Below are 72,089 nucleotides of genomic sequence, written 5' to 3'. Positions count from 1 at the left end.
CCCCCCACGGCTCTCCCTCGCCTAACTAGAGATGGTGTTAGAAAAGTAGCGGGGGCAGCGGCTATACGGGTGACCTAGGTCACCACACAGGTGACACCTAATGTCACCACAGGCCACGGCAAGAAGACCTACCCCGCCACACAAGGCACATTTCTGCACCTTGCAGCCCGCGTTGAAGTGGCGGGGATCACCGCACCTGTGGCAGACCTTCGGTTGCCCCTGGTACAAGATCAGGATCCTGTCCCTCCCCAGAAATGCTGAGGAGGGGATGTGGGTGACAGTACCGCCTGAGTCCTTCAACCTCATCATGAAGGTCCAGCCCCCTGACCAAATGCCAAACTCGTCCCTGTACTTCTTTGGGACGTCCGGGACCTCCCCATAGCGAGAAAGCCACGTCACGATGTCAATACCAGAGAGTGACTGGTTATTGGTTAGAACGGTCACTCTCTTTACTCCGTTTTGGCGAGACACTGCCTGCATGGCAAAGTCTCGCCAGCCGGGCTCCCCCTTCACCAGTTCAAAATTTGACCAGAAAAGCTCTAGACCCTCTGGCAGAACAAAACTGTCGAAGATGTGGGTACAAAAAGGATGGATCAGGGCAAAGATGTCAGTCGCCCTGAAGTTCATCTTCAGGAGGAGCTCCACAACCCTCGCTCTTGGCGGGCACACTTCACTGCCCCTCCACCGAAGACGGACCACAGTCCTCCTGGCCACCCCCTGCCCGGCTGTCGGAAGGGACCACACTGTCCCCCCCCTCCCTTTTATCTTGGAAGGCAGCCAGGCTATGTCTATCCAGCCAAAATGCCAGGTCCAGCTCTCTTCCCTCTACCTCGATCGTCCGTTCTCCCTTCTTGAGGGCCTCCAGGAAACGGCGTCGCAAGTCACCGTCCCTGAGGTCCAGAGGTGAGGAAGCCCCCCGAGAAGACCCCGAGGTCCCGGCTACTACCCCCGCAAAACTCCGGGGACAAGCAGCTGGGGGGGCAGATGGACTAGCTCTGTCCCCACTCCCCCCACTACCAACAGACATACCATTCTTACCCCCTGCTACAGACACACCAACACTCGTATCCTCAACCACAGCCACATCAATACCCACGCCATCCCCATCCATGTCAACAGTCACCCCACTCGCCCCACTCCCACTCACATACACTCTGGGTCACAGTTTTTCCGTTTCTGAACACACTTTTTCCCACCAGTGTTATCTCCGGCATTGATTGCAGCATTATTACTACCGCCACCTGCTGGCAGCACCTTCCCTGCCAGGGGGTTTTGGGAGCCAGGTGCTGTTGCCAATTTTGCCGGAGCCCCTGCCCCAGATAAACCCACGGACACAGAGGACCCTGACAGGCAGGCACCCCCTCTATTGTCCGCCGCAGCCGTGGCGCTACTGCTCTCAGCAGTGACCTTTGCTGCACTCTTTGGAGCGGTCAGCGCTAAGCCCCACCCCTTTTTGGGCGGAGCCACGCCAACTTGGGCGGGGTTTGCCTGTGAGGCCACGTCCCCCGCACCAGGCAGCACTTTGGAGGCCTCCGAGGCCACTCCCACCGGTGCCGTGGATGACACGGAGGCCGCGCTCCCCGAAGCAGGTCACGCTGGGACCCCCGAAGCCGACCCGGAACCGGGTCTACTCACAGGGGCCCCTGGACCAGCGGCACCAGCTCTCAGGGGCACAGCACTCCCTGCCATCACACCCTTGGCCACAAATAGCCAGGCAACACCAGCTCCAGCGGCTGGCCCCAGGCTAGGCCACTCCCCCTCAGCACCCACCGGCGGCGGAGCCCCCTGGGCTGACTCATTACTGGGCCCCTGCGCAGGGGGCCCCGACCTCACCGCAGATCCCACCAGGGGAGCAGGTCCCACCTTTCCCTTATGAGCCGGCTCTGCTGGAGCCGCAGGCCCCGCGCCCTTTCCCTTACCAGGTGCCTGGGTCCCTAAAAGTGATCGAGATTTAGCACATCCGTGTGTGAGGGACCCAGACACCCCAGCACACGCCGCCGGAGGTGCGGCCCCGGCCGTCGGTGCGCCGCTGGCAGCGCAGGAGGCAGCGACAGATGTACATGCCGCCCCCTGCACGCCAGCAGGCGCACCAGGTGCCAGGCCAGACCCCCCTTTTACAGGGGATCCAGCCCGAGCACCACCACAGATGACACCCACCGTCGGGCCGCCCTCCACGCCATGCTCCATATCAGACACCTCTGATCCACTTCCTCCATTACCACAAACAGAAGCAGCGCTCTGCGTGCCATGGCCTATATTCTCCCCGCTCCCTCGCTGTGGACCCACAACAGAGTCCAAGCCGGGGTGGGTGGCAGGTGCCGCACAATGGGACAGGGGGGCCCCAGGGAGGGGGACATACACAAACTTGTGTGCAACTGATGTTTTTCTCCTTTTTTTTTTGCTTTTCTCTTCATCCCCCTCCCAGGTGCCTCATCCTCGCAGATCTCATCCCCGAACATAAGCGTGCCGGGGGACTCGATCTGCTGGATCTGCTGCATGATGAGGCAGCCCCCCTCACTGCTACTACTCCCATCCTCCTCATCCTCCCCCTCGCTCCCGCTGCTCTCTGAAGGGCCAGAATCTGCCGGGAGAGCCATCTGCTCAGGGGCTATCATGCTATGCGATGCCTGGAGATCACTTACCAGGCCACCAGGCGGTGGGTAGGGCGCAACCTCCTCAACGCATACCTCTTCCTCCTCCACCGCCTGGCCAGGGCCCTGCGACCCCTCCAGAGCCCCACCGGTCATGGCTCTGAACCGGTCATCATTCTCCAGCTTCTCATTAAAGGGTCCACTGCCCGCCAAGATGGTGCATCTGCGGTCTTCCAGCTCTTGAATGTCCCGTTTGATCTTCCAGACCGCGGCGGATAGCTCAGGCTTCTTGCTGCCAGAGGCCCTCTCGGACCTCTCCCGAGCAACCCTCAACTCCCCCCAGAGGGATCTTAGCTTCTTTGAGGTGTCCTCATACTCGCAGAGGTGCGCATGGATACGGGAGGCATAGGTGACGGTTGCCTCCCTCGCCACCTTGGCACCCCAATCAAGGGGCACCGCTGCAGCACCTCTGCTTGTACTCGACCTACCTCTGGAGGGAGGAGCCACCGCGGTTGTAGCCTCGGGGGTCATCCGGGTCCTCAAGCCGGAACCCTTGCTGCCTTGGCCTGATCTTGCAGCCTTAGCCGGGTTGGTGTTCCTCCCACCCCCTGCCGGCTTAGACCGGGAAGTGGGAGCCGGGGGCCCAGTCCCGGAAGCCAGTCCCACCACGAGCCTTCTTCCCTGGGAAGGAGGGCAGACAAAAAGTCCCAGGTGAAAAATTACCTCCCTTCCCAGGAGCTCTCTCCAAACGGCACACACAGTCCTAGCAGCACACTGCAGGCTCCGCCTCCACCTCTAACTGTTTGAAGCTTCAGCTGACAGAACTGGAACTCTTTTATTATAAAAGTATAAAACAAACCATAAATACACATTATACAAAGAAATAAAATACAAAACCCCAACAAATCACAACCCAAGGGAAACCCCAACAAGTCCAAAATTATAATGTCCAGTAAAACTTACAAAAGCAAAAATGTCCTGCAATGTTCATAGAACATAAAATGTCCATTTTCCCAAAACCACCCTCAGCAAGGGAAGACCTTAACCTTTTTTTTTTAAATAACCAAAATATCCCCTTCCAACATTCACTCACATTCATACCCATTCACACCTAACCCCCTAACAAAAGGAAAACTAAAAAACCTGGCCCATCGCCCAAAATAAGAGACAGGCCACCTGGCCAAAAAAAAAAACACCTATACACACGAAAAACCCTCTATCTTTTTTTCTATTTTTATTTATTTATTTATTTTATTTTTTTCCCACCACCATTTATTAACACCCATGGTCCCTCGAGAGTCTGTGGCCTTACCACAACAAGGTCCCACTACAGTTTGTGGCCATTTCACACAAAAAGGTCCGTTTACCTTTTCCAGCATCACGCAGGACGTCCAATTTTTCACGCAAAACCACCACAACCCCTCCCCCCTAAAGCCTCCCACCCAACCTAAACTAACCCCCCCACACGCATCATAATACACATACCACTTAATATACATACAATAAACGATATGCAACATAACAGTACAATACACAACATAACAATATATCTAGACAACATTACAATTTACCCTAAGGAACTAGCTAGAACCAAAATCAGACCCAAGTTTGGTGCTTGCAAGCCCCATATTCCGGTTTCAAATATCTCAAAACAAAAAACTACATGTGAGGGTAACAGCCCACCACCGGGAACTGGAGAATACAAAGGCTCTCACCCTAATCTACCACACCGCACCCTATCCCTCTCTAATAAAGAAGAAGAAAAAACTGTCCTTACCACCCTACCAATCTTTCCCTACCTGTCCCTCACTCACCCTATCACAAGCACACAGAACCTAACTCTCCCCAGGGCACATTAAATGAGAACCCCCTCCATAGAAGAGAGGCCTTCCTTGCACCCAGACTCTCATACTCCAGTGAGCACACTTTTGCCAGATCACCCAGGATGTTCCTAATCACCTCTTCCCGGGGGAGGACTTTCTGCTGGGTGTACATTAAACACTGTGCGTTCCACGTGTAGTACCTAGTCACTAAACTAACTAAGAAAACAGTGCCCCGATCTCGGCCACCAAGAGACCTGAAAGCTCCATAGGCCCACTCCGCATAGGAAAGGCCTGCCAGCCTAGGCCAGCCAATGGAAGCACCCACCCTACTGTAGACCTCTGTATTAAAGGGACACCGAAGCAGGAAGTGCTCCATGCTTTCAAGCATGCCGCCACACTCCTCGTGGGGACAATCCCGGTCATCAGAGTTCCTGTACTTCAGGTTGTCCCTCACATACAGTCTCCCATGGAAGCAGCGACAAGTCAAGTCCCAAAACTTCAAGGGGATCCGCTTAGGGTTTAATAGACCGAGCCCCACCTCCAGATCCTGGCTTGGGCAATCCTTGAGGGCCAGGGGCTTCTGGAAGTGGGTCAACAGAACCCTATTGTCAAATAACCTCCTTGACAAGGTCCTGATCTCCCACACTCCCAGACCCCACCGGCGGATCACCTTCCCAACCAGGGTAGCCTAAGCTGGAAGATGCCCATGAGGTGTTTGAAGATCCTTCACCCGCCCTCCTGTCTCCCATTCCTGGAAGAAAGGCCAAAACCACCCCCTACAGGAGAATACCCACGGAGGAACCCTCTCAAACCAGAGGTTGGCGATGTTTGCCTTAAGAAAGGTGTTTACTAGAAACACCACTGGGTTGACCATACCCAACCCTCCTAGTCTTCTCGTGCGGTACGTGACCTCCCTCTTGATTAGGTTCAGCCTATTCCCCCATAATAGTTGGAAGTACAGGCTGTAGACCCATGTCCAAAGAGGTTCTGGCAAGATGTAGACGCTGCCCAGGTATATTAATAAAGGGAGCAAATACCCCTTGGCCAGGTTAACCCTTTCCCTCAGGGTCAAGGACCAACCCTTCCACTGATCCACCTTCTGGCCGGCAATCTTAAGTCTGCCCTCCCAGTTTTGCTGGGGATAGACCCCGGGCCGAAACTGATGCCTAAAATTTTTGCTGTGGCCTGAGGCCCTGGAAGGGTGTCTGGGAGATCAAAACTTGGATCTCCCCCTCCCAGCCAGTGACTCTCACACTTGTCCCGGTTGATCATGGACCCAGATGCCACCGAGTAGCGCTCAACCTCAGACATGACCCAGTCTGCCTCCTCTCTCAAGGATACAAAAAGGGAAACGTCGTCGGCGTACGCCACTACCCTCAAGGTGGCCTCTGGCTCCGTCCGTTAAATCCCGACTCCCACCAGCGGTCCACTCTCCTTAAAAAGGGGTCGATCGTGAACACATATAACAGTGGGCTCAGAGGACAGCCCTGGCAGAAACCAGACTTCACCTCAAAAGGGTGTCCGACCCATCCGTTCATAAGCGGAAAAGTCTCTGCCCCATTGTATAACACTCTCAACCAGTCAACAAACCTCCCAGGCAGACCGTACCTCAGAAGGACGGACCAGAGGTACTCATGGTTAACCCGGTCAAAGGCCTTCGCCTGATCTAAGGACAGCAAGTACCCCTTCCAGTGACCTGCCCTGCTCTGCTCCACTGCCTCCCGGACATCGAGCACAGCACTAAAAGTACTGCGGCCTGGAACAGAGCAGTGCTGGGCCCCCGAAAGGAGCTGGGGCGCAAACTTCACCAACCGATTAAAAAGCACCTTTGCCAGCACCTTTTGGTCTGTATTGAGAAGCGCTATGGGACGCCAATTCTCAATACGGGACGAGTCTTTACCCTTCGACAGAATAATCAGGGCGGACTTCCTCATTGAAACGGGCAGAATGTCCGAGGAGAGACATTCATTAAAAACCTCAGTCATGAGGGGGACCAAAGAGTCCCTAAAAGTCCTGTAAAACTCAGATGTTAAGCCACCTGGACCGGGCGATTTTTTTGGGCCGGAGCCCATCAATGTCCCGTCTCACTTCCTCTTCCCTGTTTGCGTCTGCCAAAACATGAAGAGAGGGGTCATCCCCTGGCTCAGGGATGGTTTCAGCCAGGAAAGCTGACATCTCATCCCGATCTGGATCCCTCCTTCCCAAGAGGTGCGAGTAGAAGGATCTGACCACCTCCAGGATCCCTGATTTGGATCTGTTCAGGGATCCCGAACTGTCGATCAGTCCTGTTACCATCTTGCAACTCACTGACATCCTGCTGTTCCTGTAGGGGTCGGGCGAGCGGTACCTCCCGAAATCCCTCTCAAAAACTAAGGATGTGTGCCTATCATACTAGCAGCCCTTGAGCAAGGCCTTCACCCTGGAGATTTCCTCACGGTCCCCTCCAGTCGAGACGAGCTGCTCGAGTTTCCTCCCCTGCTCCCGATGCAGGCGGTAACTGTTCAGGCCCCGGAGGTTCGAGAGCTGACGGAAGAACCCCGCAACCCTTCTTTCGAAGATCTCCCACCACTCAGACTTACTGCTACAGAGACCCAAGAGAGGTACCTGGCTCTGAAGAAATTCCTCAAAGGATTGCCTTACATCTGCTTCTTCCAACAGGGACGAATTCAGCTTCCATAGGCCTCTCCCTCTCCGGGGAGTCTCTGTAACATTCAAGGAAAAGAAAATGAAACAGTGATCGGAGAATTCCACCTCAACAGCGGACACTGCAGAAGAGACGGCTTCCTCCTTTAAAAAAAAACTATCTATCCTAGACCTACAACTACCCCTATAAAAGGTGAAAACCCTGTGACCTGGGGTGAGCCGGATGTGGACATCCACCAGCCGAGCTTCCCTTGCTATGCTATTAAGGGTATTACTATCAAAAGCCAGCCTTCGGTCTCCGGGGCCTCCCCTATCACGGGATCTAGTTATAGTATTAAAGTCCCCACCGAATACCACCTGCCGGCTCGTAAAAAGATATGGCTTGATCTTCAGGAAGAGACATTTACGGTCCCACTTTGACTGTGGATCATAGATATTAATGAGCCGGAGCTCCTGTCCCCTCATGAAGACGTCAAGGGCCAAGCACCTCCCCATTTCTACCTCGAACACCCGTCTGCATTCCACCGAAGCGGCCTTAAAAAGGACCGCTACCCCGCTATACGGCTCGGCCGCAAGAGACCAGTATGAGGGCCCGCACTTCCACTCCCTCCTTGCTTTGTAAATGGCCCCCATGTCCGTTAGTCTGGTCTCCTGCAAAAATAAAATGTCTGCCTCAACTCGGTTGAAAAAATCAAAGGCCATAAATCTGGCCGCAACTGACTTTATACTGGCGACATTAATCGACGCCAGAGTCAACGGGGTAGGTTCCGCCATCATGGGTGATTGCGTTAGACGGCCTTCCTTTTAACCGTACCCCCCAATTTTTTTTCCTCACCTTCAGAGGAGGAGCCAGACTCTCCCCTCCTCTTCAGTGACACAGAGGTGTCCATAGCACCCGACACCTCCTTCCCAGTACTGGGCTCCTCACCCCTGGACACCGGGGCAGTCCCCCCCCAGAGGAAAGTGAGCCCCCTGGAGGACGGACCCCGCCGATCCCTGAAGGCACCCCAGATGTTACCGCCAGTCCCTCACCCCCGACCTCCGACACAGCAGAGTCATCAAGGGCATGGAACCGGTTGGAGAGGGGGATCAGAGGGGAGCCGGTGAGCCCTTCCATAGGCACCTTAGTAGCCGGGGGGGGGCCTTAGATATTTTTGCCCCCTTTCGGCTCCTCCTTCTCCGACTCTTACTGGTCTTACTGTCACCTGATTTTTTAGGCTGCTCCACCACCTCCTCGTCCAGACTTTCATGCTGGGAGGAGTCATCAGAAGGAGCCACCTCCTCCCTCTCCATCCTCCTGATCTCATCGCTCACCGCCTCCTTCCTCAGGGGCTCCGGCTGCTGCTTCTGGGGAGGGGACAGACATCACCCCAGTCGCCTGAGGCTTATCCTGCCCCCTACCCCTACAGCGCCTTACCTGATGCCACTGGTGGGCAAATGTACTGGCCTCACCTTACCTCACCGGCCCATCAGCCCCTCTCCCGCCCCCACCTCCAGCTTCAGCAGAAGATGCACCGCCAGGGACCCCCCCATGGCTCTCCCCTGCCTGACCAGAGATGGTGTTAGTAAAGAAGCGGGGGCAGCGGCTATACGAGTGACCTAGGTCACCGCACAGGTGACACCTAATGTCACCACAGGCCGTGGCAAGATGACCTACCCCGCCACACAAGGCACATTTCTGCACCTTGCAGCTCACACTGAAGTGGCGGGGATCACCGCACCTGTGGCAGACCTTCGGTTGCCCCTGGTAGAAGATCAGGATCCTGTCCCACCCCAGACATGCTGAGGAGGGGATGTGGGTGACAGTACCGCCTGAGACCTTCAACCTCATCATGAAGGTCCAGCCCCCTGACCAAATGCCAAACTCGTCCCTGTTCTTCTTTGGGACGTCCGTGACCCCCCCATAGCGAGAAAGCCACGTCATGATATCGATCCCAGAGAGTGACTCAGTACTTTTCAGAACGTTCACCCTCTTTACGCCATTTTGGCGAGACACCGCCTGCACGGAAAAGTCTCGCCAGCCGGGCTCCCCCTTCACCAGTTCAAAATTCGACCAGAAAAGCTCTAGGCCCTCCGGTCGAACCAAACTGATGTCAAAGATGCAGGTACCAAAGGATGGATCAGGGCAAAGATGTCAGTCGCCCTGAAGTTCATCTTCAGGAGGAGCTCCACAACCCTCGCTCTCGGCGGGCACCCTTCATTGCCCTTCCACCGAAGATGGACCACATTTCTCCTGGCCACCCCTTGCCCGGCTGTCGGAAGGGACCACACTGTCTCCCCCTCCCTTTTATCTTGGAAGGCAGCCAGGCCATGTCTATCCAGCCAAAAGGTCAGGTCCACCTCTCTTCCCTCTACCTCGATCGTCCGTTCTCCCTTCTTGAGGGCCTCCAGGAAACGGCATCGCAAGTCACCATCCCTGAGGTCCAGAGGTGAGGAAGCCCCCCGAGAAGACCCCGAGGCCCCGGCTACTACCCCCGTAAAACTCCGGGGACTAGCAGCTGGGGGGGCAGATGGACCAGCCCTGTCCCCACTCCCCCCACTACCAACAGACATATACACATTCGTATCCTCAACCACAGCCACATCCATACCCACAGTCACCCCACTCGCCCCACTCCCACTCACATGCACACTGGGGTCACAGTTCTTCTTTTTCTGCATACACTTTTTACCTGCAGTCTTATCTCAGGCATTACCACTGCCACCACCTGCTGGCAGCACCTTCCCTGCCGGGGGGTTTTGGGAGCCAGGTGCTGCTGCCATTTTTGCCGGCGCCCCTGCCCCAGATAAGCCCACGGGCACAGAGGACCCCGACAGGCAGGCACCCCCTCTGTTGTCAGCCGCAGCCGTGGCACTACTGCTCCCAGCAGCTGCCAGCGCTAAGCCCCGTCCCTTTTTGGGCGGAGCCACGCCCACTTGGGCAGGTTTTGTCTGTGAGGTCACGCCCCCCGCACCAGGCAGCACGGTGGGGGCCCCAGAGGCCACTCCCACCGGTGCCGTGGATGACAGGGAGGCCACGCCCCCCCATCGGGCAACACGGTGTCGTGGATGCCCCCAGCTGTCTGCCTAGCCTTTGCTAGCTATTAAGATAGGGGGTCCCCCTTTTTAATAGCTAGTAAAGGCTAGGTATTAGTAGCCTGGGAAGCTCCGTGGGTATTACCCCCTTCCCACAACTTCAAACATCTGCCCCAGCCATCTGCTTAACCTCCGCTAGAGACTAAAATTATGGGGAACCCCACGCCACTTTCTTTTTAATAAATCCTTTATTTTAACACTAAATGACAAGTACAGTAATCAACACTATCATTGTAGTTATTATATATGTGACTGACATGTTTCTATCTATCTAATCTATGTGTGATGCTCTATTCTTTCTGTTCTAAATTGTCGGGTACCGCTGCTGAATTGCCGGCCGGCTTTTTTAAAGAGACGGGTGCATGAAAACACTATTATTTTTTTTAATAAATCCTTTTTTTTAACACTAAATAACAAGTACAGTAACCAACACTGTCACTATGCTTATTATATATGTGACTGACATGTTTCTATCTATCTAATCTATGTGTGATACTCTATTCCTTCTGTTCTAAATTGTTGGGCAACGGTGTATGCCGCTGCTGAATTGCTGGCTTTTCATGCTTCACTGTGAGCACTGTTCCCATCGATTTGGGCAACTACTGTAATGCCACAACCACCATGGCTGTGACATTACAGTGAGTGGCAGACAATCCCTGCCATTGGTTTTAACGGTGTTCGATGAACATGCCGGTGTTCGACGAACTGAACCCGAACACTACGGGGGGTTCAACACTAATTAAAAGTAAAACATCCCTGTAGTTTGTGTGCGAACTAAGCATAATTAAAAATTCTTATGGTCCTGTCCTGGGATTTGAACCCCAAAACTCCACTCTGAGTCTGAAGCTTTACCATTCAGCCATAGGGTCAAACAATATCAGCTGGCAGCTTTTCTTGTCTTATGGGATAAACAATACTCAGGGTATCTAAAAGTGATTGTGATGTGTGAAGAAAGTCAGATATCAGACTCACTTATCAAAGTCACACATCATTTGAATTTGGCTTGCTTGAAGTCTATGTGAAAGTCCCAATGAGTTTCAGACAAGTTTGCACTGAAAATCACATAACCAAATAGAATGCATAAGTTTCTTCAACTGAGTGTATAGCTCAATGGTAAGTGTACTGGCTTCCAGGCATAGAGTTTTGGGTTCAAGTCCCAGAAGTGTACAGTGAACTTTTTTTCATTATTATCTGTTGTAAAAGTCACTCACTTGTCAAAGTCACTTATCAAAGTCAGATGTCAGTCACTTAGTAACATAGTAACGTAGGTGGAATAAAGTCCTAGGTCCATCAAGTTCAACTTTTCTCCCCCAATTGTACTCCCTACACTAACACTACACTAACTTACTAGGACTAGGCCTCACAAATGTATTTTTATTACCATTTTTATTATTACTGCACTATTACTATTACAAATGAACCAGTTTATAATTTTTTTAATTAGTTTTATTTTTTTGTATTATTTTTATGATTCTAATAATGGTATTACTAAAATCCATATACCTAAATCTGTTGATCCAAAAGAAGGCAAAAACCTCAGGACACATTCATCGAATTTACATCATGGGGAAAAATTCCTTCTTGACCCCAAGAAAAAGCGATCAGTACAAGAACCCTAGATCAAATGTACTACTATAGCTGTAACATTTTGTCTAATTTAACTGTAACCCACAATGTTACCTATATCGAGGAAATCATCCAGCCCTTTTTTGAAAGTTGTAGTGTCAGCCATCACTACCTCTTGTGGTAGAGCATTCCACAGTCCAACTGCTCTGACTGTAAAGGACCCCTTCCTGTTTAGGTGCCAGAATAGCCTTTCTTCCACCCGTAATGAGTGCCCCCTGGTCCTTAGTATGGTCTTTGGAAGGAATAAGTCATGTGCTAGTCCTTTATACTGGCCACACATACTGTATATTTATACATGTAAATGAGATCCCCTCTAAGGCGTTGTTTTTCTAAGCTAAACAAGCTCAACTTTTTCAACCTTTCATTATATGAGAGGCCTCCATTCCTTGTAATAATCTTGTTGCACGCCTTTGAACTGACTATAACTTCTGAATATCCTTTTCAAAATGTGGAACTCAAAACTGGATCCCATGTTCCAGATGTGGCCTCACCAGTGATTTATAAAGGGGTAACAATATGTTGGGATCGCAGGATTTTAATTCTCTTTAGTCTTGCTTGCTTTTGCGGCTGCTGCTTGATATTGAGTACTGCTGGTCAGCTTACTTGTAACCAGAATACCCAAGTCCTTCTACTGTTCTATAGTCCCAAGTATACTCCCATTTAATGTATATGTAGCAAAAGAATTACTCCTTCCTAGGTGCATTACTCTACATTTATCTACATTAAACCTCATCTGCCAAGTGTTTACTCATTCAGTCATCTTATCCAGATCATTCTACAACATCATAATGTCAAGATCAGATTTTAATATCCTATATAGTTTCATGTCATCAGCAAAAACTGACACTTTACTCTCAATCCCATCCCCAAGGTCATTAATAAAGAGGTTAAAAAGAATCCGTCCTAGCACAGATTCATGTGGCACCCCACTGCTGACTATGTCCCATTTAGAGAATGTACCATTTATGACGACTCTTTGTTTCCTATGATTTAGCCAATTCCTTACACATCTACATATAGTTTCCCCAAGTTCTGTGGTAAAGTATCAAATACCTTTGCAAAGTCCAAATAAATCAGCCGCATTACCAACATCCAGATTTGCACTTACCTCCTCATAGAAACCCAACATGTTGGTTAGACACGACCTATTTTTCATGAATCAATGTTGATTACCATTTATTATATTATTCTCTCTCATATATCTCTGCAGGTCATCTCTTATGATGCCCTCAAAAACTTTGCACACTACTGATGTCAGACTTACTAGATGGTAGTTACCTGGATCCACCTTCTTACCTTTCTTAAATATCGGTACCACATTGGTTATCCTCCAATCCTGTGGCACAACCCCTGTTAAAGAGAGTCTAAGAATATGAGATACAGCGGTTTGTCAATAACTGAGCTCAATTCACTCAGTATCCGTGTATGAATACCATCTGGGCCAGGGTATTTGTCAATGGTTAATAGCTAATTTGATGGCTAATTGCTCTTCGGTGACCCGTGCCGGATCCTCCGCCCCGGATGTGTTTGCCGGGGCGCATGCGGGGGTGATGACGCCAGATAGTAAGATGCTTGCTATTTGTAGTAACGAGTTACAGCTGTCCACGAACTATGTACGGGCCCTGCACTCCCCCTCACACCACACTACCTGATGAAGCAGGAGCGAAACGGCATTGAAGTGGTGTGAGGGGGTTGTGGTATGTCCTCATGTTACTTTTATTACATCTCTTCTTTGCTTCTATTTGATTGTTACCCTGCATGCTGCACAGGATCCCACTTTTTGGTTGTTATTTAAGCTATGTTATTGACACTGATCATGTTAAAATATCCGGTTTATAATATGTATTGATATGTAATTTACATTGATGGGTATTTATGTATTTAATTATTTATTTGCAATGGCAATTTTGATAGTTTTCTATCCTGAACCTTTAATTATTTCAATACACATTATTAGAATTATTTTTGGTACATCAATCTATTTATTTGTTTAGTTTGGGCATATATGTAATTCTATGAACATATGCATGATTTTTATTAAACTGGCAGCATCTATTTTATGACGCGGTTCATTACACATGTATATTTTCTTGGGGGCATACCCTTCCTCCTCTTGAGCTGTTCTGTTTGTAATGTGTTTTTTATATTGTCTTTGTCTGTTGTTGTTTTTAATTGATTTGCTAATAAAATATATTGAATTATCTTTGATAAACATTACCTTTGTGCTCCCTCTCATCTCTTTCGACGGAGGAGGAGCTGGGCACACGCAGTAGCTGATGCTGCAGCTACCACGTGTGCCCGCTGCTAAAGAGAAATTAATATTCACTCTTCTCCTCTCACATGGGCATGAAGAAGAATGAATATTCATTCTCTTTAGTAGCGGGCACAGAGGAGCGCTGAGCCACAGCTCCTGTTAACAGTGCCATTACTAAAGAGAATGCATATTCACTCTTCTCCATGCACATAGTCCCGGCATTGAGAGGAGTCAATATGCCGTAAGCTCTCAAAAGTGTCTGAGAGCACAAGGCAGTGATGCCATGCGCTGCTCAGATGCTGACATGAGCAGCTACAGCAGAACATGATGCCAGGCTGGAGCAGAGGTTAGGAAGGAAGGTGAGTAAAAGTGTTTATTTTTTATGTGTGCTGTGTTGAGGCCATACATACCAGGATTGGGGGATGAAGGGTGCCATACATACCACGTTTAGGGGATGAGGAGGCTATGCATACCAGGATTGGGAAATGAGGAGGCCATGCATACCAGGATTGGGGATGAGAAGGCCATACATACCAGGATTGGGGGATGAGGGGGTCATGCATATCAGTATTTGGGGATGAGGGGGTCATGCACACCAGGATTGGGGGATGAGGGGGCCATGAATACAAGGATTGGAATGAGGAGGCCATGCATACTAGGATTGGGGGATGAGGAGGCCATGCATACCAGGATTGGGGGATGAGGAGGCCATGCATACCAGGATTGGGGGATGAGGGGGCCATGCATACCAGGATTAGGGGATGAGGAGGCCATGCATACAAGGATTGGGGGATGAGGAGGCCATGCATACCAGGATTGGGGGATAAGGAGGCCATGCATACCAGGATTGGGGATGAGGTGGTCATGCATACCAGGATTGGGGGTGAGGTGGTCATGCATACCAGGATTGGGGATGAGGAGGCCATGCATACCAGGATTGGGGATGAGGGGACCATGCATACCAGGATTGGGGATGAGGAGGCCATGCATACTAGGATTGGTGATGAGGGAGCCATGCATTCCATGATTGGGATGAGGGGGCCGTGCATACTAGGATTGGGATGAGGGGGCCATGCATACCAGGATTGATGATGGGGGGGCCATGCATACCAGTATTGATGATGGGGGGGCCATGCATACCAGGATTGATGATGAGGGGGCCATGCATAGCAGGATTGAGATGAGGGGGGCATGCATACCAGGATTGGGATGAGGGGCCAATGCATACCAGGATTGGGGATGAGTGGGCAATGCTTACCTGGATGGGGAAATTTACCAGTAGCTGCTGCATTTCCCACCCTAGGCTTATACTTGAGTCAATAAGTTTTCCCAGATTTTTTGTGGTAAAATGAGTTACCTCGGTTTATACTCGGGTCGGCTTATACTCGAGTATATACGGTATGTAATTGACACTGATTATGTTAAAATATCTGGTTTATAATATGTATTGATATGTAACTTACATTGGTGGGCATTTATTTATTTAATAATTTATTTGCACTGGCACTTTTGATAAATTTCTACCCTGAACCTTGATGTACAATACAAAGTTATGTTATGGTACCGTGTTAGCCAGAAAAATTGAGGTAAATACTTTTATGCCTAAAAATGACAAAAGTATTCTCGGAGTGATACCTTTATTGGCTAACCAGAAAAATATATATATATGTGCAAGCTTTCAGAGCACAGAGGCTCCTTCAGGCAAAATTACAAATGTTGTAATTACTATTTTGTAATATTGCCTGACGAAGGAGCCTCTGTGCTCTGAAAGCTTGCATGTATATATTTTTTTCTGGTTAGCCAATAAAGGTATCACTCAGAGAATACTTTTGTCATTTTTGGGCATAACAGTATTTACATACCCTGAGCCTTTAATTATTTCAATACACATTATTAGAATTATTTTTGATACATCAATTTATTTATTTGTTTAATTTGGGGCTATATGTAATTCTATGAACATATGCATTATTTATATTTAACTGACAGCATCTATTTTATGAAGAGGTTCATTACACATGTATATTTTCTTTGAGCCATACCATTCCCCCTCCTGAGCTGTTCTGTTTTTAATGTGTTTTTTATATTGTCTTTGTCTGTTGTTGTTTTTAATTGATTTGTTAATAAAATATATTGAATTATCTTTGATAAACATTACCTTGTGGCTCCTTATTATACCTTTTTGTTGGTTTTGTTCTGATTTTGTTGAGGTATTTTGGGTATATTGCTGTGCTGATTTTGTGGTATTTCCTTCTCTCTATAAGATTTATTCTGCATGCTCAGGAGCCTTGCTGGTTGGCTTTTGACTTGTAGTGCTTGCAATCAGCCCAGCATATGTGATCCTGTTGAAAGATTATCAAAGTCAGATGTCAAAGTCACTTATAAAAGTCACATATCAAAGTCAGATGCTAAAGTCACTTATCAAAGTCACATATCAAAGTCAGTTCTCAGAGAGGGTATTTAGCCTGAAACTGACATTATTCTGATGTTTGACTTTGATATCTGATCATGTCCTAAAATGGACACTGTATAGAAGTCAATGAGTGTCACACATCAGTGACCTCCAAGACCAGGCCATGGCCAGAAGTCCGCCAGAGTTAACAGGCCGAGAGATGTGGCTCACAATAGAGGCAAGAAGAGGTGACTCTAAGGATTGGATGGAGGAGAGTGAACAATGGAGGGACAGTATAAGTCAGCAGTGAGGTGAGTATAAGTTTTTTATTGCATTTTGACTTTATTATGCTCTGGGATCTGGAGAGATAATAAGAGACATTCAATTTGTAAGAATAACTTTGCTGTGAATTGAATGGCTAGGGAAAATCTGCATAATTTAGCAAATTCTAATTTTGGCAGATCTACTCATCCCTATCCAATAACCTTCTGGCTTTCTTAAGTGATGTTTAGCAAACTTCAGACAGGAAGCAATGTTCTTTTGGGGATCAATGGCTTTCTCCTGCTACGCACATTATTGTTCAGTACCCTCCTAATGGTTAACACATGAACATTAACATTAGCTAATGGGACAAATTCCTTTAGTTGCTTAGATTTTACCTTGGGTTCCTTTGTGATATTGCAGACTATTGTACACCTTGCTCTTGTAGTGATCTTTATTGGTCGATTACTCCTGGAGTAGGTCATAATGATCTTTAATTTCCTTCATTTGTATAAAATCAGTCTGACTGTGGATTGGTTGAGTCAAAAGTCGTTAGAGATGGTTTTGTAACCTTTTCTAGCCTGATGAGCATCAACAACTCTTCTTCTGGGGTTCTAAGAAATCTCCTATGTTGCACTGTACACTTCTACAAACATGTTGTGAATATCAGACTTTGATCGATCCTCTTTGTTTAAATAAAACATATTGCCCACCAACACCTGATTGTCATCCCATTGATTTAAAACATCAGAACCTATTTTTACATTTAAATTATTTGGTAATCCTAAAGGTTTATCGACTTTTGCCACTCATAGACATGTTAAATTACAATTATTTTCCTCATGTAAAAAATGATAGTCTAATATTTTTGGGTCATTTGCTTGATTTGGTTCTCTTTTCTACGTTTAGGACTTGTGCGAAAATATGATGTAGTTTTATAGTCAAATTTAGGCAAACACTAAGGCTGGGGCTACATGGTGACTTTGACCATAACACCTGTTGCACTGCCAAAATTCACTAGGTGTCGCTGCTACATTGCATTTCAATACAAGTGAATGGGGGCTTCTTAGTGACCCACAAAGTTCTACAACTGTAACAAGCAAGTTGTAAAAAATCTGACATGGTTAGTATTTGTAGCAGCAATACAAGTTAATGGGGACACATTGTCACCCACAGGGTGGTAGCATCGCGATAAGCCAGCTGCAAGAAGTGCAACTGTGGCAAAAAAAATTTAAACTTGCTTGTCACAATTGCAATACTCTGGGCCATTCATTTGTATTGCACTAAAATGTAGCAGTAGCAGACACCTTCCAAACCTTGGCTTCCTGACAGGTTTCAAGGCCAAAGTCACCATGTAGCCAAAGCCTAAACCCTCACGGATGCAGAAACTCTTTTACTAACCACTAAATCACTTAGTGACAGACTATAATGGATCATAAAATTAACTCATAAACCATCTCATTTCTTTAACCCTCAAGCCCTATCAAGCTGACAAAATGTATGTATTTAGTGGGTATTGTTTTGATTTTATTAATTAAGTAATGTAAGGCCATACTGGGCCCTGCCATAAAAGGGAGGCCGGCATGACAGGGTTTAGGCCGGGAATTAAGTTAGGGATTTGCACTGAGGTGCAGGTAGGGTTAAAAGAAGTATGTGGATGAGTTGGGACATAGGGATTGGTTGGACTGAATTGGTGGGAGGAGAGTTTTGGAGGGAGGAGGGGGGGGCTTATAAAGTCCTAACCAGGAAGGACAGGCAGCCATTTTAGGTTGCCCTACTGAGAAGAGCAATCTCCCACCCACCCTCCCTTGTTGGTTCTACGGGGACCCCCCTTCCCTCCCCCCGTTTTTTTTTTTTTATCAAGGTTTTAGGAAACAGAGGCAAGGGATACATTTCTGTTGCCATTGTCACTTTGTATTGTTTTACTAAGGATGCAATTTCTTTGTCATAACAGCATGGCGTAAAGGGGGAATGGTCCTCGAAGTTGGGGGTGGGGGGGAACACATAAGGTTCTGGACCCCCAAGTGGACATATGTAAGTGGTGGTGGGTAGTGGAATTCCTGCCTTAAGGCTGGAAGGGCCAGCCTTAATGGACTATGGGTAAAAGCCGGGTTGTTTACCAGGTGCCTCTGAGTTGGTGATATACGGATAGAGGTAGAAGTCAACCCTGAGCAGTTGTGGATAGGCATATATGGACATTGCCCATTGCAGGGCTGAGGCTTCAAGGACAATCCTCCAATGTCGATTGGTTTTATGTTACATTTGTTTGTTAAATAAATGGCTGCTGTGGCCAATTTAATCCACTTCTGGTGTCAGCCTATTATTTCGGATAAGGGGGGTGGGATGGTATAGGTTTAAGGTAACCCAGCGTATGACTCGCCAATACCAATTGTCATGTCATGTTCTTGTTTATGTTGTGCTTCTGTGATACTACAATTTCCCCCGGGATCAAAAAAGTGTATTGTATCGTATTGTATAGCAACAATGAATAATGCGTGCTCTCCTTCTTTTAGCATCTGAAGTTAAATGCATAAGAGCACTTATTTATACAGAATGAGACCCAAAACTCTGTTCAGAAATCATTTCTTTAATGCTGCCCAGGGGTCAATGGTTTCTTTCGGCACTTTTATCCCATACTTTAAAAGGAACCTGCCAACATGTTTTATTTATGGATGTAGTTCAATGGTTTTGCAGGCTATAATTTGTTCGATAAAAATTATGCCTATTTTGTAGAGGTTATTGTACCAGTCATGTGAAATGTAGCTAATAAACCATATGCAAATCAGACTGAAAGTGCACTTGGTGTGTGTCAAAGCACTTGTAAGAAGCAAAGTCCATTGACCTACCCCTAGTGAATTTCTGATCTGACTTGCATATTACTTCTAAGCTAGATTTATCATGACTGGTACATGAAATCTCTATATAAAAGTTATCATTATTATTGGGGTACAACCACTTACACAGCAGTATCACTGCTTCCATATGTAAAAACAGGTTCCCTTTAATTCAATATTTAGAATCTTTCAAACAAAATATTCCACATAACTTCTTAACAGCCTTTAAAGTCAATCTGAGGAAGATACTTTGTCTTGTTTGTAGAGTTTTTCCATCAAATACATATCCTGTATGCACATTTTTAATATTATATATTTTCATGAAGTTAAAGCATTACTTGACATTGTCACAGGAAAGGAAGAAACAGATACTAACGAAACAGTCAATGATCTTAGAAACCTAACTTAGTGTTCCTTAGTGTTCATTTCCAATACATAGACAAAGTCAGGAAGTCTGCTAGTTTCCTCTTACCTAGAGCTATTTCCTAAGTCTAAAAGTCAAATACTGAAGTCTTGCATTCAAACCAGTTCATCTACCAGTTCTACACATTATGTCACAGAATGTAATACATTTTTAAGCTATTTATTTGTTTTCTTAGAGTATACACCTTCAAGGTTTTTCATTTGAATGGAAAAGTTTTAAGCCTTCAAATGTGCAAATTGCCTCTTCAGAGAGGAAGAGGACTTGAACTCTAGTGCCATCTATTGGAAGTAGTAATCCTAAAAGTCACTATGACCCCTTTAACGAGCCTTGCCACATGACTTAGGATAAAAGCCAAATCAGAATCTCAATTTGCAGACACGGTGGTTCGGGGTGTTGCCGCTCTTCAGTACAAAGTATGAGATCTAATTTGTCTGTATGAGAGGCCTAAAATTGGGATCTAAGGGGTAATGTTTCTCCTTGTGAAGAGTGACATGCTTGCCTGGCATTCTAATGCGAGGAGGCTTATAAGCCTTGCAATACTCCTCTGGGAAATTAAATATGCATATTGCCTTTTCAGAGAGGCAATTTGCATATTTAGTTTTCCAGAGGAGCATTGGAAGAATTATAAGCCTCTTTACATTGGCATGCTAGGCTAGGCATGTCACTCTGCACAACGCACAAGTAGAAATATCACCCTTAGAACCTTCATTATTTTTTTCATTCACCTGTGGTAAGGAGAGCTCTTGAATTTTGTCAATGAGAAGAACAAAGTATATTATTATTTATTATAGCATCATTTATTCCATGGCGCCTTACATATGAAAAAGGGGTATACATACAAAAACTATTGCAATAATCTTGAACTGGTACAGGAAGAGCGAGGACCCTGCCCACGAGGGCTCACAGTCTACAAGGGATGGGTAAGGATACAGTAGGTGAGGGAAGAGCTAATCGTGCAGCAGTATGGTGGAGCAATGGTTACTGCAAGAGGTGGGTCTTCAGGTGCTTTCTGAAGGCTTCAACAGTAGGCAAGAGTCAGAAATGGTGGGGTAGAGAGTTCCAGAGAAGGGGGGATGCACTGAAGAAATATTTTATGCGATTGTGGGAAGAGGAGATAAGAGGGGAGTGGAGAAGGAGATCTTGTGAAGATCAGAGGTTGCATCCAGGTAAGTACCAGGAGACTAGGTCACAGATGTATGGAGGAGACAGGTTGTGGATGGCTTTATATGCCATGGTTAGGGTTTTGAACTGGAGTCTCTGGGAAATGTGAAGGGATTGAGAGAGAGAAGAGGTCGGGGAATAGCGGGGGGGACAGGTGGATTAGTCGGGCAGCAGAGTTTAGGATAGATTGGAGGGGTACGAGAGTGTTGAACGGGAGGCCACAGAGCAGGAGGTTGCAGTAGTCGAGGCGGGAGATGATGAGGGCGTGCACTAGTGTTTCGGGAGATTTTTTTGAGTTGGAGTCAGCAGGAAGAGGAAAAGGATTGGACATGTGGATTGAAGGAGAGGTCAGAGTCCAGGGTTACCCCAATGAATTCTTTTATTTCCATGTTAAGTTTTAGAAATCTAGCAGAGAAGAAGGATGAAATAGCGGACATTGTGGGATTTTGGTTAGTAGGGAGGAGATATTGGGTCCAGAAAGGTAGATCTGTGTGTCATCAGCATAGAGGTGATACTGAAAGCCGTGAGACTCTATAAGCTGTCCCAGGCCGAAGGTGTGGATGGAGAAGAGCAGGGATCCTAGAACTAAACCTTGGGGGAAACCAACAGATATGGGGTGAGATGAGGAGGTGGTGTGTAAGTGGGAGACACTGAATGTCCTGTCTGTTAGGTATGAAGAGATCCAAGATAGGGCCAAGTCTCTGATACCGAGAGATGAGAGAGCCTGTAGTAAGAAGGAATGGTCCACTGTGTTGAAGGCAGATGAGAGGTCTAGGAGGAGGACAGAGTAGTGTCGCTTGGATTTGGCGGTTACTAGGTCGTTGGTGACTTTAGTCAGGGCAGTTTCAGTAGAGTGGTGGAGTCGGAAGCCAGATTGGAGGCGGAGGTGAGAGGACAGTTCAAAGTGGACATGTTGTTCCAGTAGTTTTGAGGCATAGGGGAGAAGTGATATGGAGCAGTAGCTTGTCAGCGAGGATGGGTCAAGGGAGGGCTTTTTGAGGATGGGTGTGATCGAGGCATGTTTGAAGCATGAGGGGAAAACACCAGTTGTTAGTGACAGGTTCAAAAGGTGGGTTAGGGTTGGGATGAAGATAGTGGTAAGGTTCGGGACGAGGTGGGACTGGATTAGGTCAAGTTCACAGGTGGTGAAGTGTGATTTGGAGAGTAAAGAGGAAAGCTGATCTTCCGTAATGGTGGAGAAGCTGGTTTTTGGAGGAGGAGGATTGAGAAGGTGTGAGGAGGGGCTGGGGGGACTTTAGGCAAAAGCTTTACATAGTTAGTAAAGCCGAATAAAGACTTGCGTCCATCAAGTTCGACCTGTTAGTTCTGTAATTGCTAAAGTTGATCCAGAGGAGGGCAAAAACCCCAAATGATTTAGCCAATCTTCACCTGAGGAAAAATTCCCTCCCGACTCTGAAACCAGCAGTCAGAATAAATCCCTGTATCAACCTACTATTTTATTCTATTTTTAAGTATATGCTGAAATCTGCCTGGTATCTAGAAATGCATCCAGTCCCCGCTTGAACTGGTGTAGTGAATCCGACATTACCGTCTCCTCACTCAGTGAATTCCATATTCTCACTGCTCTTACCGTAAAGAACCCCTTCCTATGCTGGTGCTGAAACCTTTTCTCTTCCAGTCTTAGTGAGTGCCCTCTTGTTACCGTAATATCCCTCCTTTTGAACAAATCCCGGGCAAGGTCTCTATACTGTCCCCTAACATATTTGTACACATTTATTATGTCCCCCCTCAACCTTCTCTTTTCCAGGCTGAATAGTCCTAGTTTTGCCAACCTCTCTGGGTATTGCAGTCCCTCCATTCCCCTTATTAATTTTGTTGCCCTCCTTTGTACCTTTTCAAGCTCCTTTATATCCTTTCTATCCTTTGTCTGATGGTGTCAATCTTTTGCTTGAAAAATGAGGCAAAGTCTTCAGCTGAGGGGAGAGGGAGGAGGCGCTGGGGGGGCGGAAGAGAGAATTGAAGGTGTTGAATAGTTGAATTAGAATTGTGAAACAGGGAGGATATGAGAGATGAGTGTAGCATCGGCGTCTCTGCCCCGTACTAGGCAGAGACGCCGTCCCTCTCACCTCCCCGCTCCTGGCGCGGCGTCCTCCTGCGCTTCTCTCCCCGCTGCTTCCGGCACGCGCTCCTTCTCCGGCAGTGTGCTTAGGGCGCGCGCGCACTCCCCCTCTCTTAAAGGGACCACGCGCGCCGTCCTAAGGAGTCCCCGGCCAATTGCCGGAGGACCTCCCATATTTAAGGCACCTCCTCCAAAATGGAGGTGCCCGAGCAATGTTGTTGCAAAGCCTTTACTCTGCTTCAGCCCTCAGGTCCTGTTACCAGTTACCAGCCAGTCACCTGCCAGATTCCTGCTTGTTACCTGCCAGTCACCTGCCGGATTCCTGCCAGTTACCTGCCAGATTCCTGCTTGATACCTGCCTGATATCCGTTTACCTGCTTGCAAGCCTGCGGTCCGACGGTCTGCTTTCCGACACCTGTCAGTCTGTCTATGGACCAGCCTGCCTGCTCACCTGGGAGCGCTCACCTGCTACCTGCCTGCTAGCCTACCTGGAGGCTCCGCCGTCACTTGCCGTGACTACCTGCCCGTCTTCCCTGGGAGCCACCCGCTTCCTTACAAGGACTGCCCCCTTGTATAGTTGCACAGAGGTTCCACCTCCTAGACCCGTTACAGTTTGCTCGGGCCATGGAACATGGTGGTCCCCAGATCTCCGATCTGCACCAGGAAGTCTTACGTCAGAAAACTCAGCAGGAGGTGGTACTGTCCTATCTACGGTCCGTTAACTCTCGTCTAGGCGCATTGTGTGACTTGTCTATGTCTACCTCTGGTCCAGCCGTGCCCCTTCCTGCGGTACCGCAATCCAGTCCCTTCATGGTACCCGACTATGGACCTCGGCTTCTGGCACCTCCACGCTTTGCCGGCGAACCTACTTTAGCTCGGGGTTTCATAAACCAGTGCACCCTGCACTTTAAGCTATTGGCATACCAGTTCATCTCCGACCGGGCCAAGGTGGCCTTCATCATGTCCCATCTTACTGGGGAGGCACTGGCATGACTAAATCCCCTGTGGAAGAGAGTGGATCCCCTGGTGTCCGACCTGCCGTCTTTCCTCGCTGCTTTCTGGAAAGTCTTCGATGAACCTGGACGGAAACCCTCTTCTGCCTCCTCACTGCTACGTCTCCGCCAAGGGAGTCTCACCGTGGGCCAATATGCCATACGGTTCCGCACCCTCGCTTCTGAGCTTGCCTGGGAAAATGAGGCTCTGGTGTCCGTCTTCTGGGAGGGTCTTTCCGGTCGGATTAAGGACGAGTTAGCTGGTCGTGACATTCCTACCACTCTGGATGACCTGGTGTCACTAGCTACCCGGATTGGCATCCGGTTCCAAGAACGTGCCAAAGAGACTACCTGGGAGAAAGACTTTTCTTGCTCTGCTCCTACTTCCCTGAGACCTGCCTCTCAATCAGTCACTCCGCGGGCGCCCTCGCCTGAACCTATGCAGATCGACCAGACCAAGATGGTCAAATCTCGCCAAGAATCTCGCCGAGCCGAGGGAAGCTGTTTCTATTGTGGCAGTATGGAGCACTTCATCCGTTCCTGCCCGGAGAAGCCGGGAAACGCCAGTGTCTAAGACCGCTCGGAGAGGTCGTCCTAGACAAAAGTAAGCCCTCTCCGTCTCTGACTTTACCGGTCTCTATTGCTTGGGGAGAAAACCGTCACTTTGAACTTGCCCACCTGGATTCTGGAGCTGCTGGAAACCTCATCTCCCAGTCTCTGGTAGAGAGATACCGTATTCCCACCAAGTCCCTGGCTGAACCATTATCAGTCGCCTCCGTGGATGGAAGACTTCTCTCGGAGACCATCCTGCTCGTCACTGAACCCATAACCCTGCAGGTGGGAATGCTGCACAATGAGGAAATCTCATTCCATGTGTTGTCCGGACTTTCTCACTCCCTGTTGCTAGGTCTACCTTGGCTCCAGACACACGAACCCGTATTGAACTGGCGATCCGGTGAAGTACTCCGATGGGGTCCAGACTGCTATAGGACCTGCCTGGTTCCGGTCCGTCCAGTTCGCCCTCCGCCTACTCCAGCTAATTTACCTGGTCTCCCGGCTCCTTACTGGCCCTATGCGGACGTCTTCGGTCAGAAGGAAGCAGAGACGTTGCCATCCCATAGGCCATATGACTGCCCGATTGACCTGGTACCTGACACCACTCCTCCCCGTGGGCGTATCTACCCGTTGTCTGCAGCCGAGACCCGGGCCATGTCTGAGTACATTGAAGAGAATCTGGCTAGGGGATTTATTCGGAAATCTACCTCCCCGGCTGGAGCCGGATTCTTCTTTGTCAAAAAGAAAGACGGCTCGCTACGCCCCTGTATTGACTATAGAGGACTCAATCAGATCATGGTTAAAAATAAATACCCCCTTCCGCTCATCTCTGAGTTATTTGATCGTCTTAAAGGCGCCAGGATCTTCTCCAAGCTGGATCTACGTGGAGCGTATAACCTGGTCCGTATCCGTCAGGGAGACGAGTGGAAAACAGCATTTAATACCCGGGACGGACACTGAGTACCGTGTGATGCCCTTCCGTCTCTGTAATGCTCCCGCCGTCTTCCAAGAACTGGTCAATGACCTCTTCCGTGACCTTCTTTACTCCTGCGTGGTGGTATACCTGGACGACATCTTGGTCTTCTCTCCGGATCTTCCCACACACCGGAGGGATGTTTGTCAGGTCCTGCTTAGGCTCAGGCAGAACCAACTCTATGCTAAATACGAGAAGTGCCTTTTTGAGCAGACCTCTCTTCCTTTCCTGGGCTAAGTTATCTCCCAGACAGGCTTGCGAATGGATCCCGAGAAGCTCTCTGCTGTCCTAAAGTGGCCCCGTCCGGAGGGCTTGAAGGCGATACAGCGATTCCTGGGCTTCGCTAATTACTATCGTCTCTTCATTCCTCACTTCTCGTCACGGACTGCGCCCATATCTGCGCTCACCCGTAAGGGAGCAAATCCCAAGGTATGGTGATCCGAAGCTGAGGAGGCCTTCCTTTCCCTGAAACAAGCCTTCTCCTCTGCCCCTGTGCTGCACCGTCCGGACTGCAACGAACAGTTCTACCTGGAGGTTGATGCCTCCTCCTCTGGAGCCGGAGCGGTGCTCACCCAGAAGTCTTCCTCTGGGAGAATGGTAACCTGCGGCTTTTTCTCTAAAATCTTCTCCTCCTCTGAGCGCAATTATTCCATAGGAGACCGAGAACTGCTTGCTGTTAAATTGGCGCTGGAGGAGTGGCGTTACCTGCTTGAAGGGGCCCTATACCGGGTGATCATCTATACGGATCACAAGAACCTGGCATATCTCCAAAATGCTCAAAGACTTAATCCACGTCAAGCCCGGTGGTCTTTGTTCTTTGCCCGCTTCGATTTCATCCTTCATTTCCGCCCGGCGGACAAAAATGTCAAAGCTGATGCCTTGTCCCGATACTTCCTGTCCTCCGACCAAGAGGAGGAGCCTATGCACATTATCGACCCCTCCAAGGTGATGAATGTGGCCCCCTTGGATTTGACTCGTCTTCCACCCGGCAAGACGTTCGTGGCGCCTCCAGACCGTGAGAGGGTTCTTCGCTGGGGTCATTCTTCTAAACTAGCTGGCCATGCCGGCCAAAAGAAGACCTTCCTACTCATTTCCCGGCATTACTGGTGGTCTACCCTGCGTAAGGATGTGGTAGACTTCGTCTCTGCCTGTTCATCTTGTGGCCGCAACAAAATTCCCAGACACTTACCAGCTGGTCATCTCCTGCCGCTTCCCATACCTGTTGCCCCGTGGCAACACATCGCTATGGACTTCATTACCGATCTTCCTGTCTCTGCCGGGTGCACTGTCATTTGGGTGGTCGCGGACCGCTTCTCTAAAATGGCCCACTTCATTCCCCTGCCTGGTCTTCCGTCTGCACCTGAGCTGGCTAAGGACTTTATTCGCCATATCTTCCTTTTCCATGGCCTACCCCTCCACATCGTGTCGGATCGAGGGGTTCAGTTTACCTCACGCTTCTGGAGAGCCACATGTAAACTGCTGGACGTCACCCTGGACTTCTCCTCCGCTTACCACCCTCAGTCCAATGGTCAAGTGGAGCGGATCAATCAGATCCTTACCAGCTATCTCCGGCACTTTGTTAATGCCCACCATTCTGATTGGGTGGACCTCCTTCCTTGGGCCGAGTTCTCTTATAATAACCACGAGAGCGAATCCTCTTCCAAGTCCCCGTTCTTTATTGTCTATGGCTAGCACCTCCGGATTCCGCTCCCTGTCTCCATTTCTGTGGACAACCCTGCTGCGGAGTCTCTTGTCAGCGAATTTTCTACTATTTGGGAGAGTACCAGGTCCGCTCTTCTTCTGTCCTCTGAGCGGATGAAGAGATATGCTGATAAGAGACGTCTGGATCTGCCTCAATTCCGTCCGGAAGACAAGGTTTGGCTCTCGTCCAAACATGTGCGGCTCAAAGTACCCTCCTTCAAGTTGGGCCCTCGATTCATCGGTCCCTTCGAAGTCCTCAGGCAAATTAACCCTGTGGCCTACAAATTAAAACTCCCGGCCACCCTACGGATTCCCAACTCCTTCCACGTATCTCTCCTCAAACCCGTTGTCTTTAACTCTTTTTCCAATAATCCAGGTGCCCCTCCTGCTCCGGTTTCCGCTGATGACGTCTTTGAGGTAGAGAGTATTCTGGCCTCCAAGAGGGTAAGAGGAAAGACCTTTTTTCTGGTAGATTGGAAGGGGTTTGGTCCTGAGGAGAGAACTTGGGAACCCAGGGAGAACATCAACGCCCCGCTTCTCCTTGAAAAATTTCTTTCTGGCCAAAAAAAGAGGGGGACTAAAGGGGGGGGGGGTACTGTAGCATCGGCGTCTCTGCCCCGTACTAAGCAGAGACGCCGTCCCTCTCACCTCCCCCTCCTGGTGCGGCGTCCTCCTGCGCTTCTCTCCCCGCTGCTTCCGGCACGCGCTCCTTCCCCGGCAGTGTGCTTAGGACGCGCGCGCGCTCCCCTTCTCTTAAAGGGACCGCGCGCGCCGTCCTAAGGAGTCCCCGGCCAATTGCCGGAGGACCTCCCATATTTAAGGCACCTCCTCCAAAATGGAGGTGCCCGAGCAATGTTTTTGCAAAGCCTTCACTCTGCTTCAGCCCTCAGGTCCCGTTACCAGTCACCTGCCAGTCACCTGCCAGATTCCTGCTTGTTACCTGCCAGTCACCTGCCGGATTCCTGCCTGTTACCTGCCAGTTACCTGCCAGATTCCTGCTTGATACATGCCTGATATCCGTTTACCTGCTTGCAAGCCTGCGGTCCGACGGTCTGCTTTCCGACACCTGTCAGTCTGTCTATGGACCAGCCTGCCTGCTCACCAGGGAGCGCTCACCTGCTACCTGCCTGCTAGCCTACCTGGAGGATCCGCCGTCACTTGCCGTGACCACCTGCCTGTCCAGAGACTCTTGCCTGCTCACCTGGGAGCGCTCACCTGCTACCTGCCTGCTAGCCTACCTGGAGGCTCTGCCGTCACTTGCCGTGACCACCTGCTCGTCCAGAGACTCTCGCCCGCTCACCTGCCACCTGCCTGCTGTCCTTCTACCCAGAGACTGTCCCTGTCACTTGCCATGAGTACCCGTCTTTTACCCAGAGACTGTCCCAGTCACTTGCCGTGACTACCTGCCCCTCTACCCAGAGACTGTCCCTGTCACTTGCCGTGACTACCTGCCCCTCTACCCAGAGACTGTCCCTGTCACTTGCCGTGACTACCTGCCCGTCTTCCCTGGGAGCCACCTGCTTCCTTACAAGGACTGCCCCCTTGTATAGTTGCACAGAGGTTCCACCTCCCAGACCCGTTACAATGAGTATGTTTGTTTTATTGCAGTGGGTGTGGACTTGAAGGCTGTGACGGACTGTTTGAATGCGATGAAGTGCTCATTGGAGTGGGCCCTTTTCCATCTATGCTCAGCAACCCTAGAGGCCCGTCACAGTTCTTTGGTTGGGCTGGTGTGCCAGGGTTGCAGGTTGATTGTGCAAGCTTTGGTATGTACGAGGGGGGCGACCAAATTGAGAGCTGCAGCTGTTGTGGTGTTATATAAAGCGGCAGCAACATTTGTGTCATGTAAGGAAGTGATGTCTGAAAGAGGGAGCAGGGATTCAGAGAGGGAGTGTAGGTCAAGGTGTTTAAGATTTCTGCGAGGGTATGCAAGTTTGTGGAGTAGGGATTGTTGCCCTGGAGAGGAAAGGGTAGAAACTGTAAGTAGGTTGTGGTCAGAAAGAGGGAGGAGTGAGTTAGAGAGGTTAGACATGGAACAGAGGCAGGTGAAGGTGAGGTCCATAGTGTGGCCATCTTTGTGAGTGGCTGCGGAAGACCATTGAGTAAGGCCGAAGGAGGAAGTGAGGGATAGAAGCTGAGAGGGAAGAGTCAATGGGGATGTTGAAGTCACCCATGATCATCGTAGAGATGTCAGCGGAGAGGAAATGAAGTAGCCAGGTGGTAAAATTGTCTAAGAAGGTGGTGGCCGGTCCAGTGGGACAGTAGATGACAGCCAGTTGGAGGGAGAGTAGATGCGCACACAGTGCACCTCAAAAGAGGGGAGAGTAATGGAGGGTGGCAGTGGGATTTGGGTAAAGGAGCAGTTATCAGACAGGAGAAAACCTACCAGGTTTCGCTGATGCCGAGGAAGGAAAGTTTGTTAGTGATGAAAAGATAGTGAATGTAGGAAAGTTTGTTGCAGACGGATCATGCGTTCCATGGAACTCCTGTTAGTGGGACTGGGGAAGTGGGGGCTGGTTGGATGTATATGAGGTTAAAAGGGTTGTGAGAGTTTGTGATAGATCATGGATAGGAGGTGGAAGTGACTGTGAAGGTGTGGTGAGGAGGACCAGGATTTGGGGAGATATCACTAATAGTGAGGAGGAGCAGAGAAAATGTAAGTAAGTGGGAGCAGGAGAGAGCTTGAGGTGGCTGTTTGTGCTTAGAGACACATGATTGAATGTTGAGGAATATTTCTGAGGAGGAGGTGAGATGAATGAGGAGGATTGAGGGAGAGATGAAGAGTTCATTACTAGGTGTAGGGATTAGGGGTAGTTGTAAAAAGTGAAGGATTATGGGGGTGAGAGTGAAAACAAACACAAACATTGTTTACAGTGTTCAAGCATCCAGTTACCTTCAGTTCCCTTCAGGTTCAATTCAGGTATAATTCATATTTCTCACATTTAAGCATGGACACTTAAGGCGATGGACTGCAGACTAAAGTCTATGCCAGACTCCTGTTGGAAAGTTGCATACCTTAGCATTCTTAATATCAAAAAATATTTAGCCAAAGTTTCTTAAATGCAATTTGGGACTAATATGTGTTCAATGGACTCACTCATCAACTTTCATAATTCTCAATAACTGAAAATGTCTACATAGTAAATTTCACTTCTCATAAACATTATCTTCTAAACTTACTAAACCACAACCATTTTGTACATCATTCGAAAAAAATACAGCTTTAGTAATGAATATATTTTACCATAAATATTCACACTGAGTGGTGATATACACTTAAAACTTTAAGTAGTATTTCTCAATCAGATCCATATGTAGATATATTTGCCCACTCATCAAGGCAAAACTGCTCCAGCTCCTTTAAGTTATATGGTTTCTTCTTGTGAACCACAATCTTCAAATCTTTTTTTCACTTTCTGACTCCGGAGGGTGTGGACATGCCTGTCTGCCTCTCTGCTAGATTGTGGAGACAATACGGCGCCGGACTACTGGCAGCCCATTGCAGCAGCAGAAGCTTATCTAACTGCAAATTCTCAATTGGATTAAGGTCTGGGCTTTGACTAGACCACTTTAGTCAAAGCCCAGACCTTAATGCATTTACATGTTTTCCCTTAAACCACTTGAGTGTTGCATTAGCAGTTTGCTTTATGTCATTGTCTTGTTGGAAGGTGAACCTCAGTCCCAGTCTCAAATCACTGACAGCCTGAAGCAGGTTTTGCTCAAGAGTATCCCTGTATTTTGAACCATCCATCTTCCGCTCGACTCGGCATGATGCTGCCACCACCATGTTTCACTATGGAGATGGTGTTCTTGGAGAGATGAACTGTGTTGGTTTGGCGCCATACATAGCGTTTACCTTGTTGGCCAAATGGTTCAATTTTGGTCTCATCTGACCACAGCACCTTCCTCCATACATTTGGAGAGTCTCACACATGTCTTTTGGCAAACTCAAAATGAGCCTTACACACAAAAATTTTAAGTAAAGGCTTTTTTTTGCCCACTCTTCCATAAATGCCATCTCTATGGAGTTTACAGGTTATTGTGGTCATATAGACAGATACTCCAGTCTTTGCTTGGGAACCCTGCAGCTCCTTCATGGTTACCTTTGGTCTCTGAATAATGCCCTCCTTACCAGGCTGAGAGTTTTGGTGGGTGGCCATCTCTTTGGCACCATGTTATTTCCATTTGATGATAATGGATTTGATGGTGCTTCGGGGGAGCATCAGAGATTTGAATATTTTTTTAGAACCCATCCCTGACTTGTACTTCTCAACAACTTTGTCCCTGACTTGTTTGGAGATCTCCTTGGTCTTCATAGTGTTGTTTGGTTAGTGGTGTCTCTCTTGCTTAATGGTGTTGCAGCCTCTGTGGCATTTCAGAAAAATTGTGGATATACTGACAGACCACGTGACACTTATATTGCACACAGGTGGACTTCCTTTCACTAAGCATTTCACTAAGCATGGGACTTATGAAGGTAATTGCTTTCACCAGAATTTTTTTAGGGCTTTCCTAGCAAAAGGGGTGAATACATATGCAAATGCAAATTTAAGTTATGTAATCTCATAAATCTAATTTATGCTTATATTTTTCTCACTTCACTTCCCTTCACCAACTTTGATTATTTAGAGCTGATGCATCACACACATATCGGATTACAAAAATATTTAAACACAGGTTGTAATGTATAATAGGTAAAAAACCAAGGGGGGTGAATACTTTTGCAAGCTACTTAATACCAGGTTTTTAGTTTAGCATGAAAAAAGGGCCCCTTATTTGAATCTTACTGCCATGCAATGGATAAAACACTATCTTTCTCTTCATAATTCAACTGTAGTTCTGGCATCACAAAAAGGGAAAAATATTCCAGAGAGAGCTGAGAATTTTGGGAGATTTTCTTTTCTTCTCTGTACTAATTCTTAGTGTTGAGCCACCCCCGTAATGTTCGGGTTCGGTTCGTCGAACACCGGGATGTTCGTCGAACACCTTAGAACACTGTCGAACACCGTTAAAACCAATGGCAGGCAACTAAAAACACATAGAAAACACCTCCAAAGGTGTCCAAAAGCTGACAAGCTGCTCAGAAGACACTCTCTTTAAAAAAGCCGGCCGGCAATTCAGCAACGGTACCCGACAATTTAGAACAGAATGAATAGAACATCACACATAGATTAGATAGATAGATAGAAAATGTCAGTCACATATATAATAAGTACAGCGATAGTGTTGATTACTGTACTTGTCATTTAGTGTTAAAATAAAGGATTTATTAAAAAAAAAATTGGCATACGGTTCCCCGTAATTTTAGTCTCTAGCGGAGGTTAAGCAGACGGCGGGGGCAGATGTTTGAAGCCTGGGAAGGGGTAAAACCCACGGAGCTTCCCAGGCTACTAATATCAGCCCCCAGCTGAATATCTAGCCTTTACTAGCTATTAAAATGGGGGACTCGCCCAAAAAAATGACATGGGGTCCCCCCTATTTTAATAGCTAGCAAAGGTTAGGCAGACAGCTGAGGGCTGATATTAATAGCCCTGGAAGGGTGCCATGAATATTGTCCCCTTCCCAGGCTAGAAACACCAGCCGTCAGCCACCCCAGAAATGGCACATCCATAGGATGCGCCAATTCTAGCACTTAGCCTCGCTCTTCCCACTGCCCTGTAGCGGTGGCAGTGGGGTAATAGGGCTGGGGTTGATGTCGGCTTATAATGCCAGCTGACATCAAGCCCAGGTTAGTAATGGAGAAGCGTATATAAGACACCCCCATTACTAACCCCATAGTCAAAGTTAAAAAAAAACCACAAACACCCAGAATAAAGTCCTTTAATTGAAATAAACACAATTTTTTAATGTTCTAAATTAAACCATACTTACCATAACGCCCATTCCAGCTGAAGCCAATGATCTCCTGCAATAAAAGTAAAATAATAAACCAACCTCATCCTTACCTTTCCATGGTTCCTAGGACGGCTCCAGCTGTGCTACATTCACATGACAGGCTGGATCGCAGCCGAAAGCTGCCTTCCAGCTTGCCATGCCGCAGACACCAAGAAGCGCAGGCATGCTTGCGCTCCTCAGTGTCTGCCTGTGATGGCATCGAGATGAGCCAAGTTCATGTTCAATGAACTCAGCTCACCTCATGCACGTCACTGACAGCGTTGGAAAATTCTCCTGCGCTTGCGGTGAGCAAGAGAGAATTCTCCTGCGCTCACGGCAAGCGCAGGAGAATTTTCCCACGCTGTCAGTGACGTGCATGAGTTGAGGTGAGTTCATTGGACATGAACTCGGCTTATCTGGATATCGTCACAGCCAGACACTGAGGAGCGCAAGCATGCCTGCGCTTCTCAGTGTCTGCGGCACGGCAAGCTGGATGGCAGCTTTCGGCTGCGATCCAGCCTGTCATGTGAATGTAGCAGAACTGGAGCCGTCCTGGGAACCATGGAAAGGTAAGGATGAGATTGGTTTATTATTTTACTTTTATTGCAGGAGATCGTTGGCTTCAACTGGAATGGGCGTGATAGTAAGTATGGTTTAATTTAGAACAATAAAGAATTGTGTGTTTATTTCAATTAAAGGACTTTATTCTGGATGTTTGTGTTTTTTTTTAACTTTGACTATGGGGTTAGTAATGGGGGTGTCTTATAGACGCCTCTCCATTACTAACCTGGGCTTGATGTCAGCTGGCATTATAAGCTGACATCAACCCCAGCCCTATTACCCCACTGCCACCACTACAGGGCAGTGGGAAGAGCGAGGCTAAGTGCCAGAATTGGCGCATCCTATGGATGCGCCATTTCTGGGGGGGCTGACGGCTGGTGTTTCTAGCCTGGGAGGGGGCCAATATTCATGGCACCCTTCCTGGGCTATTAATATCAGCCCCCAGCTGTCTGCCTAGCCTTTGCTAGCTATTAAAATAGGGGGGACCCCACGTCATTTTTTTGGAGGGTCCCCCATTTTAATAGCTAGTAAAGGCTAGGTATTCAGCTGGGGGCTGATATTAGTAGCCTGGGAAGCTCCGGGGGTATTACCCCCTTCCCAGGATTCAAACATCTGCCTCAGCCGTCTGCTTAACCTCTGCTAGTGACTAAAATTACGGGGAACCCCACGCCAATTTTTTTTTTTTAATAAATCCTTTATTTTAACACTAAATGACAAGAACAGTAATCAACACTATCATTGTACTTAGAAACATGTCAGTCACATATATAATATCTATCTAATCTATGTGTGATGCTCTATTCTTTCGGTTCTAAATTGTCGGGTAACGGTGTATGCTGCTGCTGAATAGCCGGCTTTTCATGATTCACTGTTTTCCCATCGATTTGGGCAACCACTGTAATGCCACAACCACCATGGCTGTGACATTACAGTGAGTGACAGACAATCACTGCATGATGTGAAAAAATCCAGTTACACTTTTGGTGCACGAACAGTTACCGAACATAAGCTCGAACAGCCAAATTTTTTGGAAATCGTTCACGTTCGTCGAACGACTCAAACACCTCCCAAAACAGCTCGAATTTGAGATTGGCGAACAGTTCTAGTCGAACACCGCTCATCTCTACTAATTATTAGGGGGAATCGGATTCATTTCAGCACTGAATATTAAAGTGGAGTTTTGTGCTCAGATCTGGCAGGATTTGGATTTAGCCTCTTTTGCCATTTTGTTGACTCAATGGTTCAAAAAATATAAATGGAGAATTGATCGACCTAATTATCTCTACGGTAATAGCACAGATCTACCATTTGTTTACTCGCTACATGCTGACAATTTCCGCAACAAAATGGTATCTCCAAGCTCAGAAGCAGAAAATCTCATAAAAAACAATGAGACAGCAGAGAGCCAGTCTTCAGTTGTTTCAGTTCACCTTCTTAAAAGGCTAAAGTTTTCAAAACAAAATTATTATAAATATATATATACACAATACAGACCAAAAGTTTGGACACACCTTCTCATTTAAAGATTTTTCTGTATTTTCATGACTATGAAAATTGTACATTCACACTGAAGGCATCAAAACTATGAATTAACACATGTGGAATTATATACAGTACAGACCAAAAGTTTGGACACACCTTCTCATTTAAAGATTTTTCTGTATTTTCATGACTATGAAAATTGTACATTCACACTGAAGGCATCAAAACTATGAATTACCACATGTGGAATTATATACTTAACAAAAAAGTGTGAAACAACTGAAAATATGTCTTATATTCTAGGTTCTTCAAAGTAGCCACCTTTTGCTTTGATGACTGCTTTGCACACTCTTGGCATTCTCTTGATGAGTTTCAAGAGGTAGTCACCGGAAATGATCTTCCAACTATCTTGAAGGAGTTCCCAGAGATGCTTAGCACTTGTTGGCCCTTTTGCCTTCACTCTGCGGTCCAGCTCACCCCAAACCATCTCGATTGGGTTCAGGTCTGGTGACTGTGGAGGCCAGGTCATCTGGCGTAGCCCCCCATCACTCTCCCTCTTGGTCAAATAGCCCTTACACAGCCTGGAGGTGTGTTTGGGGTCATTGTCCTGTTGAAAAATAAATGATGGTCCAACTAAACGCAAACCGGATGGAATAGCATGCCGCAGCAAGATGCTGTTGTAGCCATGCTGGTTCAGTATGCCTTCAATTTTGAATAAATCCCCAACAGTGTCACCAGCAAAGCACCCCCACACCATCACACTTCCTCCTCCATGCTTCACGGTGGGAACCAGGCATGTAGAGTCCATCCGTTCACCTTTTCTACGTCACACAAAGACACGTTGGTTGCAACCAAAGATCTCAAATTTGGACTCATCAGACCAAAGCACAGATTTCCACTGGTCTAATGTCCATTCCTTGTGTTCTTTAGCCCAAATAAGTCTCTTCTGCTTGTTGCCTGTCATTAACAGTGGTTTCCTAGCAGCTATTTTCACCATGAAGGCCTGCTGCACAAAGTCTCCTCTTAACAGTTGTTGTAGAGATGTGTCTGCTGCTAGAACTCTGTGCGGCATTGACCTGGTCTCTAATCTGAGCTGCTGTTAACCTGCGATTTCTGAGGCTGGTGACTTGGATAAACTTATCCTCAAAAGCAGAGGTGACTCTTGGTCTTCCTTTCCTGGGGCGGTCCTCATGTGAGCCAGTTTCTTTGTAGCGCTTGATGGTTTTTGCAACTGCACTTGGGGACACTTTCAAAGTTTTCCCTATTTTTCGCACTGACTGACCTTCATTTCTTAAAGTAATGATGGCCACTCGTTTTTCTTTACTTAGCTGCTTTTTTCTTGCCATAATACAAATTCTAACACTCTATTCAGTGGGACTATCAGCTGTGTATCCACCAGACTTCTGCACAGCACAACTGATGGTCCCAACTCCATTTATAAGGCAAGAAATCCCACTTATTAAACCTGACAGGGCACACCTGTGAAGTGAAAACCATTTCCGGTGACTACCTCTTGAAACTCATCAAGAGAATGCCAAGAGCGTGCAAAGCAGTCATCAAAGCAAAAGGTGGCTACTTTGAAGAACCTAGAATATAAGACATATTTTCAGTTGTTTCACACTTTTTTGTTAAGTATATAATTCCACATGTGGTAATTCATAGTTTTGATGCCTTCAGTGTGAATGTACAATTTTCATAGTCATGAAAATACAGAAAAATCTTTAAATGAGAAGGTGTGTCCAAACTTTTGGTCTTTACTGTACTTAACAAAAAAGTGTGAAACAACTGAAAATATGTCTTATATTCTAGGTTCTTCAAAGTAGCCACTTTTGCTTTGATGACTGCTTTGCACACTCTTGGCATTCTCTTGATGAGCTTCAAGAGGTAGTCACCGGAAATGGTTTTCACTTCACAGGTGTGCCCTGTCAGGTTTAATAAGTGGGATTTCTTGCCTTATAAATGGGGTTGGGACCATCAGTTGTGTTGTGCAGAAGTCAGGTGGATACACAGCTCATAGTCCTACTGAATAGACTGTTAGCTGCATTTTTCTTGCCATAATACAAATTCTAAGTAAAGAAAAACAAGTGGCCATCATTACTTTAAAAAATGAAGGTCAGTCAGTGCGAAAAATTGGGTAAACTTTGAAAGTGTCCCCAAGTGCAGTTGCAAAAACCATCAAGCGCTACAAAGAAACTGGCTCACATGAGGACCGTCCCAGGAAAGGAAGACCAAGAGTCACCTCTGCTTCTGAGGATAAGTTTATCCGAGTCACCAGCCTCAGAAATCGCCAGTTAACAGCATCTCAGATTCGAGACCAGGTCAATGCCACACAGAGTTCTAGCAGCAGACACATCTCTACAACAACTGTTAAGAGGAGACTTTGTGCAGCAGGCCTTCATGGTAAAATAGCTGCTAGGAAACCACTGATAAGGACAGGCAACACGCAGAAGAGGCTTGTTTGGGCTAAAGAACACAAGGAATGGACATTAGACCGGTGGAAATCTGTGCTTTGGTCTGATGAGTCCAAATTTGAGATCTTTGGTTCCAACCACCGTGTCTTTGTGCAACGCAGAAAAGGTGAACGGATGGACTCTACATGCCTGGTTCCCACCGTGAAGCATGGAGGAGGAGGTGTCATGGTGTGGGGGTGCTTTGCTGGTGACACTGTTGGGGATTTATTCAAAATTGAAGGCATACTGAACCAGCATGGCTACCACAGCATCTTGCAGCGGCATGCTATTCCATCCGGATTGCGTTTAGTAGGACCATCATTTATTTTTCAACAGGACAATGACCCCAAACACACCTCCAGGCTGTGTAAGGGCTATTTGACCAAGAAGGAGAGTGATTGGGTGCTACGCCAGATGACCTGGCCTCCACAGTCACCAGACCTGAACCCAATCGAGATGCTTTGGGGTGAGCTGGACCGCAGAGTGAAGGCAAAAGGGCCAACAAGTGCTAAGCATCTCTGGGAACTCCTTCAAGATTGTTGGAAGACCACTTCCGGTGACTTCCTTTTGAAGCTCATCAACAGAATGCCAAGAGTGTGCAAAGCATCATCAAAGCAAAAGGTGGCTACTTTGAAGAACCTAGAATATAAGACATATTTTTAGTTGTTTCACACTTTTTTGTTAACTATATAATTCCACATGTGTTAATTCATAGTTTTGATGCCTTCAGTGTGAATGTACAATTTTCATAGTCATGAAAATACAAAAAAATCTTTAAATGAGGTGTGTCCAAACTTTTGGTTTGTACTGTATATATCTATAATATAATCGACCAAGCGTCCCTCTCTCTGAAGCCTCTATAGACTGCTCATGCGCGACGAGCAGTCTAGCTCCAGACAGAAAAACGCATGGAGCCATTACAGGTAAGAGGAGTGTATGGCGCTGAAGATCGCGGTATGCGTAGACACTGAACGCATACCGCGATCTCCGGCGCCATACTTACATACTTACCAGACCGGGAGTAGCGTTGCCGCGGCACCTCTCTTCTGGCCGTAGACCGGGGGAAGAGTGAAGGCGTCGGAATCGGCGCATGCGCATAGCACTATGCGGCGCCATTTTACTGAAGACACATTTCCCCTGGCCTCCTGCAGAACAGGACACAGCAGCGCTGGAGCACAGGGAAGAAAGGTGAGTATAAGTGTTTATTTTTTTGTTTGTGTGCAGCGTGAAAGGGATGAGGGGTGCCATAAATACCAGGATTGGGGGATGAGGGGGCCACACATACCAGGATTGGGGGGGAGGGGACCATGCATACCAGGATTGGGGGTGAGGGGACCATGCATACCAGGATTGGGGGATGAGGGGACCAAGCATACCAGGATTGGAGGATGAGGGGTACAATACATACCAGGATTGGGGGATGAGTGGGCCACACATACCAGGAATGGGGGATGAGGCGGCCACACATACCAGGATTGGGGGATGAGGGGTACCATACATACCAGGATTGGGGGGATGAGGGGACCACGCATACCAGGATTGGGGGGATGAGGGGACCATGCATACCAGGATTGGGGATGGGGGGTGCCATGCATACCAGGATTGGGGATCGTGAGGTGCCATGCATACCCAGATTGGGGATGGTGGGGTGCTATGCATACCAGGATTGGGGGAAGACGGGTGCTATGCATACCAGGATTGAGGGGTGAGGGGTACCATGCATACCAGGATTGAGGGGTGAGGGGTACCATGCATACCAGGATTTGGTGATGAGGGGTACCATGCATACCAGGATTGGGAAATGAGGGGTACCATGCATACTAGGATAGGGATCTGGGGGGCCCATGCATACCAGGATTCGGATGAGGCACCATGCATACCAGGATAGGGATGAGGAGTTTCATGTATTCCAGGATAGGGATGAGGGGTACCATGCATAAAAGGATTGAGGGTGAGGGGTGCCATGCGTACCAGGATTGGGGGTGAGGGGTGCCATGCGTACCAGGATTTAGGGTGAAGGGTGCCATGCATACCAGGATTGAGTGTGAGGGGTGCCATGCATACCGGGATAGGGATGAGGCGTGCCATTCATGCCAGGATAGGGATGAGGGCAGCACATAGGATGGGGCAACAGGATTGGGGAGCACAAATACCAGGATGGGGGCAGCACAAATACCTGGTTGAGAAACCATATACCAATAAAAATGCCCACCACCCGGGCGTAGAATGGGCTCAATAGCTTATATATGTATATATATATATATATATATATATATATATATATATATATATATATATATATATATATATATATATATATATATATATATATATACATACACACACATATACACAGTATATATACAGTACAGACCAAAAGTTTGGACACACCTTCTCATTTAAAGATTTTTCTATATTTTCATGACTATGAAAATTGTACATTCACACTGAAGGCATCAAAACTATGAATTAACACATGTGGAATTATATAGTTAACAAAAAAGTGTGAAACAACTAAAAATATGTCTTATATTCTAGTTTCTTCAAAGTTGCCACCTTTTGCTTTGATGACTGCTTTGAACACTTTTGGCATTCTGTTGATGAGCTTCAAAAGGTAGTCACCGGAAATGGTCTTCCAACAATCTTGAAGGAGTTCCCAGAGATGCTTAGCACTTGTTGGCCCTTTTGCCTTCACTCTGCGGTCCAGCTCACCCCAAACCATCCCGATTGGGTTAAGTTCTAGTGACTGTGGAGGCCAGGTCATCTGGCGTAGCACCCCATCACTCTCCTTCTTGGTCAAATAGCCCTTACACAGCTGGGAGGTGTGTTTGGGGTCATTGTCCTGTTGAAAAACAAATGATGGTCCAACTAAACGCAAACCGGATGGAATAGCATGCCGCTGCAAGATGCTGTTGTAGCCATGCTGGTTCAGTATACCTTCAATTTTGAATAAATCCCCAACAGTGTCACCAGCAAAGCACCCCCACACCATCATACCTCCTCCTCCATGCTTCACGGTGGGAACCAGGCATGTAGAGTCCATCCGTTCACCTTTTCTGCGTTGCACAAAGACAAGGTGGTTGGAACCAAAGATCTAAAATTTGGACTCATCAGACCAAAGCACAGATTTCCACTGGTCTGATGTCCATTCCTTGTGTTCTTTAGCCCAAACAAGTCTCTTCTGCTTGTTGCCAGTCCTTTTCAGTGGTTTCCTACCAGCTATTTTATCCTGAAGGCCTGCTGCACAAAGTCTCCTCTTAACAGTTGCTGAAGAGATGTGTCTGCTGCTAGAACTCTGTGTGGCATTGACCTGGTCTCTAATCTGAGCTGCTGTTAACCTGCGATTTCTGAGGCTGATGACTCGGATAAACTTATCCTCAGAAGCAGAGGTGACTCTTGGTCTTCCTTTCCTGGGGCGGTCCTCATGTGAGCCAGTTTCTTTGTAGCGTTTGATGGTTTTTGCAACTGCACTTGGGGACACTTTCAAAGTTTTCCCAATTTTTCGCACTGACTGACCATCATTTCTTAAAGTAATGATGGCCACTCGTTTTTCTTTACTTAGTTGCTTTTTTCTTGCCATAATACAAATTCTAACAGTCTATTCAGTAGGACTATGAGCTGTGTATCCACCTGACTTCTGCACAACATAACTGATGGTCCCAACCCCATTTATAAGGCAAGAAATCCCACTTATTAAACCTGACAGGGCACACCTGTGAAGTGAAAACCATTTCCGGTGACTGCCTTTTGAAGCTCATCAAGAGAATGCCAAGAGTGTGCAAAGCAGTCATCAAAGCAAAAGGTGGCTACTTTGAAGAACCTAGAATATAAGACATATTTTCAGTTGTTTCACACGTTTTTGTTAACTATATAATTCCACATGTGTTAATTCATAGTTTTGATGCCTTCAGTGTGAATGTACAATTTTCATAGTAATGAAAATACAGAAAATCTTTATATGAGAAGGTGTGTCCAAACTTTTGGTCTGTACTGTGTATGTATGTATATATATATATATATATATATATATATATATATATATATATATATATATATATATATATATATATATATATATATATATATATAGTGGAAGCTGGACAGGTCGTGGACAGGAGATATGTGTCCCCGAAGTGCAAAGCCTCGGTAATATAGGACCCAGAGAAGTAGGCTCTAGCACACATAATGCTGGGTGTTATGCACATGCCCGGACTGACTGGCTTGTGCGTGTTTAGTGATCTCACTGGACCATGAACCGGAGAGTGCCTGGAGTGGCGTAACTAAGTATCTACCCGATCCGACCAAGGTCGCACGACGGCTAACGACGCCTGAGCACCAGGGAGGAACCGAGCAGAGGGACCAGGTGAGACTCCAGGTCAGACCCCGGACACGGCTGTTGACCCACACCGGGGAATACAGGAACAGGCAGGTTAGAGCACAGGCTCAGTAGGGTCCAGTACAGACTAGGAGACGGATTCAGAGCCACAGGTGCGGTAATCAAGCAGGGTAAAGTGAAACCGCAGGTGCGTTGGACAAGGCTGAGCAGAGCGAAACTGCTGGTGCGGTGGACAGGGCTGAGAAGAGCAAAACCACAAGTGTGGTGGACAGGGCTGAGCAGAGCGAAACCACAGGTGCGGTGGACAAGGCTGAGCAGAGCGAAACCGCAAGTGCGGTGGACAGGGCTGAGCAGAGCGAAACCGCAAGTGCGGTGGACAGGGCTGAGCAGAGCAAAACCGCAAGTACGGTGGACAGGGCTGAGCAGAGCAAAACCGCAAGTGCGGTGGACAGGGCTGAGCAGAGCGAATCCACAGGTGCGGTGGACAACGCTGAGCAGAGTGAAACCGCAAGTGCGGTGGACAAGGCTGAGCAGAGCGAAACCGCAGATGCGGTGGACAAGGCTGAGCAGAGCGAAACCGCAGATGCGGTGGACAAGGCAGAGCAGAGCAAAACCGCAAGTGTGGTAGACAAAGCAGAGCAGAGCGGGCAGAAACCGCCAGAGCGGTAAGTAAGACAGAGCAGAGGTAAACCGCCAAAGTGGTGAGCAAAGACAGAGCAGAGGGGACAGGGCTCTGTTCACACGGAACAGACTGGAAGGGAAAGGCAGAACCAGATACACACAAAGTACTTGCAAAGAAGTAGCGAGTGGATTCCAAACTCACAAACAGAAGTACAGCGACAACGAGTAGGAGTTAGGTGCAGGTTCAGACTCTGCAAAAAAAGAGAGGAAACGGACAAAGGGACAAAACAAGTAACAGGTTAGGAGACAGTTCAGACAGGAACTGTACTGCAACGAAATACAGGAACGAGCCTAGGTATAGCCAAGAGCTAGTTCAGACACTGCAGCAAAAAGGGAGGAAACAGACATAGGGACAAAACAGGTAACAGATTAGGAGACGGTTCAGACAGGAACTGTACTGCAACGAAATACAGGAACGAGCCTAGGTATAGCCAAGAGCTGGTTCAGACACTGCAGCAAAAGGGAGGAAACAGACATACGGAGAAAACAAGTAACAGGTTAGGAGACAGTTCATATAGGAACTGTTACTGCAGCGAAATACAGGAACGAGCCTGGGTGTACGGCCCCCAGAGGCAGAAACGAACAGGCTAGGAGCGTGTTCAGACAGGCCTGGAAATACAGCCTCCAGGAAGGCGGACAGACAGGCAAGAAAACAGAGATAACAGATCTAGGTATGCGGCCCCTAGAAGGCGGGACGAACAGGCAAGGGTACAGTTCAGACAGGAACTGCTACTGAAAGAGATACAGGAGCCAGTCTGGGAATACAGTCCCCAGAGTGGCAGAAACAGACAAGAACAGAACAGGACAGGACCTGGCACATTCAGAAGTCAAGAAGCACACTGAATGAAAGCGTTGCTCAGGCATCAGCTTCCAGGTGAAGCTGGTTTAAATATCCAGTGACAGACAGCAATATCCTGAGGATGCATTAGGGGTGTGCCCACAGCAGCTACAAGAATCAGGAAGTAACCAGGCCGCCGCCCTAAGCAGTCAGAACAGAGACAAACAGACAGCATGAATAGAAGCCAGGTTAGCAGACTGGACTGAAGATCAAGTTTGCGATCTTGCATAGTGAGAGATGGTGCACTATGCAAGCCCGCCACCAGGTATGTTACAGTACCCCCCCCTTACGCCCCCTCTTTTTCAAGCCTGCAAGAGTGTTCCACAGAGAATTGGGAGGCCAGTCCTTCTCTTCAAGAGGATTGCCTCTTCTGTCCACTAGAGGAAACGAAACTGGTCTCATCATCTTGGTAACTAGGATGCTTCCTCCCATCAAGCCATCCTCAGCAACGGATGAAGTGGGTGAAGTACCAGGTACAGGGTGTAAGAAAGTCTCTGTCCATTTGTCATCAGGTAGCACCCCAGAGGATTCAGGAGACAACTGGAGGTCCTCCGCCTGGTTGGAGGGGTGCAGAAACTCGGGGGTAACCACTGCTTCGGGGTACACTTGGTCAAGCTCACTGGACGAAGTGAGCGAGGTTTCAGGTACAGGGTGTAGGAAAGTCTCTGTCCATTTGTTATCAGGTAGCACCCCAGAGGGTTCAGGAGACAACTGGAGGTCCTCCGCCTGGTTGAAGGGGTGCAGAGACTCGGGGGTAACCACTGCTTCGGGGTACACTTGGTCAAGCTCACTGGACAAAGTGAGCGAGGTATCAGGTACAGGGTGTAGGAAAGTCTCTCTCCATTTGTTATCAGGTAGCACCCCGGAGGATTCAGGAGGCAACTGGAGGTCCTCCGACTGGTCGGAGGGATGCAGAGACTCAGGGGTAATCACTGCTTCAAGGTACATTTTGCCAAGCTTACTGGATGAAGTGGGCGGCTTACCAGGTACCGGGTGTAGGAAAGTCTCTCTCCGTTTAACAGGTAGCACCCCGGAGAATTCAGGAGACAACTGGAGGTCCACCGCCTGGATGGAGGGGTGCAGAGACTTCGGGGTAATTACCGCCTTGATGGACGTAGGACCAGATTTATTTGAGACGGAGGGTCCTTGCTTTGGGACCAACTTAAGTCTGGTTTCAGAGATGACATGTCTGTGAGGCGGGACGGTACCTGAAGCCAGATCATTGGTACAATCGTCGAGACTGTGTGGGGACATTGCCTCCGCTTCTCTTCCTTCGGAGACTTCAGCGCACAGCGAGTCAGCAACTAGCAGATCTGATAAAGAAGAAGAAGACATTGCTGACTGCCCTGAAGATATAGCGACTGGACACCCCTTGTACCTTAACAGTCCCCCACGATACAGCATGCAAGGTCTCCAGACCTGAGCGGTCACTAGATTTCTTGGCTCTGGACGACTTGTGGGTAAACCAGTCAGCACCTGAAAGGAAAGCTTCTTCAAGTGTAATGCTCCAATCTGGAGCTTAATTTGTACAGACATCCTTTGACTGTTTCTGAGTAGGGCTCGTCCTTCTGCAGACAATGCCCAAACCGGCTTCTGGAGTTTTCGGACAGGAATCAGACACTGACTCTTCAAAGCTTTAAGCCCGAAACTTCCGGTTAATCCGAGGCTTTCACTTGCCATGGAGACAGTCATGGTCATCTGTGGAGAGGAAACACCAATGCTCAGGGCAGCCTCTCCTACAGGCCTAATGTCTTGGGATTCTCCAACCTTCACTGGACAAAGACCGTCAGGGGGACCCAAACAACCGCAGCGGGACTGCAATCCGATTTTGTGACTGAATTCTGACCTCTGCTTTACCTGCCGAACATGGTCAACCTTCATGGATTCAGTGCGGGTAGCTGCTTCTGCAGGCTGGGGAACAAGAGGTCTTTGGGAGGACAGAACCTGGCGTGATGGTTTGCCTCTACGCCTTGCACGTCTGGACTGCCTCTTGAGGTTGGGAAGAGAAGTATTCTGCGGAGCGTAGTCATCCTGTGTGGATTCTGGGTGGGCATCAGTCTCTTCGGGCTGGAGAACTGGTGAGCTACCCACACACATTACCCATCGGGGCTGCTCCGGGATACTGGGAAGAGAAGCATTAGCAGAGGCTTCAGGATTGGGGTCATCGAAGACCATTAGAAAGGCCACCAGGAAGGCCTGCAGGTCAAGGACGATAGGATCCCATGCTTCCCATAGGGGGGTGACCCATTTCAAAGCATCACCAGCTAGGTAGGATAACATAAATGCCACTTTAGACCAATCAGTAGGAAAATAGAGAGGCTAGAACTTGAAATGCAGCATGCATTGCTCCACAAACGCATGGCTTTGTTTAGGATCCCCATAGTACCGAGGCGGATCCGCAGGAACGGGTGCAGAAAGCTCCATTTGGACTGGTGCGTACATTGCCTGGGCCATAGCTAGAGAAAAAAAAAAAATTATTTATTTTTTTTTAATGCACGTATTCGCTGGACACGGATTCAAAATGTCTCTGAGAGCGAAGGGCCGTGGGGCTCAACGGGAACCATGGCCTGAGTAAACTGTTATACACACGCCCGGACTGACTGGCGTGTGCGTGTTTAGTGATCCCACTGGACCATGAACCGGAGAGTGCCTGTAGGGGCATAACTAAGTATCTACCTGATCCGACCAAGGTCGCACGACGGCTAACGACGCCTGTGCACCAGGGAGGAACCGAGCAGAGGGACCAGGCGCGACTCCAGGTCAGACCCCGGACATGGCTGATGAACCACATCGGGGAATACAGGACCAGGCAGGTTAGAGCACAGGCTGGGTGCTCTAACCTGCGAAACCCCAAGTGCGGTGGACAAGGCTGAGCAGAGCAAAACCGCAGATGCGGTGGACAGGGCTGAGCAGAGCGAAACGTAGATGCGGTGGACAAGGCAGAGCAGAGCGAAACCGCAGGCCCGGTGGACAAGGCTGAGCAGAGCGAAACTGCAAGTGCGGTAGACAAGGCAGAGCAGAGCAGGCAGAAACCGCCAGAGCGGTAAGTAAGACAGAGCAGAGATAAACCGCCAAAGCGGTGAGCAAAGACAGAGCAGAGATAAACCGCCAAAGCTGTGAGCAAAGACAGAGCAGAGATAAACCGCCAAAGCGGTGAGCAAAGACAGAGCAGAGATAAACCGCCAAAGCTGTGAGCAAAGACAGAGCAGAGATAAACCGCCAAAGCGGTGAGCAAAGACAGAGCAGAGGGGACAGGGCTCTGTTCACACGTAACAGACTGGAAGGGAAAGGCAGAACCAGATACACACAAGGTACTTGCAAAGAAGTAGCGAGTGGACTCCAAACTCACAAACAGAAGTACAGCGACAATGAGTAGGAGTTAGGTGCAGGTTCAGACTCTGCAGAAAAAGAGAGGAAACGGACAAAGGGACAAAACAAGTAACAGGTTAGGAGACAGTTCAGACAGGAACTGTACTGCAACGAAATACAGGAACGAGCTTAGGTATAGCCAAGTGCTGGTTCAGACACTGCAGCAAAAAGGGAGGAAACAGACATAGGGACAAAACAGGTAACAGATAAGGAGACAGTTCAGACAGGAACTGTACTGCAACGAAATACAGGAACGAGCCTAGGTATAGCCAAGAGCTGGTTCAGACGCTGCAGCAAAAGGGAGGAAACGGACATAGGGACAAAACAAGTAACAGGTTAGGAGACAGTTCAGATAGGAACTGTTACTGCAGCGAAATACAGGAACGAGCCTGGGTGTACGGCCCCCAGAGGCAGAAACGAACAGGCTAGGAGCGTGTTCAGACAGGCCTGGAAATACAGCCTCCAGGAAGGCGGACAGACAGGCAAGAAAACACAGATAACAGATCTAGGTATGCGGCCCCTAGAAGGCGGGACGAACAGGCAAGGGTACAGTTCAGACAGGAATTGCTACTGAAAGAGATACAGGAGCCAGTTTGGGAATACAGTCCCCAGAGTGGCAGAAATAGACAAGAACAGAACAGGACCTGGCACATTCAGAGTCAAGGAGCACACTGAATGAAAGCATTGCTCAGGCATCAGCTTCCAGGTGAAGCTGGTTTAAATATCCAGTGACAGACAGCAATAGGCTGAGGATGCATTAGGGGTGTGCCCACAGCAGCTACAAGAATCAGGAAGTAACCGGGCCGCCGCCCTAAGCAGTCAGAACAGAGACAAACAGACAGCATGAATAGAAGCCAGGCTAGCAGACTGGACAGAAGATCAAGTTTGCGATCTTGCATAGTGAGAGATGGTGCACTATGCAAGCCCGCCACCAGGTATGTTACACTGGGAGGATTTTAATGGGCCCAGGTTTTACAAGCAGCTGAAAGAGCTGGGTGGGATCGGCTGCTCACTTACCTCCAGTCCAGGTCTTGGAATGTCTGATTTAAGGCAGCTGGTGTCTCACTCTGTCTGTGTGTTTGCAAGGTGAGGAGGCCTTGCATGTGCTGCTCAGACCTGCTGGAATCTGAGAGAAAAGGACTGACATTTAAACGGGTCAGCCCGTACTTTATATGAACTGGTTAATTTTCCATTTTTGTTCAGTTATACCTTTTTGTGCCTGGAAGCGGTTGTTTGATTTTGTTAACCCTGACGATTTATGAATTTTTAATAAACTACCTACTTGTTTTGAATCAGCGATCTGAATCCTGTGTATGAACCAGGGTCTACCACAGAGCTGATCCCTCACAATATACAGGTGCATCTCACTAAATTAGAATATCATTAAAAAGTTAATTTATTTCAGTTCTTCAATACAAAAAGTGAAACTCATATATCATATAGAGTCATTACAGAGTGATCTATTTCAAGTGTTTATTTCTGTTAATTTTGATGATTATGGCTTACAGCCAATGAAAACACAAAAGTCATTATCTCAGTAAATTAGAATAATTAACAAAAAACAACTGCAAAGGCTTCCTAAGCATTTAAAAAGGTCCCTTAGTCTGTTTCAGTAGGCTCCATAATCATAGGGAAAACTGCTGACTTGACAGATGTCCAGAAGGCAGTCATTGACACTAAGTAATTGCAAAGTAAATTTTGCATTTCATTTGGATATCAAGATCCCAGAGTCTGGAGGAAGTGTGAAGAGGCACACAATCCAAGCTGCTTGAGGTGTAGTGTGAAGTTTCCACAATCAGTGATGGTTTGGGGAGCCATGGCATCTGCTGGTGTAGGTCCACTGTGTTTTATGAAGACCAAAGTTAGCGCAGCCGTCTACCAGGAAATTTTAGAGCACTTCATGTTTCCCTCTGCCGACAAGCTTTTTGGAGATGGAAATTTCATTCTCCTCCAGGACTTGGCACCTGTTTACACTGTCAAAAGTACCAATACCTGGTTTAGAAACATCAGTATCACTGTGCTTGATTGGCCAGCAAACTCGCCTGACCTTAACCCCATAGAGAATCTATGCTGTATTGTCAAAAGGAAGATGAGAGACACCAGACCCAACAATGCAGATGAGCTGAAGGCTGCTATCAAAGCAACCTGGGCTTCCATAACACCTCAGCAGTGCCACAGGCTGATCGCCTCCATGCCACTCCGCATTGATGCAGTAATTGATGCAAAAGGAGCCCCGACCAAGTATTGAGTGCATTTACGGAACAAACATTTCAGTAGGCCAACATTTCGGATTTTAAAAACATTTTTCAAGCTGTTGTTATAAAGTATTCTAATTTACTGAGATAATGATTTGTGTTTTCATTGGCTGTAAGCCATAATCATCAAAATTAACAGAAATAAACACTTGAAATAGATCACTGTGTTTGTAATGACTCTATATAACATATGAGTTTCATTTTTTGTATTGAAGAATTGAAATAAATAAACTTTTTGATATTCTAATTTAGTGAGATGCACCTGTATATACAGTGGGTATGGAAAGTATTCACACCCCTTTAAATTTTTCAGTCTTTGTAGCTATTTGGTAAATTCTAAAAAGTTCTTTTTTTTCTCATTAAAGAGATGCACCCCATCTTGACTGAAAAAAACAGAAATGTAGAAATTTTTGCAAATTTATTAAAAAAGAAAAACTGAGTACACCGATATCCCATTTGTAGTGGCATCGGTCGGAAGAGAAAAAGCGCATTTTGAATTTTGAAGCGCAAAATTGTCTGGAATAGATAACGGATGCCATGTCGCATTTGCAGAGTCCCTGATGTGCCCAAACAGTGGAAACCCTCCACATGTGACTCCATTTTGGAAAATAGACCCCTCAAGGAATTTATCCAGATGTGTGATGAGCACTTTGAAACCCCAGGTTCTTCACAGAATTTTATAAAATTGAGTCGAGAAAATAAAATATCATATTTTCCCACAAAAATGTTCTTTAGCCCCAAATTTAGCATTTTCACAAGGGCAGCAGGAAAAATTCCACCATACAATTTATTGTGCAATTTCTTTTGAGTCTCAAATACCCCATATGTGGTGGAAAAGTACTATTTGGGTGAGAAGGAGTACCGTTTAATTTTTGGTGCATAAAATTGTCTGGAATAGATAGCGAAGGCCATGTAACATTTGCAGAGCACCTGATGTGCCTAAACAGTGGAAATCCCCCACAAAGTGACCCTATTTTGGAAACTAGACACCTCAAGGAATTTATCTAGATGTGTGGTGAGCACTTGAACCCCCAGGCGCTGCATAGAATTTTATAACTGTAACGGGGCCGGGTGGTGGATCCTCTGTGCCCAAGAACAAGGCGGAACCTCGAGGGGCAGATGTTATACTGGGGACGACCTTGTAATAGAGCAGGTGGCTCCCACGGGTCAGGTAGCTGGGACTGACCGGAGTAGCGGGTGGACACAGCTGGTAGGTAGCAGTCTCTGGGTGAGTAGGCGGGTGATCACGGGAAGTGACGGAAGAGCAGGTAAGAGTCTCTTGGCTGGCAGGCAGGCGGTCACGGCAAGTGACGGCTGAGCGGGTAATAGTCTCTGGGCAGGCAGGCAGGCGGTCACGGCAAGTGACGGCTGAGCGGGTAACAGTCTATTGGCTGGCAGGCAGGCAGTCACGGCAAGTGACGGCTGAGTGGGCAATAGTCTCTTGGCTGGCAGGCAGGCGGTCACGGCAAGTGACGGCTGAGCGGGTAAGAGTCTCTTGGCTGGCAGGCAAGCAGGCGGTCACGACAAGTGACGGCTGAGCGGGTAAGAGTCTCTTGGCAGGCAGGTGGTCACGGCAAGTGACGGCGGAGCCTCCAGGTAGGCTAGCAGGCGGGTAGCAGGTGAGTGCTCCCAGTTGAGCGGGTAAGAGTCTCTTAGCTGGCAGGCAGGTGGTCACGGCAAATGACGGCGGAGCCTCCAGGTAGGCTAGCAGGCGGGTAGCAGGTGAGCTCTCCCAGGTGAGCGGGTTAGCAGGTACGGCAGGCAGCAGGCAGGTAACTGGCAGGTGCTTCCTGTACCGCAGGTGGACTTGCCCATAGACAGACTGGCGGAAGCAGGAGACAGACTGTCGGGCTGAAGGGAAGACAAGCAGGCAGACAGGACTGGACGTAAGGCTGGCAAAGGGACCTGAGGGCTAAAGCAGAGGTGAGTATGCTTTGCTACAACTTTGCTCGGGCACCTCCATTTTGGAGGAAGAGCCTTATATATGGGAAGTCCTCCGGCCATTGGCCGGGGACTCCTTAGGACGGCGCGCGCGGTCCCTTTAAGAGAGGGGGAGCATGCGCGCCCTGAGCACAGTGCCCGGGGAGGAGCGCGTGCCGGCAGCAGCGAGGGAAGGAGCGCTGGAGGATGCCGCGGGCTGAACAGGAAGGTGAGAGGGACGGCGTGTCTGCCTAGCAGGAGGCAGAGAGCCGATGCTACAATAACGTTTAGCTGAAAAAATAACATATCATATTTTTCCCACAAAAATGTTGTTTTAGCTCCAAATTATTTTCACAAGGACAACAGGAGCAAAATTGACCCCACAATTTACTGTGCAATTTCTTCTGAGTATACTGATACAGCATGGGTGGTTGAAAACTACTTTAGAGGCACAGTGCAAAGCTCAGAGTGGAAAAAGTGCCCTATTCAGATTTTGCTGGAATTAATTGAGATTGCCATGTCACATTGGCACAGCCCCTGAGGTGCCTGAACAGCAGAAACCCTCCATAAGTGATGGGATTTTACAAACTACACCTCACATTAAATTCATTTAGGGGGAGAGTGAGCAGGTTGACACCACATGTGCCTCACAGAATTTTATACCATTGGGCGGTGAAGAAAGAATAATTACTAGTGTTGAGTGAGCATGCTCGACACTGCTCGGTACTCGCCCGAGCATCACGCTACTCGGCATGTTCAGCGAGCACCGAGCATTTCCGGATTACTCGGGCGGGAGCTTGGGTCTCCGCCCTGCATGTTCGGCGCTCTTTACAGAGCTAATGAACATGCAGGGATTGCCAGCCAGTCACTGTAATGCCGCAGCCATGTTGTTTGTGGGCATTAGTGATTGGCTGGCCGCACAGCGTCACCTCGAGTATTTAAAACCGGGCGCCGCCATCTTGGACACAGTCGTCCCGGATCAGACAGTGTAGGGACAGCGCTGCTGATTTAGGGAGAGATATATACTGCAAAATAGTTAGTGTAGGGTCTGTAAAGGCTGCCAGATCAAACAAACAGTCCTTCTCAGGACTAATATCCATCCCAGATATCAGGCAGGCAGGCAGGCTATATAGGAGATGCAGGGGTTATACCAGCAAACGCTGCATTACAGTCCTGTGTGCTCCTGTTGCTGAAATTGCTGGACTTAGCTCCAGGTCTCGGGGGCAGGAAAAATCCTTTTTTTTTCATCTAAATCCTCTTTTTTTTCCTCCTTCACACTGTACAAATACCCGTCTTATTAACCTTTTGGTGCCCCCTCCCCAAAAAAAAGTGTGTCTCTGATTTTTCAGACACAAATATATCTGTTGATAATAGTCTGGTGTAGGCCAGAGAAACAGAAGTGTGGTTTTGCAGTACCACGGTTCAAACCTCTGTATTATCCACTTTTGGGCCATTTGTATCTAAAAAAAAAAAAACTGTTTGAGTGTGTCGCTCACTGTTCAGCCGCAAATATATATATTTAAATAAGTCTGGTATACACCAGTAAATTATAACTGTGGTTTTGCTTTTCCACGGTAAAAAATCTCTATTATCCTGCTCTTGGCATTTTTTGCCGTAAAAAAAAAAATAATAGCGTCTCCCTGATTATTCAGACACAAATATATCTGTTGAAAATAGTCTGGTGTAGGCCCAAGAAATACAAGTGTGGTTTTGCAGTTCCACGGGTCAAATTTCTGTATTATCCTGCTTTTCGCAATTTTTGGCTGTAAAAAATAAATAATAGTGTCTCCTGATTGCTCAGGCAAAAATATATCTGTTGAAAATAGTCTGGTGTAGGCCCGAGAAATACAAGTGTGGTTTTGCAGTTCCACGGTTCAAACCTCTGCATTACCCACTTTTGGGCCATTTGTATCTAAAAAAAAACAGTTTGTGTGTGTCGCTCACTGTTCAGCCGCAAATATATATATATTAAAAAAAGTCTGGTATACATACACCAGTAAATTATAACCGTGGTTTTGCTGTTCCATGGTAAGAAATCTCTATTTTTCAGCTTTTGGTATTTTTTCCGTAAAGAAAAACAGTAATATTTTCTCCCTGATTGTTCAGATTGTTTAAAAGAGTTGGGTGTAGGCCAGAGAAATAGATCTGTGGTTTTCCTCTTCCACGGTTCTAATCTACTTTAGATTACCCTTTTTCCATGGATAGTGCGAGTGTAAGCTATTTTACTTCCTTTACAATGGGCAAGGCGCGTGGCAAGGGACGTGGAAGTGGACGTTCTGGTGATGATGCGTGCAGAGGACGGGGCCGTGGCCAAGGTGAAAATGTGCCACAACCAACAGCCACATCTTCTCGCTCCCACTTCTTGACCGAATTTGTAGGGAAGCACAGAGCAACACCAGTATTGCGAGCTGATCAGTGTGAATAGGTTATTAATTGGATAGCAGATAATACTTCCAGTTACCTGGGCACCACCACCTCCAGCCTGTCTTCCACACGGTCGACACTTAGTAGCCGTGAGTCTCGACCGCATACTCCTCCTCACCCTGATGCTCCTTCCTCCCACCATGCCGAGTGTCGTCAGACAGCAACTGATCCCACACTTGGACCCTCTGAAGAGCTGTTCACTGGTCCATTTTCAGATTTGTGCCCCTCGCCTGCTCCGCTTGAAGTGGTGGAAGAGGAGATCCCATGTAGCGATGCCCAAATATTTGAACAGCCACAGCCACAGGAAGTCGACGCTGGCAATTTGTCACAAGAGGTGGACGATGACGAGACACAATTGCCAGGAAGTGAGGAGGAGGATCGTGGTGCGAAAGTGGAAGAGGAGGAGGTGGTGGATGATCTAGTAACTGACCCAACGTGGCAGGAGGACATGCAGAGTGAGGCCAGCAGCACACAGGGGGAGGGAGGCAGAGTACCCCAACAGGCAGGAAGAAGCAGTGTGGTGGCCGCAGACAGAAGGCGGACAAACGTTCCCCGTAACACCAACACGAGGGACGTTGACAATACAACCGGTAGGTCTTCCAGAGTCTGGAATATTTTTAAAGACTCTGCTGATAACCCCAAAAAGGCCATTTGTACCACCTGCCATGCCAGCATCAGCAGGGGTGACAAAACTACCAGCCTGACCACCACCAGCATGATCAGGCACATGGCAGCAAAGCACCCGACTTTGTGGGGCGTACCCCAGGGTCCACGACCAGTGTCAGCGGGTGTCACCACTGCTTCTTCCGCTGTTGTGCGTGCAATGGAACCCCCTGTTGTTTGTGCAAGGCAATCCCCTTTCCATACTGCATGCAAAGATGCCCCCTCCTCTCAGTCTTCACTTGTTATGGCAGTTTCTCAAGAAACAGCATCAACGTCCACGTCCCACCGCAGAGTTCAATTGTCCATATCCCAGACCTTTGAACTGCCCCACAGGCCACTGTCCTAAATTCGCACATTTCACGACTGCTTGCATTGGAAATGCTGCCTTTTAGGCTGGTGGAGACGGAATCCTTCCGCAACCTTATGGCGGTGGCCGTCCCTCGGTACTTGGTCCCCAGCCGACACTATTTTGTCCGGTGTGCCATCCCCGCACTACACAAGCACATGTCCCAAAACATCTGCCGTGCCCTCAACAATGCAGTTACTGGGAGAGTCCACCTGACAACGGACATGTGGACAAGTGCTTGTGGCCTGGGAAGGTAAATCTCCCTGATGGCACACTGGGTAAACATAGTGGAATCCGGGACCCAGTCAGACCTTGGGACGGAACACATCCTCCCCACACCGAGGATTGCGGGCCCTATGTCAGTCAGAGTTGCCCCCACAGTGTACAGCTCCTGCGCATCATCCTCCTCCTCCTCCTCATGTTCAGACTCCATCTCAGATATCACCACATCAGTTACAAGCTGGAAGCACTGCAGTACTGCCTCCGCCAAGCGGCAACAGGCTATTCTGAAACTCCTAAGCTTAGGTGAGAAACCTCACACTGCTTGTGAGTTGTGGACAGCTGTGAAAGAGCAGGCAGATCTGTGGCTGAGACCGCTGAAGCTACATCCAGGCATGGTCGTATGTGACAATGGCCGTAACCTGGTGGCGGCTCTGAGGCGAGGCGAGATCACACATGTACCATGCCTGGCTCATGTGCTTAACCTCGTGGTTCAGCGGTTTCATAAATCGTACCCCGAGTTGCCAGATCTGCTCATCAAAGTACGCCGCCTGTCAGCTAATTTTCGCTAGTCGGCTACAGCTTCCGCCGCCTTTGCTGTGTTGCAGCAGCGTTTGCAGCTTCCGTCACACCGACTGGTGTGTGATGTCCCCACACGTTGGAACTCTACCCTCCACATGTTGCAAAGGATTTGTGAGCAGAATAGAGCAGTTGTGGAGTACCAGCTGCAACAAGGACATCGATATTCAGGTCAGACTCCACACATAAGACCTCAGGAGTGGACCTGGATGTCTGACATCTCTACCATCTTGACAAACTTTGAGGAGTCCACCCAGATGGTGAGTGGCGATGGCGCCATCATTAGCGTCAGCTTTCCACTTGTCTGTCTTTTGCAACGCTCTCTGCAGAGAATTAAAGAGGAGGCATTGCAGCCAGAGTATGATGAGATGGATCAAGAAGCCATAGCATTCGATTTCACACAGCCCAGCCTCATCTCATCCCAAAGTGCGTTGGGGGGCAATGAGGGAGAGGAGGAGGCGGAAGAACAGGAGCTTGTATCATGCGCTGTAGATGGTAGTACCTGTACAACTGTCATACCGTTGGTTCAGCGTGGGTGGCCTGAGGACAGGGGGGAGGAGGAAGAGGAGGAGGAGGAAAGCATGGTCAGTCATCATCTTGGTGAGGACACAGAAGTCTTGCCCGTTACGAGTCTGGCACGCATGTCTGACTTTATGTTACGTTGCCTTAACCGTGACCCTCGCGTTGTCAAAATGTTGGGTGACAGTCATTACTGGTTGGTGACACTTTTAGACCCCCACTACAAGGAGAACTTTCACTCTCTTATTCCTGAGGTGAAGAGGTCTACAAAAATGGGGCAGTACCAGAAGGCCCTTGCTGCAGAACTGTTAAAAAAGTTCCCATCTGAACACGCTAGCTGCAGAGGTCACAGTTCATTGACCAACCAAGGCGTACAAGCGAGAGAGAGGCAACTCCAATCCAGCAGAGGCAGGGGAACACTGTCAATGTTCTGGGGCAGTTTTCTGAGACCCACCCAGCTTACAGGCCCTAAGGCGCGGGGTACTCTCACAAGGAGTGGAAAGTTTCTAAAGATGGTGAGGGAGTACCTTGCCGACCGTACCAGTGTCCTCTGTGATTCCTCTGTGCCTTTTAATTATTGGGTATCTAAGCTGGACACTTGGAATGAACTTGCTCTGTATGCCTTGGAGGTCCTGGCCTGCCCTTCCGCTCGCGTGTTATCGGAGCATGCTTTTAGTGCCTCTGGGGGAATTATAACTGATAAGCGCACTCGCCTGTCAACTGACAATGCTGACAAGCTGACCCTTATCAAAATGAACAAGGGCTGGATTGGGCCAGACTTCTCATCACCACCAAATGACAGCAGAGTAACATAAAGTCAAATCCACTGTGTTTTTTTGTGAGGTGTATTCACATGCACCGCTTCACACCCACACATAGGTATACGCTTCCTCATTTCGGCTGTTTTATGTTCTTGTCCTTATCCTCAGCCTCCACCAGCACTATACCACCAGGGTGACCGTGGTCCATGTTGCCATTATTGAAAGTTCCTCCGTCCTTATTTTTGTCAGCTTTTGCTTGTAAGGCATAAGCAAAGACTGTGGGAGACCCACTCCCCAATAATGGGAATAATATTTTTAAGATGCTGTACTGTTTGGCTCTTGTAAGGGGCATTGCAAGTTCCTCCATCCTAATTTTTGGCAGCTTTTACTTGGAAGGCATAAGCAAAGACTATGGGAGACCCACTCCCCAACTATGGGAATAATGTTTGCAATATGCTGTACTGCATGGCTCTTGTAAGCGGCATTGCAAGTTCCTCCGTCCTAATTTTTGGCAGCTTTTGCTTGGAAGGCATAAGCAAATACTATGGGAGACACACTCCCCAATAATGGGAATAATGTTTTTAAGATGCTGTACTGTATGGATCTTGTAAGGGGCATTAAAAGCATCTTGTTAAGCTACTGCAACCTCCACCACTTTTCCCAGGGGCATTAAAAGCGTCTTGTTAAGCGACTGTGACCTCCATCACTTTTCTGAGGGGCATTAAAACCGTCTTGTTAAGCTACTGGGACCTCCACGTCTCTTCTGAGGGGCATTAAAAGAGCCTTGTTAAGCTACTGTGACCTCCACCTCTTTTCTGAGGGGCACTAAAACCGTCTTGTTAAGCTACTGGGACCTCCACATCTCTTCTGAGGGGCATTAAAAGGGTCTTGTTAAGCTACTGTGACCTCTACCACTCTTCCGAGGGGCATTAAAAGCGTCTTTTTAAGCTACTGGGACCTCCACATCTCTTCTGAGGGGCATTAAAAGCATCTTGTTAAGCTACTGGGACCTCCACCACTTTTCCAAGGGGCATTAAAAGCGTCTTGCTAAGCTACTGGGACCTCCACATCTCTTCTGAGGGGCATTAAAATCATCTTGTTAAGCTACTGGGACCTCCACCACTTTTCCGTGGGGCATTAAAAGCATCTTGTTAAGCTACTGGGACCTCCACGTCTCTTCGGAGGGGCATTAAAAGTGTCTTGTTAAGCTACTGTGACCTCCACGTCTCTTCCAAGGGGCATTCAAACCGGCTTGTTAAGCTACTGGGATCTCCACTTCTTTTCCGAGGGGCATTAAAACCGTCTTCTTAAGCCACTCTGAACTCCACAGTTCTTCCAAGGGGCATTGAAATGTTGTTTTTAATTAACTCTAACCTCCACGACTCTTCCAACGGGCATTGCATTTCCTCCTAATTTTAGTCAGCTTTTGCTTTTCAATGAAAAGGCGAAAACTAAGTGAGACCCACTCCCCAATAATGGATAGAAGGTTTTTAGTATGCTGTAATACATGTCTGTTTCAAGGGGCATTGCAGTTCCTCATAATTTTTGGAAAGCCTTCCATTCACTGCTTAGGCCAACAGTGTATAGGAGACCCAGTTGCTATAAATGGAAAAAATGATTTAGTTAATGCCCTCTGACCTCCATGTCATTTCCAAGGGGCATTGGAGTGCCTCAAAATTTTTGGTAGGCATTGCACTCACTGTATGCCCTATAACTGTGTAGCCGAACCGCTCATTTTGTTACAGAAACATATCCTACAAGACATATGTGGTTGACTGGCCTGATATTGATGTGAATGGTCCCTGTTCCTCCTGCTCTTTCTCCTTTGCCACTACCTCATCCATCATTTATCACCTGAAGCTTTGTTTTAACTGGAGTCATAGAACTGGGATAGTAGCAGGAAAACATCCAGCAATCCTCGGAGGAGGTAGGATATGCGCCAAAACGCTGACCACCTCAGGCCTAGCCGCTACTGCATACATGCGCTTGCATTCCAAGAAAACCTCCTGCTTTGAGCAGGGGGTTGGACCAGATGACCCAGGAGGTCCCTTCCAACTCTACCATTCTATGATTCTATGAAAAGATGCTAACTTCTATCATCATCATCATCATCATGGTCCTCACCTTGGCACTCTCAATTCCCCTGATGGAGAAGCCAGGGCCCACCGGAGGAGTCTGGTTCTCTGGTGGGCTCGTCCAATGCTGCCCTAAAGCAGGCCGGGCTAAGAAAAGTGTGTGGGGGATGTTCCAAGGATAAATAGGGGCGGCTGGGGACCGTTTATGGACACCCGGCTGGCCCCAGGTGGCTGGGGACCGTGTGTGGACATCCGGCCGCGGGGCAGCTGAGGACCGAGTATGGACACCCGGCCGCCAACACAGCCATGACGTGGTGGCCAGATTCCGCCTCCACATGCCTAAAAGGCCCAATTTCAAGTGCAAGCAAGCAAGCAGTATGGTATTGCAGCCTGGGGGTGGGTGGGTGGCAGGCTGCACACTTACGCTTGCATTCCAAGAAAACAAAGCAGATGCTAACTTGTATCATCACCATTATGCGCCTCACCTTGGCACTCTCACCTCCCCTGATGGAGAAGCCAGGGCCCACCAGAGGAGTCTGGTTCGCTGGTGGGCTCGTCCAATGCTGCCCTAAAGCAGGCTGGGCTAAGAAAAGTGTGTGGGGGGATGTTCCAAGGAGAAATAGGGGCGGCTGGGGACCGTGTGAGGACACCCGACCGCGGGGTGGCTGGGGACCGAGTATGGACACCCGACCCCCCCCGGTGGCTGGGGACCGAGTGTGGACACCTGGGCCACCGGGCGGCTGGGGACAGAGTATGGATTCCAGGCCGCCAACGCAGCCATGACGTGGTGGCCAGATTCCGCCTCCACATGCCTAAAAGGCCAAATTTCAAGTGCAAGAAAGCAAGCAGTATGGTATTGCAGCCTGGGGGTGGGTGGGTGGCAGGCTGCACACTTATGCTTGCATTCCAAGAAAACAAAGCAGATGCTAACTTGTATCATTATCATCATGCTCCTCACCTTGGCACTCTCAACTCCCCTGATGGAGAAGCCAGGGCCCACCAGAGGAGTCTGGTTCTCTGGTGGGCTCGTCCAATGCTGCCCTAAAGCAGGCCGGGCTAAGAAAAGTGTGTGGGGGATGTTCCAAGGAGAAATAGGGGCAGCTGGGGACCGAGTATGGACACCCGGGCCACCGGGCGGCTGGGGACTGAGTATGGATTCCAGGCCTCCAACGCAGCCATGACGTGATGGCTAGATTCCGCCTCCACATGCCTAAAAGGCCTAATTTCAAGTGCAAGAAAGCAAGCAGTATGGTATTGCAGCCTGGGGGTGGGTGGGTGGCAGGCTGCACACTTACGCTTGCATTCCAAGAAAACAAAGCAGATGCTAACTTGTATCATCATCATCATGCTCCTCACCTTGGCACTCTCAACTCCCCTGATGGAGAAGCCAGGGCCCACCGGAGGAGTCTGGTTCTCTGGTGGGCTTGTCCAATGCTGCCCTAAAGCAGGCCGGGCTAAGAAAAGTGTGTGGGGGGATGTTCCAAGGAGAAATAGGGGCGGTTGGGGACCGTTTATGGACACCCGGCTGGCCCCAGGTGGCTGGGGACCGTGTGTGGACATCCGGCCGTGGGGCGGCTGGGGACCGAGTATGGACACCCGGCCGCCCCCTGGCGGCTGGGGACCGAGTATGGACACCCGGCCGCCCCCTGGCGGCTGGGGACCGAGTATGGACACCCGGCCGCCCCCTGGCGGCTGGGGACCGAGTGTGGACACCCGGCCACCGGGCGGCTGGGGACTGAGTATGGATTCCAGGCCGTCAACGCAGCCATGACGTGGTGGCCAGATTCCGCCTCCACATGCCTAAAAGGCCCAATTTCAAGTGCAAGCAAGCAGTATGGTATTGCAGCCTGGGGGTGGGTGGGTGGCAGGCTGCAAATTTGAGCTTGCATTGCAAGCAATGGGGGAGGTACAATTGAACAGTGCCCTGGGACAAGAACTTGCACGGGGATAGTTGCAAGTCTGCATCTTCTGATGCGTCAAGCATGACTTCTGATGGGCACACTTTTAGGCAGTGACCTGGGTGTCAGAGATGCTTCCACGGGTCTTCCCCATGCTGTTCCCATGTCTTTTCAGCACTGTATGCATGTGTCACACAGCACATGGCCAGATAAGGTTGTAAAATGTTAAAATGACATTTCCCGGTGAATGCATTTGTCACGGTTGAAAGCAATACAAAAGAACAAAAACGCATAAAAAATGCTACTTGTGAACATAGCCCAAGGTGTGGAGGAGTATTTTTTGGGGGGGGTTATTTATTTTACCTTATACACAAGTCTTTACCCTGGAAAGGAACTTCTTTAACATATTTCACAGGAAAGCAGTTTCAGTTTCGTTTTTGAACGTTTTATTGTGAGCCCTTAAAAGTGGCTTAATACCTCTTACTACGTTGTTGACAGCAGTGACCTGGGGGTCAGAAATGCTTCCTGGGGCGATCCCCATGCTGTCCCCATGTCATTTGAGCACTGTCACTCTCGTTTTGGGCAATTGTTAGGCTTTTAAAAGACTGCCGGGGGTGCCGCCGCAAAAATGCTCGGGTCTCCCCTAGACTAACATTGGGCTCGTTGCTCAGGTCGAGCACCCGAGTATCACGGCGAGCTCGGCCCAAGATTTGAGCACCCGAGCATTTTAGTGCTCGCTCAACACTAATAATTACATTTTTATTGCTAAAATGTTGTTTCAGCCCCAAATTTTAAATTTTTTATAAGGGCTAATGGGAAAAAATTATCCTCAAAGTTTGATGTGAAATTTCTCCTGAGTGCGTCAATACCCTACATGTAATCCTGAACGACTTTTCAGGCACAGTGCAAAACTCAGAAGGTAACGAGCGCTATATTAAAGTGTAGAGTTTACAGTTATGGTTTGTGTCACGACCCACTGGAAGAGCTACTGAGGTGCCAAAACAGCATAATCTCCCCCATAACTGACCCCATTTTACCAAATACACCTCTCAATGAATTCATCTAAGGGTGCAGTGATCATATTGACACTACGGGTGTGACACAGAATTTTATATCATTGGGCAGTGAAGAAAAAATAATAACATTTTGACCACAAAAGTTTTAGCCCCAGATTTTACATTTTCACGTAGGGAAATGGGTAAAAATGGGACTAAAATTTCTGCTGAATGTGGCAATATCCCATATGTAACTGTACAGTACTGCTTAGCCATACGGCTAGACTCGGGAGGGACAGAACGCAATTTGCCTCCTGGAGCACAACTTTTCCTAGAATAGCTTTTGGACTCCATATACAGAGCCCCTAAGTAATAGAAGAGCAGATTATCCCACCTCAAGGGAACCCATTTTGGAAATTATACCTCTTTGGGAATTACCTACAGGTTTAGTGATGATTTGACTCCATAGATGTTTTCCAGAAACAAGCAGTAGTGGATGGCGCTGAATGAAAACTGCAAATCTGCTGTTTTAGTGCCCATATATTGTAGTGTCTGTACATTGTAGTGCCCAGTACAATATTCCCAGTTTGTACTTCTGGAGACATGCACAGAAATGCCAAACATATGGACACTAAATGTCGGTTAGGCACACTGTGGGGCTCAGAAGGGAAGGTGCATTTGCGAGCACAGAATTTGCTGAATTTCTTTTGGGATTCGATTTTCCAGAGCCTTTGCACTACCCGTAACGTAGAGGCCCCTATATTTCCATTGACAGATTATGGACCTGAGTGGGGACTTGCCTTTTTTGTGGATTGATTTAAAGCTTTTGTTGGGAACATTTTACATAACATTGTGGATGACGGTTATTATTTTTCTACTTTTGCAGGGGACATGGACTTCAATGGATTAGGCTTAAAGATGAGTATTATGGTTGATTATTATTTTATGCCTTTTACATGTGACATAGGCTTCAGTGGATTCGGTGTTAAGGTGAGTATAATATTGCTTTTTTATTTTTATTTCAAATAATGGAGTCTATGTCATTATTTAAATTAAATGACTTTATTCTTGCTGTGTTTTTTTACAATCTAACTATGGGGTTAGGAATGGAGGTGTCTTTTTGATGTCTCTCCATTACTAACCTCTGGGCTTGATGTCAGCGGCCATAAAACAGCTGACATCAGTCCCAAACCTATTACCACACTTGCAACCACACCAGGGCAAGTGGGAAAAGCTGGGCAAAGTGCCAGAATTGGTATGTCTAATAGATGAGCCTTTTCTAGGTCTGCTGCAGGCTGCTATTTTTAGTCTGGGGAAGGCCAATATCCATGGCACCTTTCCAGTCTGAGGATATCAGCCCCCAGCTGTCTGCTTTAGTTTGGCTGTTTGTCAAAAATAGGGGAGACCCCACGCCTTTTTTTATATTATTTACTTAAATAATTTTAAAAAACGGAGTGGGGTCCCCTCTATTCTTGATAACCAGCCATGATAAAGCTGACAGCTGGAGGTTGCAGCCCGCAGCTGTCAGTTTTGCCTGTGCTGATTGTCAAAAATAGAAGAGACTCCACATAATTTTTTTTATTATTTATTTATTTATAGCACAGGTGCAACAGCAGGCTTATGCTGATGTCATCTGACAGCATGGAAAACGCAGCTCACTGACCGGCGGTACTGATGTTACCACCGATCAGAGCCGTTGGTGTTTCTAGCACTGTTACACATATGACAGCATGGGAAACAACCGATGTTCTGGGTGCCAAACCCAAACAGCAACACTGACTTCCTGGAGAAGTACGAGTTCGGGGTCCGCCCACGGACACTAGGTGTTTCATACAGACCCCGAACTTTATTGTTCTTGTTTGCTCATCAGTAGTAACTAGTTTTAATTAAAGGTTTTTTTTTAGCCTCATAGTGTATATATTTAACCTCAGACAATAAAAGAACAACTGGTAAAAAAAGGAATTGTTTTTTAGTTTAAAAAATGGAAAAAGTGAATTTTATTTTTTAGAAAAAAATTACAAAACATAATTTTGATAACCTTAAAAATTAGAACATTATAGCTGTTTCTCCAGTAAATTAAAAAAATAAATTGAACAGTGATATTTATCAAGGGATTAAAATATGTGAGATGAGAGCTCTATATTATCTAACTGAAGTACTTTAAAATATATTCTGAGCTTGTTACGAGAAAAATACAAAAGCCACCCTAAAACAAAATGTGGAAACCGACAATCACAGGGTATTAAAGAAAACAGATTTTAAATAATGCTTACAATCATATAATTACGTATGTACCCACTTCTGCTTGATTAACACATTTCTTTATCACTGTGTAAAATTTCTAATTATCTTCACTTTAAATAAAATAGTAAATTCATTACCTGGATGCATTCTTTCATTAACATTCATTAATGTCACTTATGATACTCGACAACTCTAGACAAAAGACATTGGTAGGACAAATTAGGTCAGCAGCTCATGCCTCCCACCATTAAATTTAACATAAAAAGTATTTCTATAAGCAAGCATAATATTACTGCCCCAATGTGCAAAAACACACAATCCTACAATTGTGGTGCACCATGAAAAAGTTGCCATTTTTTTTAAATTCATTTATTTACATTTCCATATCTTGTAAAAAATATAGCAATGAAATATATTAGAACAAAATTCAAATTCCCCTTATCTCTAAATATAGAATTACTCTTATTGAAAATCCCCAAAACAATAGCATATCGAACACCGGAATTATATATTCCCTATTTAATATGGATATTCTTTTTAAAGCATATCAACATTACTAAATGGGAAAAAGATCTCAATATTTCCTTCACATCGGATAAATGGCAAAAAGCTATTTACCCCGTCTTGACACATGACATGTCATATGTCAGCTCTCTGACTGGGATGCGGGCTCAGCAATTGAGCCCACATTATTGCCAGCAGATGATGACTATGATATTCAGCCATCATCTGCCTCTAATAGCCGGGTGTGGAGCAGAGCTCTGCTGGAGGCTTTTAACTAATTAAATGCTGCTTACAATTTCTGACAGCGGCATCTACAATGCTCTGGCAGGGGAGCACATCATTCTTTGTGCCCATCGGTATCCTTTGGGAGTGAACATGAGGGGCAAATGGGATGCCAGGGGTCTGCTGAAGACCCCTATGCCTGTCATGATGGCACTACTGTGAACACCAGCTTCTTGCTGGTGTTCATAGGAGACCATGACTTATGCTATACACATAGCACAAGAGGTTGAATGATTGCAGGTTCAAGTCCTAACAACAAGTAACTAAAAATACATTGAAAAGGGAAAAAAATATAAAAGTTCAAATCAGTTTCTTTTTTTCATTAAAAAATACACATCTGGTATTGCTAAGTCTATAAAAATCAGATCTAATAAAATATAAAATTAATCAATTCAATCAGTCAACAGTGAAATGAAAAAAAAAATCTAATGGAAAAATGTATAGTTTTTCAGCCACTGCAACATTGTAAAAAATTAAATTAGAGGTGATCGAAACACCCGAAAAGAATACCAATAAAAATGTCAGCAAAACAAACCCTCCCATGTTTAGTATCACCATAATTGGAGAATAACCTGGAGAATAAAAACACTGTAAATAAAATAAATTGTGGAATTGCGCTTTTTTAGCAAATATTTACATAAATAAAATTTTATATTGAAAATATTTGAATCATTTCATTTATTAGTGTAAAATAAACTCATGTTGACCTGTTTGTTGTTTGTTATATGTTCCCTACTTGTCCTTCATTATTATTTACAAATTGACAAAAGGCAAATAATCCCTAACTAAAGACTATTAAAAAGTAACTTTTATTTCTAATTTTAATAGGAATACATAGTAAAATTTAAGAAACACAGAAGTCAGTAGATAATCCAGTTGTATTGGGATATAGTATATACAGCCTTAATCAGATATACAAGGAGTATCATTAAATATTTTTAAGCACTCCCTAAAAAGTATTTACCGCATTTTTTGGACTATAAGAAGCACACCAAATTTTGGAGAGGAAAATGGGAAAAAATATTTTCTTATAAGATTTGGGTCTGTCTTATAGTCCGAATAGGTCTCTTACCTGGGGGGAGGTGGAGCAGGGGTCACAGAAAGCATGGTCCCTCAGGAAGCCAGCAGAAATGTAGCCTTGGGTGAGAGAAGGCGGTGCCCCAGCAACAGGGGGTTGCGGTGGTAGTGGAGCTGCATAGCAGGAAGCAGGGTCCCTCCCTCAGGAACCTGGCGGTGGCAAGAGCGATGAGATGCTGCGGGGCCGGTGTCGGCGGTGAAGCAGAGTGCAATGCACTGACATCTTCCAGAAGCCGTGGTCTACAGGAAAATGGCTGCCCGAGCCGGCGCATGCGCAGACTGGGATCTCGGCAGCCATTTCCCAGAGGCCCACGGCTTCAGGAAGATGGCCGCTGGAGGCAGCGCATGCGCAGTTGAGATCTTAGCTGGGTCGAGATCCAAGTCTGCGCATGCAGCTGCCGGGAAAGCTCTGCCTGACCACCGATACTGGGCTCACAGTATCGCACAGCTTCTGCAGCCACTGACTCCCAGACAGAGGGACCTTGCTTCCTTTCGATCCCGTTCCTCACTCCACCACCACGGCAACTCCCCAGTAAGCCTGTATTTGGACTATAAGATGTACCCCCATTTTCCTCCCAAATGTGGGGGAAAAAAAGTGCGTCTTATGGTCCGAAAAATACGGTAATTTGTCATCTAGTAATAAGCTCAGTGCAGCTGCCGACCTAGCTCTCTACTATCAGTGCTACATTTGTTTTTGGCCATCTGACTGACCTATGCTATTAAAATGGAACAACCTTTAGCCTCCCCAACATATTTCACTAAACTGCTGTCATCAGGAGATTGAGGCTATAATGAGCAAACACACAGACTGCATGATCTTTTAAAGGTTTGGTTGTCATGTTGTTCTCTAAGGTCAGCCTATAGGTTTTTCTAATATAGAGGACAAATAAGTGTATTTTACCAATATTCAACCAATCCAATATATCATGTCGTTGGTGTACCAATATGTCAATCATCGATTATTCACCTAAGTGGTACATATTTGCTTGTACATACTATCAATTGAAAGACTACCTGCCAATCAAAACAGAGGACGTCATGTGGGAACCACTATAGGGGATGCACAACACCAATAAGGAATTCTTTCCACGTCGCCTGCACATCAGCCATACCATAGAAGGGTATTCCAGTTTTCTCCAAGGGCAATAATTGTCATGTAAATTTACAACTTAGGTGAGTATATACAATTGATGACAATTATACAGTCCTTTACCTTCCATTAAACAGAGTATCCATGTGATAAATAAATATGTAGCACACATTTCTAACTTATTAATTACCATAGTTGTGCAGGTATGTATTATAGTTACTGTTATTTATTTAATAAAATATAGTAACATTATGGATATAATGTCTCAAGAGGTAAGTATTTTAGCAAACTATAATACTTATATATTCTTTGTTTCTCTTCATTCACCTCTTTTTAAGCAGTTTAATAGTTTATTTAGTAGTGGGAAACATTAGTTTACAGCTTCATGTGTTTTAACATAAGAGGGGCAAGAGATGTATACAACTTAAAAATTAAATCACCAATACTTCTATACAGAGGATATCCCAAATCCTAGTCCGATAAGAAGACTGTGAAGGTTAAACTCTCATTTAGACCATTAAGGCTTCAAGAATTTAAAATATATATCCATCTAGACTCCTCCTGATGGAGCATTTTATCCAGGTCACCTCTCCTGGGTCCCAATGTAAGATGTCTAATGCCCCATGTCATAAGGTCAAGAGGATCAGATGCATGTATAGTCCTCATATAAATTGATAGAGGGGTAGCTATTCTTGTATTGATCAAACTGTTATGCTTTGAGATTCTTCTCCTGATTTCCTGCACAGTTTTACCTATATATAATTTAGGAGAGGGACACATGATGACTCCCTTTGTTTTACAGTTGATATTATCCATTATTTATTTATTTTAAATCCAAACAGGTTCCAGATAGTATCCAACCGGAAGAATTAGTCTCCCCACCAAACTCTAAATCAATATAGTAACAACTTGTGTAGGATACATAAATCCAAACAACCACAAAGAGTATATTAGGTTAAAATATAATATATTTATTGATATTCTTTAAAAAAGAAGTTTAAAAAGCAAATAAGTACCCGTACCACAGATATAGGGGGTTTACACCATACATCATTCCAAGAAAATTTATGTATGCTTGGCACAATACTTTTGAGGCAAGTAATAACAGGTTTGGCCCTAATATGCATAAAAATATCCTATAAAATAGGTAGGCACATCAATCCACATCACAGGACATACAAATGTACAATATATTAAACAGGAGCCATCATTACCTCAAGCTAGTGCTGTGAAGATAGAAGTATGGGAACCACCCACCGCTCCGACTCGCGTTTCGACACATTCTCAAGGAGCGCTACATATGGTATGTGCTTGTGTTGATTTATATAGAGGTGATGCCAATGGATTAATGTCATACTGCTGTGTGAGAGGAAATGCAGAGCCGTACTGCGCACATGCATGATGACAGCTTCCTGTCAGGCAGACTTCCTTCCACGGGCGGTGACCAGCAAGCACTCGGTTGCTAAGCAACGTGCGTGCCAGCGGTCACATGGTCCGTGTGGGGAAGTGCCGGAAGCCAAAGACATCCTGCATGCGCGACCTGTCTGCTAGAGTATCAGTAACTGTATTAAATACATTAGTGAGTGGGTGAGAGACATAAGTATGTGAGAGGGCTGAATAAATAAACATTAGCGCTAGTGACTAGAATATGTACGTGTATAAATAGAATAAATAAAAAACAGTGACCTAAGTGCACCTAGCATATACAGTACAGACCAAAAGTTTGGACACACCTTCTCATTTAAAGATTTTTCTGTATTTTCATGACTTTGAAAATTGTACATTCACACTGAAGGCATCAAAACTATGAATTAACACATGTGGAATTATATACTTAACAAAAAAGTGTGAAACAACTGAAAATATGTCTTATATTCTAGGCTCTTCAAAGTAGCCACCTTTTGCTTTGATGACTGCTTTGCACACTCTTGGCATTCTCTTGATGAGCTTCAAGAGGTAGTCACCGGAAATGGTCTTCACTTCACAGGTGTGCCCTGTCAGGTTTAATAAGTGGGATTTCTTGCCTTATAAATGGGGTTGGGACCATCAGTTGTGTTGTGCAGAAGTCAGGTGGATACACAGCTGATACTCCTACTGAATAGACTGTTAGAATTTGTATTATGGCAGGAAAAAAGCAGCTAAGTAAAGAAAAACGAGTGGCCATCATTACTTTAAGAAATGAAGGTCAGTCAGTCCGAAAAATTGGGAAAACTTTGAAAGTGTCCCCAAGCGCTACAAAGAAACTGGCTCACATGAGGACCGCCCCAGGAAAGGAAGACCAAGAGTCACCTCTGCTTCTGAGGATAAGTTTATCCGAGTCACCAGCCTCAGAAATCGCAGGTTAACAGCAGCTCAGATTAGAGACCAGGTCAATGCCACACAGAGTTCGAGCAGCAGACTCATCTCTACAACAACTGTTAAGAGGAGACTTTGTGCAGCCGGCCTTCATGGTAAAATAGCTGCTAGGAAACCACTACTAAGGACAGGCAACAAGCAGAAGAGACTTGTTTGGGCTAAAGAACACAAGGAATGGACATTAGACCAGTGGAAATCTGTGCTTTGGTCTGATGAGTCCAAATTTGAGATCTTTGGTTCCAACCATCGTGTCTTTGTGCGACGCAGAAAAGGTGAACGGATGGACTCTATATGCCTGGTTCCCACCGTGAAGCATGGAGGAGGAGGTGTGATGGTGTGGGGGGGCTTTGCTGGTGACACTGTTGGGGATTTATTCAAAATTGAAGGCATACTGAACCAGCATGGCTACCACAGCATCTTGCAGCGGCATGCTATTCCATCCGGATTGCGTTTAGTTGTAACATCATTTATTTTTCAACAGGACAATGACCCCAAACACACCTCCAGGCTGTGTAAGGGCTATTTGACCAAGGAGGAGAGTGATGGGGGCTACGCCAGATGACCTGGCCTCCACAGTCACCAGACCTGAACCCAATCGAGATGGTTTGTGGTGAGCTGGACCGCAGAGTGAAGGCAAAAGGGCCAACAAGTGCTAAGCATCTCTGGGAACTCCTTCAAGATTGTTGGAAGACCATTTCCGGTGACTACCTCTTGAAGCTCATCAAGAGAATGCCAAGAGTGTGCAAAGCAGTCATCAAAGCAAAAGGTGGCTACTTTGAAGAACCTAGAATATAAGACATATTTTCAGTTGTTTCACACTTTTTGGTTAAGTATATAATTCCACATGTGGTAATTCATAGTTTTGATGCCTTCAGTGTGAATGTACAATTTTCATAGTCATGAAAATACAGAAAAATCTTTAAATGAGAAGGTGTGTCCAAACTTTTGGTCTGTACTGTATATATATATATATATATACAGTCATGGCCAAAAGTTTTGAGAATGACACCAAAATTATATTTTCACATGATCTGCTGGCCTCTGGTTTTTATTAGTGTTTGTCTGATATTTATATCACATACAGAAATATAATTGCAATCATATTATGAGTACCAATAGGTTATATTGACAGTTAGAATGAGTTAATGCAGCAAGTCAATATTTGCAGTGTTGCCCCTTCTTCTTCAAGACTAGAGATGAGCGGTGTTCGACTAGAACTGTTCGCCAATCTCAAATTCGAGCTGTTTTGGGCGGTGTTCGAGTTGTTCGACGAACCCGAACGATTTGCAAAAAATTCGGCTGTTCGAGGTTATGTTCGATAACTGTTCGTGCACCAAAAGCGTGTCCTGCATGTCTGGCGCTATTTAGAGCACCAATCATGCAGGGATTGTCTGCCACTCACTGTAATGCCACAGCCATGGTGGTTGTGGCATTAGAGTGATTGCCCAAATCGATGGGAACTGTGCTCACAGTGAAACATGAAAAGCCGGCAATTCAGCAGCGGTGTACACCGGTACCCGACAATTTAGAACCGAAAGAATAGAGCTTCACACATAGATTAGATAGATAGAAACATGTCAGTCACATATATATGAAGTACAGTGACAGTGTTGCTTACTGTACTTGTCATTTAGTGTAAAGGATTTATTAAAAAAATATATTAGTGTTTTCATGCACCGTCTCTTTAAAAAAGCCGGCCGGCAATTCAGCAGCGGTACCCTACAATTTAGAATGGAAGGAAGAGAATCACACATAGATTAGATAGATAGAAACATGTCAGTCACACATATAAGAAGTACAGTGACAGTGTTGATTACTGTACTTGCCATTTAGTGTAAAGGATTTATTAAAAAAAATAATAGTGTTTTCATGCACCGTCTCTTTAAAAAAGCCGGCCGGCAATTCAGCAGGGTACCCGACAATTTAGAATGGAAGGAATAGAGCATCACACATAGATTAGATAGATAGAAACATGTCAGTCAGATATATAATAAGTACAGTGATAGTGTTGGTTACTGTACTTGTCATTTAGTGTTAAAATAAAGGATTTATTTAAAAAAAAATTGGCGTGGGGTTCCCCGTAATTTTAGGCTCTAGCGGAGGTTAAGCAGACAGCTGGGGCAGATGTTTGAAGCCTGGGAAGGGGTAATACCCACGGAGCTTCCCAGGCTACTAATATCAGCCCCCAGCTGAATGCCTAGCCTTTACTAGCTATTAAAATGGGGGACCCCACAAAAAAAATGACGTGGGGTCCCCCCTATTTTAATAGCTAGCAAAGGCTAGGCAGACATCTGGGGGCTGATATTAATAGCCCAGGAAGGGTGCCATGAATATTGGCCCCCTCCCAGGCTAGAAACACCAGCCGTCAGCCCCCCCAGAAATGGCGCATCCATAGGATGCGCCAATTCTGGCACTTAGCCTCGCTCTTCCCACTGCCCTGTAGTGGTGGCAGTGGGGTAATAGGGCTGGGGTTGATGTCAGCTTATAATGCCAGCTGACATCAAGCCCAGGTTAGTAATGGAGAGGCGTCTATAAGACACCCCCATTACTAACCCCATAGTCAAAGTTAAAAAAAAACACAAACATCCAGAATAAAGTCCTTTAATTGAAATAAACACACAATTCTTTATTGTTCTAAATTAAACCATACTTACAATCACGCCCATTCCAGCTGAAGCAAACGATCCCCTGCAATAAAAGAAAAATAATAAAGCAACATAATCCTTACCTTTCCATGGTTCCCACGACAGCTTCAGCTCTGCTACATCATGTTTGTGTTTTTTTTAACTTTCACTATGGGGTTAGTAATGGGGGTGTCTTATAGACGCCTCTCCATTACTAACCTGGGCTTGATGTCAGCTGGCATTATAAGCTGACATCAACCCCAGCCCTATTACCCCACTGCCA

Source organism: Phyllobates terribilis, unplaced genomic scaffold, assembly GCF_046119375.1.
Source record: "Phyllobates terribilis strain yellow unplaced genomic scaffold, ASM4611937v1 Scaffold_1__5_contigs__length_1240528914, whole genome shotgun sequence".
Lineage (NCBI taxonomy): Eukaryota > Metazoa > Chordata > Amphibia > Anura > Dendrobatidae > Phyllobates > Phyllobates terribilis.
The sequence above is the reverse complement of the archived record's forward strand: the minus strand, read 5'-3'. Positions refer to the sequence as shown.